Source organism: Medicago truncatula, chromosome 3 (assembly GCF_003473485.1).
Source record: "Medicago truncatula cultivar Jemalong A17 chromosome 3, MtrunA17r5.0-ANR, whole genome shotgun sequence".
Lineage (NCBI taxonomy): Eukaryota > Viridiplantae > Streptophyta > Magnoliopsida > Fabales > Fabaceae > Medicago > Medicago truncatula.
In genome coordinates, this window is record NC_053044.1 from 3,750,664 (window position 1) to 3,820,158 (window position 69,495).

Consider the following 69,495-nt stretch of genomic DNA (forward strand, 5'->3'; position numbering starts at 1 on the left):
TCCAAACTATTAAAAAAAAACTTCCGACTCGAAGCATCTACAAGTCAAAGACCCAGAACAGGGGCATTCAAAGTTGTTAGGGAGAATAACGGTTATTGTGTTCAAGGTACCCTTCCCACTATATTTACCATTTTTCAAATTTTTCAAAGATCCATGGAGCCATGCCATAGGCAGGTCGCCACTCAATTCATCAAATTTGAGCATGTGCCCATTTATTTGGAACTCTCATTTATTCTAATTGCAAAATTTCTTCTATTTTTGATGGCAATACTTAAAGCAAAAATTTTCAAAATACAAAACATTTTTTACATCTTTTGAAAAGTGTGAACAACAAACACACTCTCTTTGAACTCATAAGTAGGTGAAGCGTACATCAACATTCGCCTCGAGAACGGTTACACTCCGAAAGGGAAACAGGGCTAAGCACTATGAAAAGACCTCTGCCTTGAGCAAGATGCTGTCACAGCCCAAAATACAAAAAAAATCAAAGCTCGCTAAGCTGAAAACCTGAAAAGGCAGCTTAGGCAATAGAGAGCGTCCCGGTGGACTGAAAACCCGAAAGGGCGGTCCAGGCAAAAATTAGGGGCACAAAAAAGAATATACTCCCGGTGGACTGAAAACCCGAAAGGGCAGTCCAGGCAAAAGTTAAGGATTTCAAAAAAGCACGACTGTTGAAGCATGCAAGGGGAGGAACACCTTGTGTCGTCTTACAACTGGCGACTTCTTCTAGACTTTCTATCAACAATGGGCTTTACCCCCAAGAGCATTAGTTGCTACCTTGTGCCAGGTTCTTACACCATCGACGGTTTGACTTGTTAACAATAATATCATCTCCAAGGAAGTTTGCCGAGTGTTTGTACTGCGATGTCAGTCCGCCTCCCACCTTACCAATCCTGTCTCATTCCATCGAGTCTATACAATCATACATCCATTCACACATTCATACATCAATACATTCATACAATCATGCATTCATCAATATTTTCACATATTCATACGTTTACGTGTACACAACATATGCACAACATCGATCCACCCATAATTACATCAGTCATCCATAATATCGTTTCAGTCATGTCTCTTAAGTTCGGTCTTAACTTATCAATTTCAAGCGGCAAGTTTCTGATAAAGGGACAACTTGAATCTATTTTCAATCACTTTCAAGCGGCAAGTTTCTGATAAAGGAACAACTTGAATCTATTTTCAATCACTTTCAAGTGGCAAGTTTCTGATAAAGGGACAACTTGAATCTATTTTCAGTCACTTTCAAGCGGCTAGTTTCCGGCAAAAGGACAACTTGAATCTATTTTCAATCAATTTCAAGCGGCTAGTTTCCGGCAATAGGACAGCTTGAATCTATTTCCAATCAATTTCAATTTCAAAAGTGTCATGCCCGGCGTAAAGCTGTGCTAGCCATGTCACTAATCAATTTCAATTTCAATTTCAATTTCAAAAGTGTCATCCCCGGCGTGAAGCCGTGCTAGTGATGTCACTAATCAATTTCAATTTCAATTTCAAAAGTGTCATCCCCGGCGTGAAGCCGTGCTAGTGATGTCACTAATCAATTTCAATTTCAATTTCAATTTCAATTTCAAATTCAAAAGTGTCATCCCCGGCGTGAAGCCGTGCTAGTGATGTCACTAATCAATTTCAATTTCAATGTCAATTTCAATTTCAATTTCAAAAGTGTCATCCCCGGCGTGAAGCCGTGCTAGTGATGTCACTAATCAATTTCAATTTAATGTCAATTTCAATTTCAATTTCAAAAGTGTCGTCCCCGGCGTAAAGCCGTGCTAGTGATGTCACTAATCAATTTCAAAAGTGTCATCCCCGGCGTGAAGCCATTCTAGTCATGACACTAGTCAATTTCCATTTCAATTTCAATTTCAAAAGTGTCGTCCCCGGCGTAAAGCCGTGCTAGTGATGTCACTAATCAATTTCAAAGTGCCATCCCTGGCGTGAAGCTGTGCCAGTGATGTCACTAGTTAATTTCAATCACCTATCATATAGGTTGTAGACAATCATTTTCCCCAGTGAAACTACATTCCCCTAGCGGAGTCAGAATCCCTTTCTCTAGCGAGTTTTGGGTATCCCATTGTTGTTTCTCATTCCAGTCGAGTCACCTATGTCATCATGCACTCATTCTTGCATCAAATGCATTCATAGCATCTTAGGTCAAAAATGGTGTACTCTGTATTTAAGTCTCTTCGACCTGTCAATTCAAAGATTCCATCTTCGAATCTCCGGACGAAGAAACTTAAATAGGGGCATCTGTCATACCCCAATTTTTGACCTAAGACAGCACTGACACGTGTCATTTAACTCCGACCGGTCTCAGCCTTTCGAGCAAAAATTCGGCAGGGAGGTATTTTAAAATACCTCATAGTTGATTCCGAGTCGGGCCCTCTTCTCTCAATTTTCATTTAATTTTAATTTCCATCTTTTATTAATTTTAAATTCATTTTTTTTTTTAACCTTTATTTTATCTTATTTTTGTTTTATTTATCCTTAGTCCTTTAATTTCATTTTTTTAATGTCCAAAAATAAATCAAAATTTGGTCCGATAATGTCCCAAACACAGCTCACAAACAACTAAAAACAGGCTGTAATGTCTCCTCTCCAAGCAACAAAAATTTTGCTCATTTCAAGCTCTATATATACAAACACAGATGCAGCCAAGACAAAAGGGGGCCCAACAAGAGAAACATTCCACGGCTAAGCACACAGACACAACATTTCTCACCTGCAAGAAATCAACAGAGTCCAGTAACACAAAAATTCCAAACACCAAAACCATAGTTCAACACCGTACCGCCATACCAAACACTGTCAGCGCTATAACATCAGTTACCAACACAAGCCACAAACAAATCTCAAAAACAGCCGTAACTCAACACCAATCAACCCACAAACACGTAATAACAAAATCAAACTCAGTAACCATCACCAAACCGTCATAAAACATAACTCTAGCACAACAAACAATCAAATCCAAACCATACCACTTCCGGTTTCGAATTCAAACCGGATCTACCAAAAAAGTAATATTTCTTTCCTTTTAGATCTAGGTCAAACCGTTGGGTTTTGAGCATTTTTGAGTTAAAAATCGGAAAGAAGGAGAGAAAAGAAGGAGAGAGGACGAAAAAATAAAAAAAAGGACACGTTTTTAACTCCGGCGCGGTGGCGCCGCCGCGAGGACTCGCCGGCCGCCACGCCGGAAGGCCCAACCTGGCCGGAGAAGGTGAAGAAAGGGAAGAGAGAGAAGAGAGAATACGTGAGAGTGAGAGAAGAAGAGAGAGAGAAAGAAAGAAAAAAATGAAGAAAAAAGGAAAGAATGTGTATTTATACCCCTCTTCTTCAACAGATCCAATCAAGGCCGTTGATCAAATCAACGGCCGAGATTTGTTCCCCAAGGCCCAATCCTCCTCATTTTATTTCCTGCACCCTCCTTTACTGCTCACACACCCCAGCATCTCATTTTTCTAATTTCTTTTTCATGCATTTTAATTCTCGCTCTATCTGTTAATCCAGAGTGCTCTGGTCCTAAATTAACTGTTAATATTATATTTTTGTTAATCCAGAGTGCTCTGGTCCCCAGTTAGCTGTTAATATTATAATTATTCTCCAGAACAATCTGGTCCTTAATAATTAAATTAATCCAGAGTGCTCTGGTCCAAAATTAACTTAATATGATATTCTTGCTTAATTTAGTTATTCTCCAGAACAATCTGGTCCTTGTTAATTAAATTAATCCAGAGTGCTCTGGTCCTATATTAACTATTAATATTATATTTTTGTTAATCCAGAGTGCTCTGGTCCAAACTTAAATGTTAATATTTATTTATTTTTGTTTAACTTAATTATTCTCCAGAATATTCTGGTCCATGTTAAAATAATTTCACAATTTAGCTTAACTTCATTTTTCTCATTCTGCTTATTTAATTTTCATATCTTTATTCAAAACAACAAAAACATTCAAATATCAAAAATTCATAAAAGAACTTTTTCACAGTAAACCTTGATCTTAAATCAAGTGACCGTCTTTTTCTTTTTCTTAATCAAATTTCAAATCAATTCTAATTCAACTTCAAGTCTATTTCTTTCAATCTAAAAAACACAAATCAATTCTCATTTGCCATTTGGCTTTTTATTTCAAAACCTCTTTCAAAACATATAAAAAAACACCAAACAAATCAAACGTCAATTTCTACCCCGAACTACGAGGTTTTGATCCCTCACGGGTACGTAGGCAGAGGACCTTGTCCTTCCAAATCAATTAAAAAACAATTTTCTTTTTTTCTCTTTTCAATCATCAACTAAAAAACATTTTTCTTTTTTCTCTTCAATTAAAATCAATTTTCTTTTCTTTATCAACTCATAATTCAATTTCATTTTCATCTCTTTAAAAGCAAGCAAGTTTAAGCACAAAAAGTTAAATAAAATCAAGAGGTTCTCGTAGAGTACTACGAATATTTAGGGTGCTAATACCTTCCCTAAATATAACCAACCCCCGAACCCTAAATCTTTTCAAAATGGGTGGTTTGGAACGTTTTCCCCTTAAAAAAATTTTTTTGTTCGGTCGTGATATAAAAAGTGAGTCAAGAGTCAATCAAATGGCCTTGACGTCCGAAAAATGGCGCGACAGACTAGTACTCTTATGGATATGATTCTAGTGACTGGTGAATAAGTGTCGAAGAAGACTATATTTTTCTCTGTCTAAAACCTTTGACTACAAGGATAGCCTTGTATTCATCAACCGTACCATCAGGTTTTAGTTCTTTTTCCTAAAATCCAAAAAACAACCGATTAGTTTGCAACTATGAGACAAGTCAACCAACTATCTTGTTTTGTTAGACTCTAGAAAATCCATTTCATCGTTTATTGCTTCTTGCCATAATTCAGCATCCAATAAGGATATAACTTCTTTAAGACTTAATGGATATTCTTCCAATGTATAAACCGAGTTCATACTCTTTAGCTATTCTAGCTTTCCTACCTCCTCGAGGTTCTATAACATCTGGTACGATGTTTTCATAACTATTTCTGATTACACGAATGTGATCAGATATAGTGCCCCCACTAGTTCTTAATTTTTAGAAGGGAATTTATTTTGCCCCCACTAATGTCGTGCTCCCACTAGTGCCCCCACTATTCTTTAGTTTCAAGGGGTAAATATTTACATAGAAATCGGCGTCTTTTAATTCTATGATCACTTTAACATTTAGGTCATAAAGCCTATATGTTTTGCTATTTATAGCATACCCAATGAATATACATTCATAGGCTCTACTAGTGAGTTTACCTGGATGATAATTCAAACCAAAGTCATAATCCTTCAACAATTCGAGCCATCTTCGCTGTCTCATATTCAATTCCTTCTGATCGAACAAATACTTCAAACTCTTGTGATCACTAAACACCTCAAATCTCGAACCATACAAGTAATGTCTCCATATCTTCAATACAAAGACTACGGCCGCCAACTCGAGATCATGCGTAGGATAATTCTTCTCATGAACTCTCAACTGTCTTGAAGCGTAAGCTACCACCTTACCTTCTTGCATAAGTACACCTCCTAAACCCAACTTGGACGCATCACAATACACCACAAAAGGTTCTTCGGGCTTTGGCAAAATCAAAACTGGAGCAGTCGTCAAACGTTTCTTCAATTCACCGAAACTTCTCTCACAATGAACGTCCCACACAAAAGTCTTACCTTTACAAGTCAATTGTGTAAGCGGAAGAGCTAACTTAGAAAACCCTTCAATAAATCTTCTGTAGTAACCGGCTAAACCCAAAAAGCTTCTAATCTCAGTAACGGACTTAGGAGTATCCCATTGCGATACAGCTTCGACTTTAGACGGATCCACAGCAATACCATCTCCGGAAATAACATGACCTAGAAAACTCACTTCTTTCAACCAGAATTCACACTTAGACAATTTAGCATAAAGTTTCTTCTCTTTCAACACTTGTAAGACAATCTTCAGATGCTCTGCATGTTCTTCTTCAGTCTTGGAGTAAATCAAAATATCGTCGATGAACACAACTACGAACCGATCCAAAAATGCATGGAAGATGCGATTCATATACTCCATAAACACTCCAGGTGCATTGGTAACTCCAAAAGGCATAACTTTATATTCATAGTGACCATAACGCGTTCTGAAAGCCGTCTTCTGCATATCTTCATCCTTTACTTTAATCTGGTGATAACCTGATCTCAAATCAATCTTGCTGAAAACTCGTGCTCCCACTAGCTGATCCATCAAATCATCAATTCTCGGAAGTGGATACCTATTCTTGATAGTTACCTTGTTCAACTGTCGATAATCAATACACAACCGCATACTACCATCTTTCTTCTTTACTAGCAAAACCGGCGCTCCCCAAGGTGAAACACTTGGTCTAACAAACTTCTTTTCGAGCAAGTCCTCCAACTGTTTCTTCAACTCAGATAACTCGGAAGCAGACATACGATAAGGTGCCATCGAGACCGGCTTCGTTCCAGGAACAAGATCAATAGAAAACTCAACTTCTCTCTCTGGAGGCACATCAGGAATCTCATCTGGAAAAACTTCAGGAAATTCGCACACCACCGGTAGCCTATCAATCACTGCTTGATTCTCAATAGATAAAGAAGCCATCAATGAAAACATCAAGATACCATCGCGTTCCAGTTGCTTCAGCTGCTTAGTAGATAAAAACTCTGCACCACTTTCCTCTTCGACGGAAGAGAAATGTACTGACTTGCTAAAACAATTAATAAGAACGTGGTTGTACTGTAACCAGTTCATACCCAAAATCACATCCATACCACTCAAAGGTAGACAAACTAAATCCATTTCAAAATCACGACCAAACATAGACAAAGGACATTTCAAACATACGAGAGAAGTAGTCACCGAACCCTTAGCCGGAGTTTCGACAACCATCTCTCCATTCATATCAGACAAAACAAGACCCAAAGCAGAAACACAATCGGAAGCAATAAAACAATGCGTAGCACCAGTATCAATAATAGCAACTAAAGGAGTATTATTAATATAGCAAGTACCTCTGATCAAACGATCCTCATTCTCTGTCTGAGTCCCAGTCAAAGCAAAGACCCTACCAGTAGTCGGCACCCTCTTAGGCTGAGTACACTGAGAACTAATGTGACCTTCTCCATTGCAGTTAAAGCACACAATGTCTGCACGATTACAATCAGCTACGACATGACCCTTCTTACCACACCGGACACACTTCTTGATTTCCTCAGAACAGGCGTTGCTCTTGTGGCCTTTCTCACCACAATTGAAGCACACAATCTCAGCAGCATCCTTCTTCTTAGGCCGCCTAACGTCGACCATCTTCTGTTTACCCTTGTCAGCGGGGGCACTGTACGGCTTAGGACGACTCTGCTGTCCCTTGCCCTTCCTCTCATTCACTACCTTGTAGTGAGCCTTCGTATCCTCTTCGTAGATCCTGCAGCTATTAACCAAATCCTGAAAAACTCTCAGCTGTTGGTATCCAATCGCCCTCTTAATGTCGGGCCTCAAACCGTTCTCGAACTTGATGCATCTCGAGAACTCAGCATTCTCTGCAGTATAGTGTGGATAGAACTTAGACAGCTCCACGAACTTGGCAGCATACTCTGTCACGGACATATTTCCTTGCTTCAGCTCAAGGAATTCGATCTCTTTCTTCCCGCGAACATCTTCCGGAAAGTATCTTCTCAGGAACTCTCTCCTGAAAACAGCCCAAGTCACAACAGCTCCCTCCTGCCCAAGGGTAGGCAGAAGAGCAACCCACCAGTCGTCAGCTTCTTCGGCTAGCTGATGAGTACCAAACCGCACCTTCTGATCTTCAGTGCACTGCATAACTCGGAAAATCCTCTCCATCTCCTTAAGCCACGTCTGGGCTCCATCAGGGTCATAACGTCCTTTGAAAGTCGGAGGGTTCTTCTTCATGAACGTCTCCAACATCCTAGCTTCAGCATTTGCACCAGCATTTGCGTTAGGTTGTTGTCCCACAGCTTGGGCAACAGCTTGTAGAGCAGCAGCTAACGCAGCATCGTTCCTTCCAGCCATTTCTGATATTCTACAAAAGTAGCAACAACAACATAAGATAGTAATATAAATATTACTAAGACTCGACACGACTCTCTAATTGACCGGACGGATCGACCTGCTCTGATACCAATTGTAACACCCCGTTTTCCCAATATACAAATTTCATAAACATTTATCAGAGTAAAAACCATAAACGGGATATCACATAGAAACGTAATCCAAAAACAGTTAAATAATAATTTAACCTTCACAATATCTTTAACATAGCAGCGGAATATTAAATTCAAAAATCATAAATCAGTTTGGCACGTAGGCCCCATCAAAATAGTTCATATTCCATAACTTAATAAAAATAACATATTATCCACGTAAGAGAATGAAGCATGTTATAGCATATAACCCCATCCCGTTACGTATCAGAGCGACCTAGACGACACAGTGAAGGCAAGGCCACTCACGACGGCAACTGCACACTAAGCACGATCACCTGCAAGTTACCCATACGAAGGGCAACATTTTCAAGCAGAAGGGGTGAGATTTCATAATACAATAACATTAATCAATGTAATTGAGAATCATAAATTAACATCATATTCATTCTATTTCTAACTTTGCATAATTGCTAAACAGTTATCACGTAATCATATATCCAATCATTAGGAATAACATAACATAATCAATAAACACATATCACGTAATCACATAATCAATCATCATCAACAAGGCATCTTAATCATGACAATGTGACAATGCTCTTAGACTTCTTATATGCATGTGGTACCAATCGTCATCATAAGTATTAATATACTTTAATCGTGCGGAGGACAAAGCTCCTATAAAACGTGCGGAGGACAAAGCTCCTAATTTTCGTGGTGAGGACTAAGCTCAATGATATGCTATGCATGGACACTTATGAACAAAACACGTAATCATCGTAATCAACATGCATCCAATAATTTGGAGCTAAACCTTATCATATACATATGCACTTAGTTAAATAACGGAAGCAGCATAAACAAATCTCATATCAAGATGATATCATTATATCAATAGCACATAAATTGCATTTTTATCAAACCTTCATATCTTGCATGCATATACAATACATTAGTTCTTGCTCAATGAATATCAATATAACTTAAACAACTCTACAGGCTGCATTAAACGTCATCACTAGGTCTCAATACCAATTAGGGGTTCACTCTTGATCAACACATGCGACACAGATCGCACAAACACTCAAGCAACTACATTCTGGTTGTACTCGCGAGGCGAGAGTACTTACTCGCCATGGCGAGTAACACTAATCTCCCAAACTGATGTTGTTCTGGGTTCAATCCTGTCCTAAAATCATTCCTAATCGTCTCTAGGTATGTTTAGGCACTCAAAGGCATACAAGGTTCAACTAAAAAGGTCGAAACACGAAATATGACATGCTCTCTGCCTAAGCTCGCGAGGCGAGGAAAGGTTACTCGCCATGGCGAGTTGCACCAGACAACTCGCGAGGCGAAGGGGAAAGGCTCGCGTGGCGAGCGATGAATCTTCATCACTCGCGAGGCGAGGATCATAGCTCGCCGTGGCGAGCGATGAATGTCGCTACGGCCAGGCTTCCTAAAATCACAAAAATCTGACGTTTCACATGGTTCTAAGCTTGGTTTTGATTCCAGAATTCATCCTAAACATATTCTAAGGTTACAGGACAATTCTTACATCAATCTAAACAAGTTTTACCGTTTATTCTCAAATTTTAGGGTTTTGACCTAATTCCAAAACTCCTCTAAATCAATCCTAACTTTGTCAACTAATCATCAGAATTACAGAGGTTAATGCTACTGAGTTATTAGTCCCACCCTTACCTGGTTATGAAGAAAATCGCAGCCCTCTTGGTCTCTTGCTCCTCTCTAAGCTTTTTCTCCCTTTTCCAAAAGTTTTTCACGTACAATCAGTTTTTTTCTAACAATTAGGTCTTCTCTATTTATATATCTTCCTAATTACTTATCTTATCTCAATTTCTCCCCCAAAACTATCTAAAATATCAAAACAGCCCTCAACTAAATATTTTATATTATTTTCAAATCTTTATTCTATTTATCAATAACATAAATCTCATATCATAATCAAATCCTCCAAAACTCATAACTTATCACGTCATCAATCATATCATCAAAACATATCAAAATCATGCATATATTATATAATTATAATATAATTGCCTAAACTCGATTAAATAACTATTAAACGAAAGTGGGCGTTACAACTCTCCCCCACTTAAAAGATTTTCGTCCTCGAAAATTTACCTCAAGTAAACAACTCTGGATACGACCCCAGCATCTTACTCTCAAGCTCCCACGTCAAGCTTTCACCAGTCGCTCCCGACCAAACGACTCTCACGAGAGGTATCTCCTTGCCTCTCAACGTCTTCACTTTACGATCATCAATCCTCAACGGTAAAGTTTCTACCGTAAGGTTGTCTCTAACTTGCACATCGTCACTCTGAATTACATGAGATGGATCCGGAACATATTTCCGAAGTTGCGACACATGGAAAACATTGTGCAAATTCGAAAGATGCGGCGGTAAACCCACTCGGTAAGCCACCGTTCCAACTCTTTCCAATATCTGATACGGACCAATGAACTTCGGGGTCAACTTCTTTGACTTCAAAGCACGTCCTACACCAGTCATAGGAGTGACTCTCAAAAACACGTGGTCTCCTTCTTGGAACTCAAGATCTTTTCTACGCTTATCATGATAACTCTTTTGTCGACTCTGCGACGCCTTCATTTTCTCTTGGATCATCTGAACTTTCTCAGTAGTTTGCTGAACAATTTCTGGTCCTAAGACCACTCTTTCTCCTGATTCAAACCAACACAACGGAGTTCTGCATCTCCGACCATACAAAGCCTCGAACGGTGCCATTCCAATACTAGAATGATAACTATTATTATATGTGAACTCGATCAACGGAAGATGACTATCCCAAGTTCCTCCTTGCTCAAGAACACAAATTCTCAACAAATCCTCTAGCGACTGAATTGTCCTCTCCGACTGACCATCTGTCTGTGGATGATACGCCGAACTCAATCTCAACTTCGAACCCAAGGCCTCTTGCAAACTTTTCCAAAATCTAGAAGTAAATCTTGGATCTCTATCTGACACAATGCTCGAAGGAACACCATGCAACTTCACAATCTCCTTGATATAAATCTCTGCCAACTGGGCAACAGGGAAGCTAATATTAATCGGTAGAAAATGAGCCGACTTCGTCAATCTATCAACAATAACCCAAATTGCGTCGTTCCCTCTAGGAGTATTAGGCAAACTCGTCACAAAATCCATCGATATACTATCCCATTTCCATTCTGGCACGTCTAAAGGTACCATCATCCCAGCAGGTTTCTGATGCTCAACTTTCGACTTCTGACAAACTAAACAGGAATACACAAACTGTGCCACATCTCGTTTCAAACCAGACCACCAGAAAATCTTCTTTAGATCATGATACATCTTCGTAGCTCCCGGATGAATACTCAAGCTACTTCTATGACTCTCTTCAAGAATCATCTTCTTAATCTCTTCATTGTCTGGGATACAAATTCTTCCTCGGAATCTCAACACACCTTGATTATCGATTTTAAAATCACTGTCTTCCGTCTGATCTCTAGCAACCAACAAGTCCACAAACTTTACATCAACTTTCTGTGCTTCCTTGATACTTTTCAGAAATTCACTATCAATCTTCAACATACCCAGTTTCACGCTCTGAGGTGACCATTCACAAACCAAACTCATATCTCTAAACTGTTCAAGCAATTCGAACTCTCTGACCATCATGGCGGACATATGCAATGTCTTCCTACTCAAGGCATCTGCAACAACATTAGCTTTACCTGGATGATAATTCAAACCAAAGTCATAATCCTTCAACAATTCGAGCCATCTTCGCTGTCTCATATTCAATTCCTTCTGATCGAACAAATACTTCAAACTCTTGTGATCACTAAACACCTCAAATCTCGAACCATACAAGTAATGTCTCCATATCTTCAATACAAAGACTACGGCCGCCAACTCGAGATCATGCGTAGGATAATTCTTCTCATGAACTCTCAACTGTCTTGAAGCGTAAGCTACCACCTTACCTTCTTGCATAAGTACACCTCCTAAACCCAACTTGGACGCATCACAATACACCACAAAAGGTTCTTCGGGCTTTGGCAAAATCAAAACTGGAGCAGTCGTCAAACGTTTCTTCAATTCACCGAAACTTCTCTCACAATGAACGTCCCACACAAAAGTCTTACCTTTACAAGTCAATTGTGTAAGCGGAAGAGCTAACTTAGAAAACCCTTCAATAAATCTTCTGTAGTAACCGGCTAAACCCAAAAAGCTTCTAATCTCAGTAACGGACTTAGGAGTATCCCATTGCGATACAGCTTCGACTTTAGACGGATCCACAGCAATACCATCTCCGGAAATAACATGACCTAGAAAACTCACTTCTTTCAACCAGAATTCACACTTAGATAATTTAGCATAAAGTTTCTTCTCTTTCAACACTTGTAAGACAATCTTCAGATGCTCTGCATGTTCTTCTTCAGTCTTGGAGTAAATCAAAATATCGTCGATGAACACAACTACGAACCGATCCAAAAATGCATGGAAGATGCGATTCATATACTCCATAAACACTCCAGGTGCATTGGTAACTCCAAAAGGCATAACTTTATATTCATAGTGACCATAACGCGTTCTGAAAGCCGTCTTCTGCATATCTTCATCCTTTACTTTAATCTGGTGATAACCTGATCTCAAATCAATCTTGCTGAAAACTCGTGCTCCCACTAGCTGATCCATCAAATCATCAATTCTCGGAAGTGGATACCTATTCTTGATAGTTACCTTGTTCAACTGTCGATAATCAATACACAACCGCATACTACCATCTTTCTTCTTTACTAGCAAAACCGGCGCTCCCCAAGGTGAAACACTTGGTCTAACAAACTTCTTTTCGAGCAAGTCCTCCAACTGTTTCTTCAACTCAGATAACTCGGAAGCAGACATACGATAAGGTGCCATCGAGACCGGCTTCGTTCCAGGAACAAGATCAATAGAAAACTCAACTTCTCTCTCTGGAGGCACATCAGGAATCTCATCTGGAAAAACTTCAGGAAATTCGCACACCACCGGTAGCCTATCAATCACTGCTTGATTCTCAATAGATAAAGAAGCCATCAATGAAAACATCAAGATACCATCGCGTTCCAGTTGCTTCAGCTGCTTAGTAGATAAAAACTCTGCACCACTTTCCTCTTCGACGGAAGAGAAATGTACTGACTTGCTAAAACAATTAATAAGAACGTGGTTGTACTGTAACCAGTTCATACCCAAAATCACATCCATACCACTCAAAGGTAGACAAACTAAATCCATTTCAAAATCACGACCAAACATAGACAAAGGACATTTCAAACATACGAGAGAAGTAGTCACCGAACCCTTAGCCGGAGTTTCGACAACCATCTCTCCATTCATATCAGACAAAACAAGACCCAAAGCAGAAACACAATCGGAAGCAATAAAACAATGCGTAGCACCAGTATCAATAATAGCAACTAAAGGAGTATTATTAATATAGCAAGTACCTCTGATCAAACGATCCTCATTCTCTGTCTGAGTCCCAGTCAAAGCAAAGACCCTACCAGTAGTCGGCACCCTCTTAGGCTGAGTACACTGAGAACTAATGTGACCTTCTCCATTGCAGTTAAAGCACACAATGTCTGCACGATTACAATCAGCTACGACATGACCCTTCTTACCACACCGGACACACTTCTTGATTTCCTCAGAACAGGCGTTGCTCTTGTGGCCTTTCTCACCACAATTGAAGCACACAATCTCAGCAGCATCCTTCTTCTTAGGCCGCCTAACGTCGACCATCTTCTGTTTACCCTTGTCAGCGGGGGCACTGTACGGCTTAGGACGACTCTGCTGTCCCTTGCCCTTCCTCTCATTCACTACCTTGTAGTGAGCCTTCGTATCCTCTTCGTAGATCCTGCAGCTATTAACCAAATCCTGAAAAACTCTCAGCTGTTGGTATCCAATCGCCCTCTTAATGTCGGGCCTCAAACCGTTCTCGAACTTGATGCATCTCGAGAACTCAGCATTCTCTGCAGTATAGTGTGGATAGAACTTAGACAGCTCCACGAACTTGGCAGCATACTCTGTCACGGACATATTTCCTTGCTTCAGCTCAAGGAATTCGATCTCTTTCTTCCCGCGAACATCTTCCGGAAAGTATCTTCTCAGGAACTCTCTCCTGAAAACAGCCCAAGTCACAACAGCTCCCTCCTGCCCAAGGGTAGGCAGAAGAGCAACCCACCAGTCGTCAGCTTCTTCGGCTAGCTGATGAGTACCAAACCGCACCTTCTGATCTTCAGTGCACTGCATAACTCGGAAAATCCTCTCCATCTCCTTAAGCCACGTCTGGGCTCCATCAGGGTCATAACGTCCTTTGAAAGTCGGAGGGTTCTTCTTCATGAACGTCTCCAACATCCTAGCTTCAGCATTTGCACCAGCATTTGCGTTAGGTTGTTGTCCCACAGCTTGGGCAACAGCTTGTAGAGCAGCAGCTAACGCAGCATCGTTCCTTCCAGCCATTTCTGATATTCTACAAAAGTAGCAACAACAACATAAGATAGTAATATAAATATTACTAAGACTCGACACGACTCTCTAATTGACCGGACGGATCGACCTGCTCTGATACCAATTGTAACACCCCGTTTTCCCAATATACAAATTTCATAAACATTTATCAGAGTAAAAACCATAAACGGGATATCACATAGAAACGTAATCCAAAAACAGTTAAATAATAATTTAACCTTCACAATATCTTTAACATAGCAGCGGAATATTAAATTCAAAAATCATAAATCAGTTTGGCACGTAGGCCCCATCAAAATAGTTCATATTCCATAACTTAATAAAAATAACATATTATCCACGTAAGAGAATGAAGCATGTTATAGCATATAACCCCATCCCGTTACGTATCAGAGCGACCTAGACGACACAGTGAAGGCAAGGCCACTCACGACGGCAACTGCACACTAAGCACGATCACCTGCAAGTTACCCATACGAAGGGCAACATTTTCAAGCAGAAGGGGTGAGATTTCATAATACAATAACATTAATCAATGTAATTGAGAATCATAAATTAACATCATATTCATTCTATTTCTAACTTTGCATAATTGCTAAACAGTTATCACGTAATCATATATCCAATCATTAGGAATAACATAACATAATCAATAAACACATATCACGTAATCACATAATCAATCATCATCAACAAGGCATCTTAATCATGACAATGTGACAATGCTCTTAGACTTCTTATATGCATGTGGTACCAATCGTCATCATAAGTATTAATATACTTTAATCGTGCGGAGGACAAAGCTCCTATAAAACGTGCGGAGGACAAAGCTCCTAATTTTCGTGGTGAGGACTAAGCTCAATGATATGCTATGCATGGACACTTATGAACAAAACACGTAATCATCGTAATCAACATGCATCCAATAATTTGGAGCTAAACCTTATCATATACATATGCACTTAGTTAAATAACGGAAGCAGCATAAACAAATCTCATATCAAGATGATATCATTATATCAATAGCACATAAATTGCATTTTTATCAAACCTTCATATCTTGCATGCATATACAATACATTAGTTCTTGCTCAATGAATATCAATATAACTTAAACAACTCTACAGGCTGCATTAAACGTCATCACTAGGTCTCAATCCCAATTAGGGGTTCACTCTTGATCAACACATGCGACACAGATCGCACAAACACTCAAGCAACTACATTCTGGTTGTACTCGCGAGGCGAGAGTACTTACTCGCCATGGCGAGTAACACTAATCTCCCAAACTGATGTTGTTCTGGGTTCAATCCTGTCCTAAAATCATTCCTAATCGTCTCTAGGTATGTTTAGGCACTCAAAGGCATACAAGGTTTAACTAAAAAGGTCGAAACACGAAATATGACATGCTCTCTGCCTAAGCTCGCGAGGCGAGGAAAGGTTACTCGCCATGGCGAGTTGCACCAGACAACTCGCGAGGCGAAGGGGAAAGGCTCGCGTGGCGAGCGATGAATCTTCATCACTCGCGAGGCGAGGATCATAGCTCGCCGTGGCGAGCGATGAATGTCGCTACGGCCAGGCTTCCTAAAATCACAAAAATCCGACGTTTCACATGGTTCTAAGCTTGGTTTTGATTCCAGAATTCATCCTAAACATATTCTAAGGTTACAGGACAATTCTTACATCAATCTAAACAAGTTTTACCGTTTATTCTCAAATTTTAGGGTTTTGACCTAATTCCAAAACTCCTCTAAATCAATCCTAACTTTGTCAACTAATCATCAGAATTACAGAGGTTAATGCTACTGAGTTATTAGTCCCACCCTTACCTGGTTATGAAGAAAATCGCAGCCCTCTTGGTCTCTTGCTCCTCTCTAAGCTTTTTCTCCCTTTTCCAAAAGTTTTTCACGTACAATCAGTTTTTTTCTAACAATTAGGTCTTCTCTATTTATATCTCTTCCTAATTACTTATCTTATCTCAATTTCTCCCCCAAAACTATCTAAAATATCAAAACAGCCCTCAACTAAATATTTTATATTATTTTCAAATCTTTATTCTATTTATCAATAACATAAATCTCATATCATAATCAAATCCTCCAAAACTCATAACTTATCACGTCATCAATCATATCATCAAAACATATCAAAATCATGCATATATTATATAATTATAATATAATTGCCTAAACTCGATTAAATAACTATTAAACGAAAGTGGGCGTTACATATGACACACAAGTCTCTCTTTAAGTCTGAGTCAACCCAGTCTTATTCAATTGAAATCTGAAATTCAGATTCTTTCTTATTTTTAGAGTAACTAATACTCCCTTCCGAACTAAAATCACGCTTGTTCCTTTAACCGATTAACTGTGGGCACATATTAAGGAATTTGCGCATTTTTTCCGATGGTTATTCCGAGAGCAATTCACTAAGGTAACAACGAATCCATCCACACTAATTGCATAAGAAATCAATTATACATTACCATCCATAGTAACCAATAAAAAGTTCTCTGCAAATGTTGACTTTGCAATAGCAGGGATAAAGTCATATCCAACTTTGGTTTCATACTTTTATGTAATTGCATAAAAGTTCTTTAACGACTTTAGAAGTCATGTTCTTACTTAATATCAAAGGAAACAAGCCATGCTGAATGAAATATAGCAAGCATGGCTTCTCATGTTAAGTAAGATAAACATTGCTTCTTCGGTGAATATTAATGTTGTTGTTTCAAACAACAAGCACTTCATCAAAAGATGTAATTCTATAGCTTGATTTATCCTTCATGTATGTAGGGACAATTGAAGCTCAACAAGTAACTTCTTCGGTAGACGCAGCAGATCGAAACGTCTTAAAATTGTTGTTTTTGGATTTCCAAACTGTTGTATTTGGATTTCCAAATTCTATTATCTACCGAAGTTGTTACTAGGTTGAGTCACGACCAGGTCGCTCTCTTTAAGACGTTTCATGGCACTGCCCAAAATTGTGCAAGGCAGACTATCAACCACGCCGCCTCCAGGATAAAACAAGCCCAGCTACAACTGTTCGATTAACTACTGCACTGTAGAAAACCGTTCGAGAATTACACCTTCAATATGGTACTAAGACCAATCTTTTAATACTGAAACCAATATGGTATTGTAACCACTCAATTATGATGTTGAGACCACTCAAATATGGTGTTACCACCATTCTAATTTTTTAACTTCTCCAAATATCAATAGGCATTTCAACCACTCAAATATGGTGCTACGACCATTCTAACATCTAACTTCTCCATGAGTTGAAGAAGAATATATATGTTTAAGATCATTCTTATTATATCGAAAAGGGACTATGATCTTAAAACATTATTTATTCCGAAGAGAATGAATTATCGAAGGGACTATGCTGTTAAGACCATTCTTAATTCCGAAGGGACATTAAACCGAAAAGGGACTATGGTCTTAAGAACACTCTTAATTCCGAAGGGACAGGAAGGAGTAGAAAAAGGAGAAGAACTTGTCAACACAAGTCGAAGGAGGGAGAAGAGAGGAAAAACACAGGAAGCATCAACTGTGAATTTCGGTGTGTGGAATGCACTGTGTGAGCTCTCTATTTATAGAGAAAGTTCACAACTAATAAGTGAGAAACTTTGGGAGCAAGTAATTCTCATATTAGATCTAGTACAAAAATATCTCAAATTGAGTCTCAAAATATATCATATTGAGTACAAAAAATATATTATTCAATACATAAATATATTACTGAGTATCAAAATATATTTTAGATCATGTACTAAAATATATTAGATTGCCTTCCCAAATATTTCAGATTGTGTTCCAAAATATTCTAGATTGCGTTCCAAATTATTTTAGCAAAACTTGGGGACTAAGAAAACACTTTCTAATAATGATTAAATTAATTATTTAATTTATCATTTCCAAATAATAAAATATATATCAGTATATATTTTTTTTCTCAGTGCTTACTTCGTTCACATAACTATGTACCTCTTAGAGGTACACCCCCACTATATAAACACTACTAATGTGTGTGTTCCATCCGATGTGGGACTTCCACTTTTTCAATTCACACAACATTAGTTCTACCCAACATGAGAATTTGTGTTTAGTCTGTTTAACTCAATTTCCACACATGTTCCAACAAGTTTTTATTCAGCCACTACTATACTATTCAGCAACAATTATGTCATTTGCAACTATTATGTCATTTTCGTGTTTACTGTCAGAGAATAAGTACGCACAGTCAGAGACCAAACTGATACTAAGTATGCACAATCATTGATTTTAGTGAAATTTTGTGTTTACGGTTAGGGATTTGAGATTCAATTTGAGGAGATTAATTTTTTATTCAGGGATCAAAGTGACCATTTTGTACTTTCACTTTAGTCTCCGTTACACATCATACTCCTTGTCAGCATAAAACATGTGACACATCATCACTTAATAATTCTTATTTTTCTTTTTTATTATCAAATGCAAGCAAATCATTTTAATAAATTATGTTTTCAAATACGTTACAAATTTGGTACGATTCATATGTCGTTGAATGACATATTAAGACACATTTTATCGCTATATTGTATATCTAATAAAGATTTGTCTAACATGCACAACATTCCACATGTTAAAAAATCTAAAAGTAAAAAAAAAGTTGAAAAATATATTTTTAATTAAAAAATTATATATTTAATATAAAATGTACGTTTTAATACAAACTTACTATTTTGTTTAAAAAAATACAAAGTTATCATTTTAAATTTCTTAATATGTTGATATTTGCACATGATGGAAACAATCATCTAGTAATCACCTTTGTGTTTTTCGATAGACACATACATGACATATGTCAAATATAACTTATTTTTTTGAAGAGGCTAAAATGAAATATATTACCACATCAATAAGGTCTTCCTAGCACAAGGTGTGCTAAGGAAGAAACACCAAAATACAAAATGTCTGCAGCAAAAGTACAATGATCACCACCAAACAACAACAAATCAAAAAAGAGTTAACTATTACCCAGCACCTAAAATAGTAAACGGACAGAGCCACCATCCATGATAATTAGAAGGGAGAGTAACATATTTCCCCTTCAACCACAGGAAAGTTAATGACTTTATCTTATCTACCAGTTGCGGTATCGAGCAATTCTTATCATTAAATACCCTGTTGTTTCTTTCTTTCCAAATTTCCCATACAGATGCAAACCATATAACCTGTAAGAGGGCTTTCCTTGAATTAGCTGCACCCCCAAGAAAGTTGAACTGATTAAAGAGACTACTAACATCTCCAGGCAAAACAGAAGAAACACCAATCCACCCAATCATCATAACATTCGATAAGACTCGTGTGTTGTACGGGTCGAAAGTCTAATTGAATTTTAAAAAAAGAGCGGGATAATCTCTTTTATAGAGAGATAATAACGCTGAAATTCCAAAATAGACTGAGATGCTTTAAGGTAGCACATGTAAACCAACTGAAACTGAATATGTGGGTGCGTTTGATTTGCTAAAAAATGAAGGACAGGACAAAACAACTCTAGTTGTCCAGTGTTTGATTTGTAAAACTGTTTTAGGTACATGACAAACTGGAGGCAAGGGACAGGACAAAAACTCACCAAACCACATCACAACCTTTTGTCCCACGTACAAGTTGTCTAAAATACCAAAATAGTATTTTATCCCCCAAAAATTGTATAAAACAACAAATTACTCAATGCCATAAAAAATTTGTCCTGTTCTGCCTTGTGTTGTACTGTTCTGTCCAGTACTTACATTTTTGCAAACCAAACACACCCATGAGTTAAAAATATATGAGTTAAAAATTGAAGGATTATGACGCAAATGTCAAACAATTTCTAAAGTTCGATTTTGCGTGTCTCTTTTAAGTTTTTTTTTTTTTTGAAGGAATATTTTTTTTATATATTATTCTTGAATGTTTGAGCAAGTCCTATTTAGATAATCTACGAAAAGAGTTTTTTTTTTTTTTGGTCAGGGTTTGAACCCCGAACCTTTCATATTTTATGCATTGTCTAAACCAACTAAAAAAGTTATTGTTTTGTTGTTTACAAAATGAACGCTTAATTTTGTTAAAATAAACTTAATTTTAATTTTGTCCTTCTATATTCATTCACTCATGTAATTGGTCCAACATTTTAAAATTGCACAATTTTGATTTCTATTTCTGATTTTTTAATTTATAAATAATGATATATCATATTTAATTTAAAGGTTTATGGGGTTTGCTAGTAATTTCATAGTTGTCAATCATTCCATATCATCACCATATCCTATGACATAAAGTTTAAAATATGACACATCACCATTTCTTTAGTAAAATAAAAATAGACCAAAATTAAGCTGTTTTAGAATGAGGGAACCAATTCTACGAGCAAGTGAAAATAGCGCATCAAATTAAAACAAAGCATAAAATAAAATTACAACACATAATAAAAAACAATTAAATATTAATTCCTACGCGTTGATAATATAAACTTTTAATTCACCATCCAATTGAAACACACTATAATGTCATTTTATTACAATACTAGTGTATTTATCTGGCGTTGTCCGAGTTAGACATATTCAAGAAGATAAAAAAATTATATGTATTCGCAAATAAAACTTATCACGGATTGGAATAGGATGAATATCTTAATAAATACACACAAATATAATAAAATATACCATATTATAAATACTCGTAAATTTATAGATGCACATACAGATAAAATTAATTGGATTTAATAAAAATATTAACACATATAATAAAATTAACTTTTAGGAATTTGTGTTATTTCTGTTGAGATATTTCTGTTACATAAAATATTAGGAATTCAATGAAAAATTTAAGTAAAATATTTAATAGATAAGATCAAAAGTTTGTTGAGATATTTATGCCAAATCAAATATTGGTTTTAAAAAATAATAAAACTACTGCGAATATACATGAAAGTGACACGTGACATAAAAAATCATACTTTATATATATACTATTGATTAGTTCTACAATATTTTTACAGATATAATATTTTAATATATATTTTCACGAATATCTTTATGATACGACTAGATTGACACATATTTTGTTTTGTTAGATAATTTAGTGACTAAAATTTCACCTTTAAATTGAATAAGTTGGTAATTCATAGTTTGAACCCTAATCTCTACATATATACGACAATGTCTCCACTAACTGAATTATGTGTAAATTTTGTATAGGCGTAAAAATATTTTATATTCATATTAAAATAGTGAGTGGTGTATAGAAAATAAATGGTCAAATGCATCTAAAGATCTTTAAGTTTTTCGTTTTTCCCAAAGTGGTCCTTTAAGTTTCAAAAGTCCCAAACAAGTTCTTTAAGTTTCAAAAGTTCCAAACAAGTTCTTTTAGTTTTTGAATTGTTTCAAACAAATCATTTTAGAGGAAGATGATGATGATTCAGATGATAGCAACAAATAGCATTATCCACCATTTGCCATGCCTAAAAAGATGACTAATTTTAAGTGGGTGTTAGGAGCGAGATTTGGTACCAAAGATGAATTCAATGAAGCAATTACCAACTATACTATCTACAATAGGACTTGTTTGAAAGGATTCAAAAACTAAAAGGACTTATTTGAGACTTTTAAAACTTAAAGGATCACTTTAAAAAAATTGAAAAACTTAGATACATTTACCAAAATAAATATATATAAGTTAGTATAAAAAGAAAGGAAAACGAAAATAAAACAATAGTATGGGTTGGGCCTAAACCTATGAGATCCAGATCCAATAGATATTGAGTTCGGGTCAAAATTTCACAACAAAAACCCCTCACAGCATCACATTTCAGAAACCCTAATTCAGTTGTGCTTTGTGAGTAGAGGGAGAGAGAGAGAGAAGCTCGAGCAAGCAAAGCAGCGGCACAACCATGGCTACCGCAAGGACTGTTCAAGATGTTTCTTCACACGAGTTTGTCAAAGCTTACTCTGCTCATCTCAAAAGATCTGGCAAGGTTAATCAATCCACCCAAAATTTCTTTCAATTTTTCATTTTGATTTTCTATTTTGATTGTTGATGATTTGATTTGTTTTGATTTGCTTCATGGTTTCGTGAAATTTTGGTGAATTAATCTGTTTTAGTAGCTTTTTTTTTATTGTTATTTATTTGTAATTGTCGTGATTTATTGTTTAGATTTGTGTTTTTAATGTTATGTTTTATGTTTGGTTTGGTTAAAGTTTATAACTTTGATCTTCTTTGTTGTTGTGTCTCGTTGAATGTAGTTGTTTTTATCTAATCCTAACAAAAAAAAACGTTTTTGATTTGATTGAATGAGTAAATAGACAAAATGGTTGTTGTGATGGAATGGTTTGTAATGTTTATGTGATTCAGAGTAAGCATTTGTCAGAAATCTATCGATGTGATAGATTTGTGATTTTTATCTTACCCTTGTTTTTGATTAGTTTAGTGAAAACATTCAACTTGATTATGATTTTTGGTAATTAAATTAGGACTGATTTTCTGTATTATATGGTTTTGATGTCACTTTAATGCTATGAATAAAATGGCCTATGTAATTGGAATGTCCATTGAACTTTCAAAATTTGTTGTTGAATTCTTATTCTAAATTACATTGATTTCGTGGTTTCAACTCATTTGTTGGCTTAGTTCTAGAAATAACTTTCATGATGCTTTTGATTTGTGTATTGTACTGTGTAATTGTAAAGTCATTTTTTGAAGTTGTTTATCTAGTATTTTAAGTTGAAAATTAGAATATTATTCTAATTCTAGTTTATGTTTTTTTTTTTTGTTATTTTGTTATGAACAGATGGAGCTTCCAGAATGGACCGATATTGTGAAGACTGCAAGGTTTAAGGAGTTGGCACCTTATGATCCTGACTGGTACTATGTCAGAGCTGGTGAGTTTCTTTTGTGTTTGAGTGATTTGTCAAAACTTTTGAGAAACATTTTTGATCTTTTTTTTCATTGAAATTTGCAATGTGTTTTTTGTGCCGCAGCTTCCATTGCAAGGAAGATCTACTTGAGGGGTGGACTCGGTGTTGGTGCATTCCAGAGGATTTATGGTGGAAGTCAGAGGAATGGCAGTCGCCCACCTCATTTCTGCAAGAGCAGTGGTTCCATTGCTCGCCACATTCTTCAACAGTTGCAGAACATGAACCTTATTGAGATGGACACCAAGGGGTAAATAACTCATTATCCTTGTTAGTTTGCTATAGTTTACAATACGGTTGTTACCAGCAATGAAGAGAATAGTAACAGTAGAATTAGTCTAAGCCGCAACTCAAATTGAAAAGCTATTTTAATGTTCACTTGTAATTTTTTAACAACATTTGTTTAGCAGTTGTTCATGCTATTCTGCATCTGTGTTCTATTTATATTGTGATTGGCTTTGCTTTAGAAATAGTTTATGCTATTCTGCATCAGCCCTTGTATCATATGTTTTTAACATTTGTTTTTCTGTGTCACAGTGGCAGGAAGATCACTTCCAGTGGAAGGAGGGATTTGGACCAAGTTGCTGGACGTATTGTTATTGCTCCTTGATCTGTAAACTGCTTCTAGGTTGAGTTTTGTGTTTTGAGATATGTGATGATAACAAAGATAATGTGCAATTTTGATTTTAGTCATTGAGTGGCTTATGTATTAGACTTGTTCAATGCTATGTTGCTTTTTAGTCTTTTAGTTTGTCTTATCACATTTTATTCACTGGATTTTTTTGGAATTTCACTCTTAAAATTCTTGTCTGTTAAGTTTGCTTTACAAAATTATACCTATCTATCGTCTTGTAATGTTATAACTACACCGCATGTTCCCCGTTACAACTAGCATTTGCATATTTTCAAACATATGACATTTGCTTATTATCAAGGCTGCCCTTAATGTCATGCATAATTTCCTTCACTTTGTGCCTCTACTTGCAGTTTTACTTAGTAGCACCTCTGCTCCCAACCTTTCATTTTACATTTGGTAATTCCTAAAACTCTATCTTGCCCAACGCCCACCATCAAAATTGGCACCAGGAGTGTTTGAATCAAAGTCTCCGGCCAACCCATGATTTGAATCTATCTCTCCTAGATTGGATAACTGGGATCCGTTATGGTATTGTTATTAACCGGGTACCGCAGCTGAGGTTCAGTAGGATATCTTAGATTGCAAAACTTTTAATTTGATTTATTAGGTACAAGGCTTATTCTGGGGTGAATAGTTACAAACAATAAAAAGGATCTGCAGATATCCAACACCACCACAACTAACAACAAAACTACATATAGCAACAAATGCAACTCACGCACTAAACAGAACACAAAACTGAAGCTACAAGCTACAACTGGGTGCCCACACTTTTGAAAGGAAACCATTAGATTATAAGAAGCTCAGCAATATAGCTGCAGTTATAAGAGCTAGTCTGCCTCTTCAAAAGACCACACCTGAAACTACACACCACAGTCCGAACAACTTAACTCCAAAGAAACATCCCTGACACTTAAAAAATAAACCTCTGCGAACACTGGAATAAAAAAGGGATTAATGTGTCCTGCTAAGCGGCTCCTACTAAACTGATAGCACCTTCCTTCCTCTTCAAATACACACAAATGAAAAGCTATAATCACCAATGAAGTCCAGAAGGAAAAAAAGAAGGGGTGAAGATGCAGCCCTTCAAAATACAAGAAGTACGAAAAAGGCAAAAGTACAACCAAAACAAACACAGTCCAATTCTAACTAAATGACACTGCCAAAGCCACTTGAGTAATCTAAAGTCTATACAAATGATGCTAAATGGTTTTGATGACATGCTTAATTTCTATTGTAACTGAAGAGCTTTTCATTTTAATCACTTCATTCCTTTAGATGCAACTATTTGCTTGTTGGGAGTAGCATTTGAGGTCCCCAAGTTTTTATTTTGAGTATTCATTTAATTATTCTGTGAATTCAAAGCTACTACAACAGAAATTGTGGACAAACACTTGAGTTATAATCCATTATCAACTTTATATGCAGTATTTTTGAGACACTTTTCAAATCAACCAAAATGAATGAAGCTAATTGTATTTTGTAGTTACTTTATTCTCTTTCTTTTAGCTTAGAACCCTAGTTTCTTATATTTTTCTTTGTTGTAGCATTTAGAGCCTAATTGAGAGTTGAACTCAAGAAAGCATCTACATATAGGGGTATTTCCAAAGTGTCTCAAAGACATTATAGAGGTGATAATAGATAATAACCTAAGAGCAACTTTAACGGACAATGTCATCATCCATTTTATGGTTTTTATTAAAGTTTGCTGTTTGAGAGATCTCCGACACAACAGTAAAAAAATGTATTATATATGCGTAAATGAGTTAAATTGTTGAAATTCAATGTGAGTTTCTTAATATTGTCCATTGGAGTAAAAAAAAAAAGAATGAATTATTTTATGATATGGCTCAATGAGATACAAAATAATCTTTAAAGAAGATCACCATTGTAGTTGCTCTAAAGACTAAAATAGAATCTATTGTCCGTAAATTCTTCACCTAAAATATTCTAACTTAACTCTTTGACATAAACTCGGGCACTACAATGAGATGTTAAAAGATATCTTTCAACTTAATCAAAGTATGTCCTCGAATCCAACTCTAAAATGCAACATTGTTAAATCTCTGACAGCTATGTCATAACAAAAACCTTCTTTTGGAAAATGACATGTCTTCTCGGAGAGTCTTCCAAATTTCCAATGCACTCTATCCGGAACACCAAATGATTCCTTCAATTACTTCATAACATTACAACAATTTTAATAAACCAGTCAACCATATGAGCTGTTGAAATTGGCAAAATAATCTCCAAGAAAATCATTTGGGACAAAAAAACATTCAAATCAGCGCATTCCTCCAATTTTGATATTAAGAAATTTGGACAGTTAAGATTTGAGAAGTTTCCTTTGTCATATTATCATTATAGTATCTAGATGTTAAATATCTAACAACATTTTGAATAGAACAACAAAGCACCAGTGGTCTAGTGGTAGAATAGTACCCTGCCACGGTACAGACCCGGGTTCGATTCCCGGCTGGTGCAAATTTGAGGGAGCTATGATGATAATATCTGTGGTGTTCGGTAACATCACTTCTCCTGAAACATTGGATGAATACCATACCCCTGAGCTCCTTTTTTATTTTTGCAAATTTCAAGTCGTGTATTTTTTTGTTGTATATTATTGTTAATTCTGTTGAATTAACTAACTGTTCAAAAGAAGAAGCATGTCCTGTTTTCGAGTCATCCCTTGTGCATGGTGGAAATGGCTTCGTCGCAGCAATGGTATGTATAGAGGATATGCCAGGACTAGAGTGCTCCTTGGTTTTAAGGTTCATGAGCTACGTGCTCCTTGGTTTAAGGTTCATGAGCTACATTTATGTGGCGATCCTAGTGTTTTGCATATTGTTCGAAAGACATATCAAGGTACAAAAGATGAGTTGTGCGAGCAACAATATGAGAGGTTCAAACAGTTGGTGGTAGAAGCCAAGACACTGCTTGGAAAGGCATGTCAAGATTTAGGAGATGAGTTGTGTGAGTAAACATTGTGAGAACTTTGCCACCAGAAATTTGTTCAATGATCAAATGGGGACGGGCCTGAACCTCAACATTCAAAGGGTGATTTTCAGTAGCCTTTCGAAGTACAATGGTGGCAAAATTCTTACTGTTCCAGCAAATTGCAGGAAGAGCTGGTAGAAGAGGATGCCTTTATCCCGATGGACCGCTACTACCTTGCATTTGGATGATATGGATTATTTGATCAAGTGTTTGAAACAGCCCTTTGACCATGTTACGACGGTTGACATTTTTCCTTTTTACGAGCATGTAGAATTGTTTGCCGGCAACTTCCTAATATGACATTCAGCTAACTTTTAGAAAATTTGGTAAAAATTGCTGTTTGGATGGGTCATACTTCTTGTGTCCACAGGATCACATATACAAAACTGCTAATATGTTAGATGACTTAGATCAAATTCAAGGGCTATGTAACATTAGTCACATTTGCAACACTGTTCAGTCAAAAGGTCCCATCTCCCAGGAAGCATGCCTAAGAATTATTCAAGACTCTTGGACCTTGAGAGTAGACATCAAGTATTATTGTCATATTTGTGGTTATCAAACTATTTTGATGAGGAAAATTTTCCATATGCAAAGAAAGCCGAGGCAATGGCGCCAGACAATGCTTGCTTACTTGGTTAATCTCTTGTCAAAGCGGGTTGGAAACCTGAATCAAGGAATAGAGGAGAACCAAAAGCTGGAAAAAGTGAATAGCAAACATAATTAAGAAGGATCTTGGATATTCAAGAGTCAAGACCACAGTCTCCTGTTAAATTATATGACAAGTGTACCTTTCGATGTATAGCTTCTTATTTATCAAATTTTTCTGTGTGGAAATTAGAACATTTCCTTCATTTCAAATAAACTCCGGCTGGTTTTACTATCCGTGCATATGCATTCATTGTCTACTTGAAAGACTTCTGGCTAGTCATGCTTGCACTTCTTTTACAGAATCGATATTTCCATTGGTTCATTATTCCGGCTTATAAATTATGTATTTTTATTCCTGATTATGTATTTTTTTTTCCTGTTATTCAGGAAAAGGCAGGAAAATTCATATCGCTTAAAGAAAATAATTTCATAATATGATGACTTTGGAGGTAAAGGAAGAACAGTGGTGCCATTGCTCATCAGTCATCAAATTTGCGACCACAAATTCCTGAGCGTTTGATGTGGCTAATGAGACTCAAAATAATCTTTAAAAAAAGATCATTAAAGTTGCTCTAAAGACAAAGAAACTCAATTACTATACGTTTGATGTGGACTATGTCAGAGCTGGTGAGTTTCTTGTGTTTGAGAGATTTGTCAAAACTTCTGAGGAACATTTTTTTATCAATTTTTTCATTGAAAATTGCAATGTGTTTTTTGTGCTGCAGCTTCCATTGCAAGGAAGATCTACTTGAGGGGTGGACTCGGTGTTGGTGCATTCCAGAGGATTTATGGTGGAAGCCAGAGGAATGGCAGTCGCCCACCTCATTTCTGCAAGAGCAGTGGTTCCATTGCTCGCCACATTCTTCAACAGTTTAGCAGTTGTTCATGCTATTATGCATCCGTGTGTTTTATTTATATTGTGATTAGGATTTGCTTAGAAATAGTTTCTGCATCGTCCCTTTGTATCATGTTTTTAACATTGGTTTTTTTTGTATCACAGTGGCAGGAAGATCACTTCCAGCGGAAGGAGGGATTTGGACCAAGTTGCTGGACGTATTGTTATTGCTCCTTGATCTGTAAACTGCTTCTAGGTTGAGTTGTGTTTTGAGATATGTGATGATAACAAAGATAATATGCAATTTTGATTTTAGTCATTGAGTGGCTTATGTATTAGACTTGTTCAATGCTATGTTGCTTTTTAGTCTTTTAGTTTGTCTTGTCACATTTTATTCACTGGATTTTTTGGAATTTCACCCTTAAATTGTTGTTCATTAAGTTTGCATTGCAAACTTATACCTATCTATCGTCTTGTTTGTTATATATTCACAGCTAGTTCCCAGTTACAACAAGCATTTGCATATTATCACCTGTGCTCTCAACCTTTTGTTTTACATAGAGTAAATATGATTTAGTTAAATCTTTTTGGAACATGTCATATCAGAAGCGTTGATAAATATTTATAAACTCTCGAGGTTCAAGATTTTACACGAGCTATACATACTAAATTATAAATATGAAATTGGAATTAAAGGGGTGCATTGAGTTGGTTACTTTCACTGCTGATTTATTGAAATTCCGTTATGCTTATTTATTGAAATTCTGAAGCATATTCCATGAATGGAAAATAATTAATTAGTATTCTGTGGTTATGGGTACCACATAATATTATTAGGTGGCAAAACTTTTACTCCAGCTTCAATTTGTTGATTTTCAATATTCAATCTTGATACATCTGAGTATGTTGAAAGAAAGAAATCTTGATCATCATCTATCTGGCTAAAGTGGCTAAGGCAAATATATTAACATAAAATTTCAGAGTAAGTACAATGCATACTTTGGGGTTAAAAGTTACAAGCAATGACAAGATTATGAAGATGGCACAAAAGATACCTAATCTGAATTGAAATAAACAAAGATACACACATCCAAATCCCACACATTTGATAGGAAACCAGAAGAATCTCATCAATATAACTGCATTTATGAACATCCAGTCTGAGCTTGTTGCATGAACAACTTAACTCCAAAGAAACGTCCCTGACACTTGAAAAATAAACCTCTGCAAACACTGGAACAAAAATAATTAAAATGGGATTTATGTGTGCTGTTAAGTGGCTCCTGCTACAAACTGATAACAGCCTCAATGAAAGTTAACTATCATCGAAACACAACCCCTCAATGTACAAGCACAAACCATATTGTATGCTATTGAAAGAGGTATTTCACCGCTCTAGTCGTTGGAACTCGCAAGTTACAACACTCAAGTTGAGTAGGATTGTATATAGGTGGTAAAATTCCATCTGAGTTCAAACTTAATGGATTTGAATCCTTTAAAGTGAGTAAAATGTACAATCAAAAAATCAAGAGTTATTTGGGACAAAAAAACATTCCTCCAATTTTGACATCAAGAAATTTGGACAATTAAGATTTTAGAAGTTTCCTCTGTCATATTATCAATCATTGTAGTCTGTAGATAATAAATATGTAATAACATTATCATCAATTGAATAACAAAGCACCAGTGGTCTAGTGGTAGAATAGTACCCTGCCACGGTACAGACCCGGGTTCGATTCCCGGCTGGTGCAATTTTGAGGGAGCTATGATGATAATATATGTGTTGTTCGGTAACATCACTTCTCCTGAAACATTGGATGAAAATAATACCTCTGAGCTCTTTCTTTTATTTTTCGAGCCTTGACCTCAACCTTCGAAGGGTGATTTTGAATCGCTTTTTGAATCGGTGATAAAATTCTTCCTGTTCCAGCGTCACAAGTTAAGATGATTGCAGGAAGATCTGATAGAAGAGGATGCCTTTATCCTGATGGACTTGCTACTACCTTGCATTTGGATTTTGGATGATATGGATTATTTGATCGTGTGTTTGGAACAAGCCCTTTGACCACGTTACGAGGGTTGGCATTTTTCTTTTTTACGAGCAAGTAGAATTCTTTGCCGGCAACTTCCTAATATGACATTTAGCCAACTTTTAGAAAATTTGTTGAAAATCGGTGTTTGGATGGGTCGTACTTCTTGTGTCCACAGGATAACCTATACAAAAATGCAAATATGTTAGAGAAAGTCTAAGGGTATTGTTAGAAAATCGTTTTAACTTATGTTTTTCTCCTATTAATGTTAGCGATCCCAAAGCTATATAACATTAGTCAGATTTGCAGCAGTGTTCAGTCAGAAGATCCCAACTGCCAGTAAACATGCCTATGGGCATGCTGAAATGTTCGGCACAGAATGATTCAGGACTCTTGGACCTTGAGAGCAGGCATCAATTACATGTGGTTCGTCCCATTTTGATGAGGAAAATTTTCCATGTACTCGGTCAATCTCTTGTCAAAGCGGGTTGGAAACCTGAATCAAGAAATAGAGGAAATCCAAAAGCTGGAAAAAGTGAATAGAAAATAGAATCAATAAGGATCTTGGATATTCAAGAGTCAAGAGTCAAGACCACAGTCTCCTGTTAAATTACATGACAAGTGTACCTTTCGACGTATAGCTTCTTAATTTATCAAATTTTGCTTTGTGGAAATTAGAACATTTCCTTCATTTCAAATAAACTCTGACTGGTTTTACTATCCGTGCATATGCATTCATTGTCTACTTGAAAGACTTCTGGCTAGTCATGCTTGCACTTCTTTTACAGATCGATATTTCCATTGGTTCGTTATTCCGGCTTATAAATTATGGTTGTCAAAATGATATCTGCTACATATTTCTTTCATTCCTGATTATGTATATTTTTCTGTTATTCAGGAAAAGGCTGGAAAATTAGCATCGTTTAAAGAGAAAGAGTTCATAATATGATGACTTTGGAGGTAATTCTTTTACTAATATAAGTTTTGACTTCTTCATAGGGCATCACCGAACTTTTTTGTGAGTTGTTCCGGTGAATAGTATCTCAATTAACATCATTCCTGAGGATTTGTGGTTGGAGCCAGAGGAATAACTGCGGTGCCATTGCTCGTCACATTCTCCAACAGTTGCAGAACATGGACATCATTGAAATGGACACTAACAGGGTCAGGACTCGCTGTCCTTGTTAGTCTGCTTGGTTTCCTCAAGGCTTTGTTTGCGAGTTTAGAGGGAAAGGGAGGGGATGGGTTTGAAAAAAAAGGAAGGAGCAAGTGGAAGAAATAGATGACATTGAGAGGAGAAGGCTTTGGGGGTTCATTTTTCTTCATAATACACAAACCCAGGTGTTCTTTAAGTATGAAATGAAAATCTTCAAGAGATCGATTGTTCTGTTATAACCAAACAAAATAACCTCTATGTTAGGGAAATAGGAACTAACAAATGTAGTTGTTGTAACTATAACTAACCTCTTTATTAGGAACTAACATATACATGTTATCAAGCATATAAGAGTTCCATTTCAATGAGTTTCTTATTTTTCACTTTGTATAGTTTAAAGTCTTTTGATTACATGCTAAATTTCTACTGTAACTACAGAACTCTAATCAATTCTTCAGCTCTTTGCTTGTTGGGCAGACCCACATGTAAGTGCAGCTAAATTTTTGCTTTTTGATCATCGTAAAATATTTTCTGGAATTGTTGCCGAACTAACTTAAGTTTTTTGTTTTCTTTTATTTTTCCAAGTTGGTTCATCTTTATGTTGATGCAGCTATATGTTCTATACAAATTGGTTGTCCTATATCTACTTCGATTTTGCGTGGTTTGCACGGCTTGCATGTGGTGATAATGTGTAGAGTGTAGATATTCAATGTGAAAGGAAGGTTTGAAATAATTAACTGATGTAATATAGTTTCTGATGAAATCTTGCATAAGTGAAGCTGCTTTGCTGCAGTGTGTGAATCGGTATAGAGGTGAATCTGTCTCAAGGCTGGAGCAGTAACATCGATACCAAGATAAAAGCAAGGTTGACTTTCGATGGTTTGGGGACACAATATATGTGGCGCATTCTTACAATATGTATTTAGAGTTTTCTTTGTCATATTATCATTGCAGTGTCTAGATGTTAAAGATGTAATAACATTATCAATAGAACAACAACAAAGCACCAGTGGTCTAGTGGTAGAATAGTACCCTGCCACGGTACAGACCCGGGTTCGATTCCCGGCTGGTGCAATATTGGGGCTGTGATGAAAATATTTGTGATGTTTGGTAACATTACCTTTCCTGAATCATCGGATGAAAATAATACCTCTGAGCTCCTTTTTTTTTTTTTTTTTATATGTATATTTATGCGGCGATGTTTTATTTTGGATATATTCGGTCTGGGAATTGTGTTGTTGCGTTCTCAAGGAGAGATATTTGAGGTTAATTTAGCCATCGATGTTATGTCATACACGGAGCATTGCCAACAGAAACTTTTAGGCAGCAAGCTGATTTGTTCAAACAATCAAAGTAACAAATACGACATCTAGTTGCTAGTGATGCAGTGGGGATGGAACTGAATCTCAACATTTGAAGGGTGATTTTCAATAGCCTTTCGAAGTACAATGGTGACAAAATTCTTCGTGTACTGGTGTCACAAGTTATTTGCAAGAAGAGCCGGTTGAAGAGGATGCCTTTATCTCGATGGACTCACCACAACCTTGCATTTAGATGATTTGATTTACTTGATAGAGTGTTTGAAACCACCTTTGATCATGCTACTAAGGTTGGCCTTTTCCTTTTTATGAGCAGGTCAAATTGTTTCCCAGACAACTTCCTAATATTACATCCAACCAACCAGCACTCAGAAAAATTCGGTGAAAATTCCGTTTTGACGAGTCATACTTGTGTTAACATGATCACATAAAGAAGTTGCTAATATGTTAGAGAAGATCCAAGGATTCTCATGAAAACTTGAGGGAAAAAACCTTACCAGGAAAACACCGAGGGATAAAACCATGGTGAATGGAAAAAAAGTGCACTGAAAAGCAACGAAAAACAAGCAATCTCATGACTAATAAAATCTAAACTAAGGAAGTCCAGGCATATTCCTAATAAAAACATCTATGATACTAGAAGGTATGAAATTCCACAATCTGAAAACCAAGAGCTGCTGTCCTATTAACACAATGATTATCTTCACGAAAAATAAGCATATGCATTCTATGTTTCCATTGGTTCATCATTGTGATTTGCGACTTCAAATTACGGTTGTCAATATGATGTCTGCTACATATTTCTTTCATTCCCAACTCCATATATTTTTCTGTTACATTCCGATGGTTCAAAGAATATAATTTCATAATATGATGATTTTGGTGGTAATTTTGCTAATGTAGATAACTTTTAACTTCTCCCTATGGATCTATATTACTCGCCGAAATTTTTTGTGAAGTATTCCAGGTAATAGATCAGTTAAATCCGCGATGAGAAATGAAAAGGCTATTTTAATATGTTTTCTTGTATGTTGTGACTAACATTTGATTACCAATAGTTGAGGTTAATTTGTATCAGTGCTTGAGTTACTGCTTATTGTGATTTGTGACCGGGATTTGCTTAAAAATAATTGATGCTATTCTGCATCAGCATGTGAGTATTTTTATCATATTATATAACACAAGTTTTTCTTAATCTCAGTGGCAGGAAAATCACTTCCAGTGGCCGGACGGATTGTGGTTGTACATTGATCTGTAAAGTGCTTCTAGGTTTTGAGTTCTGTGTTGGAGATGTGGTGATAATAGATTGTGTTCAATTTTGATTTTACTAGAATTATCCGAAGGTCTTGGGAATATTAATCATGAGTTGATACTAAATTAGCTTTCTGGTCAATTGCTAGATAAAATTATGTCAATTCTGAATGACCTGGTAGAGCAGACCATGTGCAGACTTATATTTTGAACTCTAAATTAAGAAAAGTTTTATGTTTTCTAGAATTCTCCAAGTTGAAAGAGACTTGTTTAAGTGCTTTGGAGAATTCATTTAACAATTCTGTGAATACATAGCTATTACAATTGTCATACCCTAAATTTTGACATAAAGTCCCACTGACGCGCGTCGTTTGACTCTGATCGATCTCTGACTTTTTCAGTGAAAATTCGACAGAGAGATATTTTAAAATACCTCATTCTTGTTCCGATTGCGGGCCCTTTTCTCTCCCTTTTTTTTCTTTTTTATTTCATTATCTAACTTCCACCTTTTATTAATTTTAATTTTTTAAGTTAGTTACCTTTTAATATTTAATAATGTTTATTTTCCGTTTTTTTGTCCAATGTTGTCGATAAGTCCGAAAGTTTTCAGCAAGGGTCCAAAATTATTTTATTTTATTTTTTCTTTTCTTTTCTTCTTCGTACGCCTCATGTTCAGGCAAATTCATAGGGTCAAATTTTTGTTGCCAAATCCAGTAACGCGGTAGTAACCTCTGCAAGTTATTTCCTTATTCTATTCAACCCTAATGCTATAAAAGCAAGCCTGCAAAATACAGAGAAAAAAAAAAGAAGGATTAGAAAACCCTAGCCGCAAACCTGCATACAAAGACCGAATCAAAGAAACTTGCATCAAATTTCTTTTTTTTACAATACAGTCACAATTCTAAAACTCACACAAACTCCTCACAACTGATCCAGACACACAACAATATCACAGACAACCAGCATCAACATCACAGCAAAACGAATCCACCTTCAGCCACGCATCATCGAAGCACAAAGGCCGATCCAGACGGAACAACAACAATCGACGCCATTTTCCACAGAACCGGACCGTTTCCAACATCCGTTCAAAGAACCGAATCTGAACCGAACCAAAAGGGACAGCAGAGAACCGGATTCATTCAAAGGTAAAAGGTAGTAATTTCCGTTTTTGTAGATGTAGATCTGTTTGTTCTTGGTGTTTGGTGAATATTTTTGTTCTGTTGTTTTGTTTGTTCTTGTTTTTCGGTTCTAAATTTGTAGATCTAGAGTTTGTAAGGTAGGATTTCAAAAAAGTGAGTTCGGATTCGTGTTTAAAACCAAAAAGGATATCTGAATATGTAAAAAAATTTGAAAACGGAGAACTTTCACATCTCCGGTGCGGCGGCGGCGCCTTGTTGGGCCGGCAAAACACCACACCGGAGCGGTGAAGCTCGCCGGAGAAGATGAATGTTCATCTTCCTTGTTTCTTTTTTTCAGAAAATATTTTAGAGAGAGGAGAGAGCTTTACACGAGAAATAAAGAGAAGAGAGAGAATGGGACTTTGTAAAATGACTGAAAAATGGTTCACAACATATATATACCCCTTCTGAATCGAACCGGCCCCTTTCCGGTCCAACCCAGTAACCCGAACCGGCCCGTTTTTTGCTTAAGCCCAATTGTTTCTTACAATTTTTATTAATTATGCCTCTGTCTTTACTTTCTGCACCTCCTTCACTTACAAAAATTTTGCTTTGTGTTGATTGTCTATTTACTGTTTTGTTATTTTATTTTCATTATATTATTGATATAGTATATTTGAATCATCTCATGCATGTTTAATTTTATTTTATTGGTATTATTTAGTGTGTATAATTAGGAAATTGATGTAATTTATTTTGCGCGCTTTATTTCTTACTATTATATTTCTCTTGAGACCATAGAATGTATCTAGGAATTGATGTAATAACACAACGCACCGACACTTCACGTTTATTTCTTGCGACGTTACGCCGTTACGCTAGTTTTACTATTAGTCTAAAAAATCATTTTTTTCCAAAAAAATCAAATATGCAAAACTTCAAAAAATATTTTCTTAATAAACCTTGGCTTGTAACCCAAGTGTTTTTTTTCCTTTTATTTTTTTAATCAAATGCTTAATTGAATTAATATTCCGATTTTCTTGTAATTAAAATTTGACCAACCTCACCTTATTTTATCTCATGCCTTGAGGCCTCTTATCCCTTCTTAAAACCTTTTTTTTTCTAAAATTTAAAATCAACCAACCCACCAAAAAGAAACTTTTTAGGTGAACTACATTGGTTTTGATCCCTTTTCTTTAAGGGTATGTAGGCACAGGATTTTTATCCTTCCAAATCAAATAAAAATAACCAAAAACATACTTCTTCTCCCTCCATTCTTTCACTTAGACTTTTAGGTAATAATTTTCAAATAAGCAAATGAATTTAGCACAAGATAAATTAGGTAAGAGGTCCATACGGAATACCGTAGATGCTTAGGGTGCTAGCACCTTCCCTTCGCGTAACCAACCCCCGAATCCAAAGTCTCGATAAGGGTTTTTACTCATTTTTTCCCTTCCCACGAATAAAAATCGAGAGTTCAAAGATTGACGATTCAAATCAATTAATGGTTTGATATCCGAAAATCTCGAGCACAACAATCGAAATAGACGTCTTTGAAATCAGTGTATACTAACTTTCAAAATTACAATTTTTTTTTTTTTTTATAGAAAAAAGTTTAGGTGAGTTGAGTTCGAGGACTCACCACCAGAGTCACGACATGCCTCTGAACTCAAAGAGTATTTAGAGAGGGTATTTAGAAATCTTCCACCAAAAACGGTCTTAACATCAACACAGGGAGTTGAACCCACAATTTTACGAATGAGTCAACTTCTTACCAACTGAGTCATGACAATTAAGAATCATTTATTACTTAGTTGGATTGTGTGACTACATACGAACTAAAGGGTAATTTTCCCATGAAAAAATCTTATATAAAGTTCCATACTTTTGTTGCCTAACCAAATTATAACACACGGATTAACTTTTGAGACACCTTGCAAATCAACTAAAATGAATGAAAAGAGTTGTATTTTATTTTGTAGTTGTTTCTTCTCTTGTTCTTTTAGCCTAGAACCTAGTTTCTTACAGTTTTCATTGTTGTAGCATTTAGAGCCTAATGGAGAGTTGAACTCAAGAAAGCACCTACATATAGGGCTTGTATTGTGTGCCAGTTGTGTTACAATTTTTCGCACCATATAGCAATTCTTATTTTAAAAAACCAATCAACTATATGAGCAGTTGAAATTGTCAAAAAAATCATCTGGGACAAAAAAATTTCAATTCAGTGCATACCTCCAATTTTGATATCAAGAAATTTGGATAATTAAGATTTGAGAAGTTTCCTTTGTCATATTATCATTGTAGTCTATAGATGTTAAATATCTAATAACATTATCATCAAATGAACAACAAAGCACCAGTGGTCTAGTGGTAGAATAGTACCCTGCCACGGTACAGACCCGGGTTCGATTCCCGGCTGGTGCATATTCGAGGGAGCTATGATGATAATATCTGTGGTGTTCGGTAACATCACTTCTCCTGAAACATTGGATGAAAATAATGCCTCTGAGCTCTTTCTTTTTATTTTTCTTTTTTGCAATTTTCAAATATTGTATTTTTTTGTTGTATATTATAATTATTGTTAAGTCTGTTGTTGAATTATGGAGGCGAAGAAAAGGAATTGTTGTAGTCCACTCAGATTGTTGACTATGAAAGTTTTTGATGAGGTTAATGCCAAAGGTGTTTATTGAAGTCCGTTAACTGGTCAAAAGAAGAAGCATGTCCTGTTTTCGTATAATATGTCGCATGCACGGTGGGAATGGCTTCAAAGTAGGAATCGTATGATATGACTATTGTTGACGAGATTCAGATGATGGCAGATTCATATAGTGGGTATGCCTGTACTAGAGTACTCATTGGTTTAAAGGATGATGAGCTACATTTATGCGGTGATCCTAGTGTTTTGCATATTGTTTGAAAGATATATAAAGATACAGAAGATGAGTTGTGCGAGCAAAAACTATATGAGAGATTCAAACAGTTGGTGGTTGAAGCAAAGACCCTGCTTGGAAATGTATGTTAAGATACAGGAGATGAGTTGTGTGAGCAACATTATGAGATTTGCCACCAGAAATTCGTAGTCAGCAAGTAAATTTGTTCAACGATCAAAGTACATCAGTGACAAAATTCTTACTGTTCCAGCAAATTGCAGGAAGTGCTGGTGGAAGAGGATGGGTCGTACTTCTTTTGTCCATAGGATCGCATATACAAAATTGCTAATCCGTTAGAGAAAATCGAAGGGTTATCGTTAGAAAATCGTTTTAACTTATGTTTTTCCTCTATTAATGCTAGGGATCCAAAAGCTATGTAACATTAGTCAGATTTGCAACAATGTTCAGTCAGAAGGTCCCAACTCCCAGGAAACATGTCTATGGGCATGCTGAAATGTTCGGTACAAAATGATTCAGGACTCTTGGACCTGAGAGTAGGCATTGAGTATTATCGTCATATTTTTGGTTATCAAGCCATTTTGATGAGGAAGACTTTCTATATGCAAAGAAAGATGAGGCAATGGCTTCAGACATTGCACTTACTCGGTCAATCTCTTGTCAAAGCGGGTTGGAAACCTGAAGCAAGGAATAGAGGAAAACCAAAAGCTGGAAAAAAGTGAATTGCAAACAGAACCAAGAAGTGGAGTCATTTAAAAAACTGAAAAAATGATCTTGTTATATTATATGACAAGTGTACCTTTCGATGTATAGCTTCTTAATTTATCAAATTTTGTCGTGTGGAAATTAGGACATTTCCTTCATTTCAAATAAACTTCTGCAGGGTTTACTATCTGTGCATATGCATTCATTGTCTACTTTTCTGGCTTCTGGCTAGTCACGCTTGCACTTCTTTTATAGAATCTATATTTCTATTGGTTCATCATTCCGGCTTATGAATTATGGTTGCCAAAATCATGTCTGCTACATATATATATATATATATTTCTTTCATTCCTGATTATGTATTTTTTTTTTCTTCTGTTATTCAGGAAAAGGCAGGAAAATTTGTATCGTTTAAAGATAAATATTTCATAATAATATGATGACTTTGGAGGTTATTCTTCTACTAATATAAGTTTTCACTTCTTCGTAGGGTATTGCCATTGAAAGAGATTTGTGTCATCTTGTCTAAGTGCTTTTAAGTATTCATTTAATTATTCGAATACATAGCTTGTACAACTGAAATTATGGACAAACACTTGAGTTATAGGGGTTCATTTAGAGCCTAATTGCGAGATGAACTCAAGAAAGCATCTACATATAGGGGTTGATTTGCAAGGTGTCTCAAAGATACTACAGAGGTGATAATAGGTGATAATAGATAATAACCTAATATTCCATTGTTCTAATCCATCATCCATTTTATGGTTTTATCAAATATGAGTACTTGTGGGATCAATATGAGTTTCTTAAGATTGAACCAATGAAGTAAAAATGTGAGTCATTTTAAAATGACGTGGCTCTAAGACTCACAAAATAATCTTTAAAGAAGATCACCATTGAAGTTGCTCTAAAGACTAAAATAGAATCTATTGTCCGTAAATTCTTAACCTAAAATATTCTAAGTTAACTCTTTTGTAACATGACGTATTCAGCTAGGACATAACCATTTCATAGTTGCAACATAACGTCTAGTTAGATTCAGTTTATGTCAAAAGATTACCACATCACACAATTCTCAAGAACAAAAAGCTACTAAGCATATTTGATACATATAATGCAATGTTCTGAGATCGCATAAAGCATCGACATGTTCAAATTCCACTATACATCAATGATATAGCGTCGCTTTAGCCTCTATTTTGACAATATTTTATACTAAATAGCATATGTGTTGAAAATTGACTCAAGAATTGGATGTTGAAGCACTGAGGAAACGTGGCATGATTTGCAGGGCAACGTGGCACGATTGGTTGGTTCAGATTTGTGTTTGTCGCTGGAAAAATTGTGGCACGATCCAGGAGGAACGTGACATGATGGAAGATGAACGTGGCACGATCCAGGAGGAACGTGGCACAATGTAGCGGATAAGGTATAGTACTGTACTATACCTGCTCCATCGTGGCACGATTGGGTCGAAACGTGGCACGATACTGCGTATTTCTGAACACTATTTAAGGCTTCTTTCTTCAATTTTTTGGAGAGAGCTTTGAGAGAGAAACTTGAGAATACAAAGGAGGTAACTTTAGGGTTGAATGTCTTTGTAGTGAGGTTCTCTTGAGGGTTGGGAAACATTGTAAACACCTTGGGTAGTGAGATTTCACCATTGGAAGGATCAAAAAGCTTTCTTTTGTGTTTTCTCTTAGGATTCATATTGTGAAAGTGGGTGACACAAAATGGGTAGAAATTAAGTCTTGTTCTTGTGTAAGTTTGTAAGCTAATTTCTTGTAACTCTTTTGTAACACTTTCATCATAGTAGATTGGAGAGCTGCTCTCTCTCCTAGATTAGGTCATATTGGACCGAACTGGGTCAACAATCTTGGTGTGTTTGTTCCTCTCTTTCATTGCTTATCTTTATTGTTGTGATTATGCTTGTGGTGTTGCTCTACACTTAGATTTATGTCTGTTTTTGTTGTTGTTGCTTGTAGACACTTTATCTATTGATTACCACTTCCTTTTGCTCCACACATCTTTGTTATTCATTGGTGTGATTTTGTACAAATTCACAACAATACGGAACAACAATTTGTTCATATTCCTGTTGTTGTAGCATTATAGCACCACTATAGCCGCAATTTAACAACGCTGATAAAATATAATATAACATCATTACATATCTAAGACCATTATCCATAGAACAATTAAGCACGAATGGTCTAGTGGTAGAATAGTACCCGGTTCAGATCCGGGTTCGATTCCCAGCTGGTGCAAATTCTAGGGAGTTGTGATAAAAATAATTCTGATTTTCGGTAACATCACTTGTCCTGAAAAATTGGATGAAAATAAAAACCTCTAAGCTCCATTTATTGTTTTGTTTTTCCTTAACAAAGTTATTAAACCCTTTGGTTCCTCAATGTGTGAAGTGTATGTATCGTTGCAAGCACATCCACAAGCTCAATACATGTATGGACTACAATGAAAACGTCTCATACTGACAATCATGATCAAAATGACTGTTTGCTCATCTTAAAATAATAGTAGGAATGATGATGAATTTGAGAAGAAGAAAAATGAGATGGATTTTATGAATTGGGGGTTGCGTGCTCCTATAGAATTATACTGTGAGCTTAAGAAAAGGGTGTGGAAGAAAAGTGTGTAAAGTGTCATACATTCGCATAAGATTTCAAGATGTATGAGAGGTTCAAACAGTTGGTGGTTGAATCCAAGACCCTGCAAAGGTATGTCAAGATACAAGAAATGAGTTGTGTGAGCAAATTAACATTATGAGAGCTTTGCCACCAGAAACTCGTATTCAGCTAGGAAATTTGTTCAACGATCAAAGTACATCGGTGACAAAATTCTTATTGTTCCAGCAAATTGCAGGAAGAGCTGGTAGGAGTATGCCTTTATCCTGATGAACTGGCCACTACCTTGCAGTTGGATGATATGGATTATTTGATCGAGTGTTTGAAACAGCCCTTTGACCACGTTACGAGGGTTGGCATTTTCCCTTTTTACGAGCAAGTAGAATTGTTTCCCGGCAACTTCCTAATATGACATTCAGCTAACTTTTAGTCAGAAGGTCCCAACTCCCAGGAAACATACCTATGGGCATGCTGAAATGTTCGGCACAAAATGATTCAGGAATCTTGGACCTTGAAAGTAGGCATCCAGTATTATTTTCGTATTTGTGGTTATCCAACCATTTTGATGAGGACAATTTTCCATATGCAAAGAAAGCCGAGGCAATGGTGTCAGACAATGCTTGCTTACTTGGTTAATCTGTCTAAGGGATGCAAGCTGAACAAGCAAATTAAAGAGATGAAAATCAGAATTTCATTTAACAAGCCAATGTAATATAATAGTACAACAGCCGGAACGATCACAAGAGAAAATTAATATAGAAAGGTTTCCATTTCCTTGTCACTAGCAAGTAACATGCAAGCTCATATGAGTTGGCACCAATCAAAACTATTCATTTGTCTTCCACTATTTATGTTATAAATAATCGAAGATAAATAAATGATTTTGATTGATGCCGACTTAGAGTGCAAAAGTATCAGAGTGCAACTTGGACATCCCAACTATGTTCCAAAACTATCAAATATAATTTGCAACACCTTAAAAAAGAAATTTAAATAAAAGAAAATGATAAACAAACACTTGGGGGGACTATACTTAAACCCAAGATAACAATAAAAGATTAAACAGCAAACGTCTCGTTATAAACTTTACCGGACAAACCCTGAGGGATAAAACCATGATGAAGGGAAAAAAATGCATAAGAAAGCAACAAAAAACAAGCAATCTCATGACTAACAAAATCTAAACTCAGGAAGTCCGGGCATATTCCTAATAAAAACATCTATGATACAAGAAGGTATGAAACTCCACAATCTGAAAACCAAGAGCTGCTGTCTTATCAACACAATGATTATCTTCACGAAAAATATGAGTATTCATAAAAGGCAAACTCCTAGTGATATCCAAGAAATTTAACCACCTATTCCTTAATTGCCACGGAACTATGTTTGGTGACTTAAAAAATAAAATCACCAAATGTGAATTAGTCTTCGGCCAAAGTGGGAATCAACTCTTTTTATCTGTATCATAACAATCTCTTGTCAAAGTGAATTCAAAAGGCTAATAAATCAGTCAAATCCGCGATGAGAAATCAAAAGTCTATTTTAATATGTTATCCTGTATGTTGTGACTAACATTTTGATTAGCAATGGTTGAGGTTAATTTATATCAGTGCTTGAGTTACTGCTTATTGTGATTTGTGACTGGGATTTGCTTAAAAATAATTGATGCTATTCTGCATCATCATGTGAGTATTTTTATCATATTAATTAACATAAATTTTTCTTAATTCCAGTGGCCAGCTTCAAGGTTTTGAGTTCTGTGTTGGAGATGTGGTGAATGGTGATAGTAGATTATGTTCAATTTTGATTTTAGTAGAATGATCCAAAGGTCTTGGAAATATTAATCATGAGTTGGTGCTAAATTAAATTTCTGGTCAATTGCTGGATGAAATCATTTCAATACTGAATGACCTGGTGAGCAGAACATGTGCAGACTTATATTTTGAACTCATTAATATTTTCTTCTTCTTCTTCTACTTCTAATTACTTATTTACAGGTAAAAGTATAATATTGCTTATTCTTAGATTACATGTAATTTTTTGGCATGTACTTGTTGTATAAATCAAAATTTTTTAACAACAAACATTATAATTATTCTCTAAAAAAATAAAACATGATAAGTTTTTTTATTTTTATTTTTTTAATTGTATTTTTTTAGGGGCCTATTTTTATTAAGAGAGCCGAGCCTCCAAATTCACATGGACGATCCTGCTAACTTTTAAAATTACAATTTATTTATTTTTTTTATAGAAAAAAATTTAAGTGAGTTGAGTTCCGGGGCTCACCACCAGAGTCACGACATGCCTCTGAACTCAAAGTGTATTTAGAGAGGTATTTAGAAATCTTCCACCAAAAACGATCTGAACATCAACACAAGGAGTTGAACCCACAATCTTACGAATGAGTCAACTTCTTACCAACTGAGTCATGACAATTAAGAATCATTTATAACTTAGTTGGACTGTGTGACTACAAAGGAATTAAGGGGTAATTTTCCCATGAACAAATCTTATATAAAGTTACATACTTTTGTTGTTGCCCAACCAAATTAAGATTTTAGAAGTTTTCTGTGTCATACTATCATTGTAGGCTCTAGATGTTAAAGATCTAATAATATTGTCAAAATGTACAACAAAGCACCAGTGGTCTAGTGGTAGAATAGTACCCTGCCACGGTACAGACCCGGGTTCGATTCCCGGCTGGTGCAATTTGCAGGGAGCTATGATGAAAACATTTGTTGTGTTTCGGTAAACATCATTCCTCCTGAAACATAGGATGAAAAACATACCTCTGAGCTCCATCTTTTTTGATGTTTCTTTTTGCAATTTTTGTGTTGTTTTGTTAGTTCTGTTGTTGAATTTAGTAATAGTTAGGGATGATGATGTTTAAGAGAATGTGGTACCAATAGTGGTAAAACTTATACTGCTTTGCAGAGATTTATGGAGGCAAAGAAAGGGAATTGTTAGTCCCCTCTGATTGTTGGTTATGGAAGTTTTTGTTGGGGTTAATGCCAATTGTCAATGGTGTTTATTCAACGCGTGACTATTATTGACGAAATTCAGATGACGGCAGATTGGTATAGAGGGTATCCCTGACGAGCTACATTTATGCGGTGATCCTAATGTTTTGCATATTGTTCAAAAGACATATCAAGATACAGAAGAATGCAACAAAAACGGAGAAGAATGAAGCAAAAATGAGGTAAAGCGCCACCGGAGAAGTTAGTTCCAGTGGCCGGAGAGATACTTCCGAGGAGAGAGACGAATCATCATTGTTTCTGGAATCAGTAAACCATCTGGTTAAAAACAAAAACAAAGGAAAACCAGTTGTTTACAAATTTATCTAGCTTGATGAAGTTTTATTATAGGGTGAAGACTTCAAGGTTTAAGGGTTGGCTCCTTACAATCCTGACTGGTACTATGATGATTGCTAAAGAAACCTGCTTTGGGCTTCCTACAATGTTACTCCGCTTTGGAAACGAGGATTTTGGAGGTATCAACACTTATGTACAAAGTTAAGATGCTTAACTCAACATATCCTTCAACATCGCAGAAAAAGCTGCAAGAATTTAGGTCATATCGATCAAAATGTTTGTAGCGAGAGTTCCAAACCGGAAATGAAGTCAGCTGATGGTACGCAGTGCCGTTCTAATGGTGGACTCCAAAATTGCCATTTCTTTCGTGACCTTAATGATCAACAAAATTCTAAGGAAGAACCTTGTGGGAACATCATGCGTGTGATGCTTCATGGATGTCAAACTACAGTTGCTTTAATCGGCAATGTATTGACTAATCTTGTCATGCATCTGGAAATACAGGATAACGTTGCAATTTGTTTATTCTGTCTTCAATTATCCAGTTCTTAATTAAAATTCGTTCCGGATCATTTATTTTTGTTTATTCTCCGGTTATCCTAACCTAGAGTCTTAGATACTATACTTAATCTTCTTATATGATTCCTAAATGTACTGATTCAATTTATGTAAGGAGTCCACTTCTGGTATACCATTTGTCTATTCAGAAGAGTACTGGTTAAGGCCAATTTGTTTAAATTGAAAAACTTCTCATCTAGTTTGTTGGAGATATTGTGAAAAAATATAACCAGTGAAGAGTTTGAAGGGATTTTTCCGGGATGTCATGGTGCTGGGACCTGAAATTGATTCAAGCCGCTGGCTTAGAAAACAGTGAAGTGAGATAATGAATGAAAATGGGAGAAAACTAAGGACATTTAGAAAGAACCTCGACGTTGAATCTCAAACAAAAATGTCACTATAAAAGAGAGAAATGTACAAAACTAGATGATTTTATGGCTATTACACAACTGAAAATTCTCTTTTAAGTTGTAACATACTCCAACAAACTAAAAGACCAGACCACAACAGAACAAACTACAAACAACTAAGGCAGTAGAAATGCTACAATAAGTTTAACACTTAAAATCACACACATTACAATAATAAATTAATATACGATAGTTTCTAACGTATACACGGTTATCACTCCAAGCGATTCCTGCCTCTATCAAAACCATGACTACACAGTACCAGATTGCTTCAGAGATTAAAGACATCAAGTTATCACTTGCTGGAATCGAAGAAAGAAGTACACGGTTTGAGTTTCAGTCTGGAAGTGGATCAGAAAGCTACAGAGGGACTAAACTGACCCTCGAATGGCTCCTTATTTCATTGAAGAGACTCAAGTTGTTGGGTTTGAGTCCCCAACAAATGAATTGGTTAGTCTTTTGGTGGGGGGAGCCAATGAGCGCACATGGGTTTCTGTGGTAGGCATGGGAGGACTCGGAAAAACAACTCTTGCTAAGCATGTTTTTGATAACCAGTTGGTGAAAAGCCACTTTGATTGCTGCTCTTTCATAACAGTTTCTCAATCCTACACTATGACGGAGTTGTTGATAGATGTGATAAAATCATCTTGCATGAACAACAATGAGACTATTCCAAAGGGTCTGCGGAAGATGGATGACAAAACATTGATTACTCGAGTAAGACAATACCTCGAGTCAAAAAGGTACTTGGTTTTATTTGATGATGTTTGGGAAGAAAACTTTTCTGATGAGATTGAACATGCCTTAATTAGTAATAACGAAGGAAGTAGAATCATCGTGACCACTAGAAAAATGAACGTAGCAGAATATTTTAAGAAATCTTTTCCTGTTCATATTCACGAACTACAACCTTTGATTCCAAACAAAGCATGGGAACTGTTTTGCAACAAGGTATTTAGAGGGCAGTGTCCAGAAGATCTTGAGAAAATGTCCAAGGACATTATTCAAAAATGTGCAGGGCTATGACTTGCAATTGTGGCCATTGGTGGTCTTTTGTTCGACAAAGGCTAAAACCTTATTTGAGTGGAGAAAGGTAAGTCAAAATCTAAGAATGGAGTTAGAGCGCAATGTGCATTTGACTAGTATAATAAGGATTTTATGTCTTAGTTATGATGATTTGCCTTACCATCTGAAATCATGCATGTTATACTTTGGCATGTATCCTGAGGGACTACATCATCAAACGAAAAAGAATTACTAGGCAATCCGGCTGAAGGGTTTGTTAAGAATGAGCACACAAGACCATTCGAGGAAGTTGCTGAAGAGTACTTGATAGAGTTGGTACAGAGAAGTTTGGTTCAGGTTTCCAAACTTGGCTTTGATGGGAAAGTTAAAAGATGTCAAGTCCATGATTTGTTGTGTGAAATGGTTATTAAAAAAATGAAAGATTTTAGTTTTTGCCATTCAGTGCATGAAGGTGATGAACTAGTCACTGTTGGAATAACTAGGCGCTTGTCTATAGTAGCCATCTCCAACAATATGTTGCGAAGAAATGGTAACTCAGGAATTCGCGCTGTATTAGTTTTCGACAAAGGTGAATTTCCTAAACGGTTCATGGATGGATTATCTTCCAAGTTCAAGCTTTTGAGAGTTCTTGAACCTGAGTCGTACAAAAGTCACAGTTATTCCAAGTTCTATTGGTAACCTAATCAATTTAGAAACCTTGGATCTATGGCATACCAAAGTTACTGAGTTACCAAGGGAGATAAACATGCTCACAAAGCGAAGGCTTCTTCCAGTTTATAATAGAAAACATGAAGGACATTATTCTATTTTGAATTTTACAACAGGTGTGAAAATGCAAGAGGGTATTGGATGTTTGAAGTCATTACAGAAACTTTACTTTTTGGAAGCAAATCGAGGTGGAATAGACCTTATCCAGGAGCTCAAGATGCTGACACAATTAAGGTAGGCATACGTTGTATGCGCCGAGAATATGGAAATGCATTATGTGCTGCAATACAAGAGATGAAACACCTTGAATCTCAAAACATTACTGCTATCGTTAAGGAGGAAATCCTTGACTTGGATTTCATATCAACTCCACCTGATCTTATTGTGCTCAACTTGAAAGGAAGACTAACAAAGTTGCCTGATTGGACTCCAAATCTCAAGTATCTTGTGAAGTTAAGACCTGGCTTATCTAACTTAGTCAGTGATCCACTAGACTCTTTGAAGAATTTGCCTAGTCTATTGAGGCTGAATTTGTGGGATGATGCCCTTTTCTGGTGAAAGTTTACATTTTCATGTTGAAGGGTTTCCAAAACTAAGGGAACTGGATCTCACTAGATTAAATAAGCTAAGTTCTATCACTATAGACAATGGAGCTTTACTTTGTCTTGAACATCTCAAATTTAACAACAACCCTAAGTTGAAAGTGGTTCCACAAGACCTCAAACACTTGAAAAACCTTCAATTCCTTGGATTTGCTGATATGCCACATGAACTAGTTGAAAGCATTGATCCTGCAAAAGATGGAAAATGCCATTGGATTATCAATCATATTCCCCGTGTACTAATCCGTCAGAAAGTAGGATTGGGATTTTATAACATGACTTGCACCGTATTCCTACTACATCCAATGTCTGAATCATCAAGGTACTCACTCTTTCCTCATACCATGAATTGTTTCTCTTATAAATGTTTGAAATTACATTGCTACTCTCTCCAAACTCCAATGTATATTTTTTCTAAATCGAGTTTCTCATTTAATGCATCAAACTTCTCTTCAAATGAATGTTTGCATCTTCTTGATTTAAGTAAAACTATACTTAAATGCATGCACAATAAGAAAAGTAATCATATAACTTTTTATTATAAACAAATTATAATGTTTAAGTTGGTTGTGTATATGCATGTCTAGCATGTATTGAATGAAAGTGGCTATATTCTCATCATGCATGTTTGTGCAAGTCTTGCTGAACAGATTCAAATTCTTCATGTTGCTGCTCAAGAGAAGATGCACTTTGTCTCTTTATTCCTTCGTCTCTTTATTCCTTCCATGGTGTGCTTGAATTTCCAAATAATTGTTTCCTTGAATTGAACTCATCAACTATGATCAAGGAATATGTACTGTATTAATTGACATTTGGTTATGGTTTATTTTTCTGTTTTCTTCATTTGTAAAGTTGTTTATTATTGGTTTTGGTGTGAATGCATTACTAAAAAATATAATGGATATTTCAATTTGCTATACAATCGTGATACCAATCATACACTAAACCAAATGGATTCTAATAATGTACTATTTTTTCTCCAAATGAATTTCTCAGCTTTTACTTTCACCATTAGCTTTGATAAAGTATTAATCCCAACAACTCAATATAGCATAATAAATTTACAGTTGCAACAATGATGTCTAATTTGATTCAGTTCATGTTTGATTTACCACATCACACAATTCTCAAGAACAAAAAGCTAATAAAAACATAATTAAAAAGCACTATTTTGATACATAATGCAATTTTCTCAGATCGCATAAAATAGCGACATGTTCAAATTCGGCTACACATCAATGATATAGCGTCGCTTTAGCTGCCATTTGACTATTTTAAACTAAATAGCATATGAAACAACAACGATTTGTTCAAATTCCTCTGCGTTGTAGCACTATAGCACCACAATAGCCACTATTTAACAACGCCGATAAAATATATGGTACAACATCCTTATAGACCTACTTGATGTCAAAAACAGGATTCAGTAGCATTTCTTATAGACGTTTGAAACAGAAAGTTCTCCCAAAACAAAAATGATCAGTGCCTGAAGTGCCTCACATCGGTAAAGAGTAGTGAAACACCATACTTATTACAGCAGTCTACAGCATCCTGATCTCTTATACTACCACCTGGTTCTGCAATAACACCAATCCCACTTTCACATGCTTCTTCCACAGCATCTTTCCAAGCTGTTCATAAATAGTCAAGGCACATTCTGGTTAAAATAAAAGAAAAACAAGTATTTCATATCTATATCTAGTTCTAATTTGATAAAGTTTCATTGAAGAGTACTTAAGAATTCACTATTATTTTCATATAGGCTTAAACACATTTATCCCTGTAAAATATTTCACCTTTTCATTTTAGTCCTATAATATATTTATTGTTTTTTTAGGTTTTAGTCACTGTAATATTTGGTTCATAAGCAATTAATCCCTGCATGATACAAGACTCAAACGAAAAAGCTATATTACAACACTAGAAAAACAAGAAAAAAAATCATATTAGGGACTAAACCAAACAATGTCCAAAATAGGAACTAAAACGGAAAAAAGAGAATTTTACTAGGACCAAAAATATGTAAGCCTTTTCTGATATATACCAATTTATTGTTGCTCAAAGTTATTTTCTCTCTCGATATATGCACCAAAAAGAATCATTAATCCATCCACACAACCAAGTGTTCTTCACAACATAGCATAAAAAAAATGAATTACCGTATTGCTATTAACACTTACCAAAGGGGAAGAAAGCATCACTAGCCAAGGCTGCTCCTTTAATAGCAGCTCCAGCTTTCCTCATTGCTATTCTTAAACTCTCGACACGGTTTGGTTGTCCGCTTCCCATACCTAACATACAATTGTCCTGCAAAAATTTAACAAAGGAAGAAATCAGATTCGTAAACCACCTCCATTGAATCATAAACAAGTTTCATAATGTATTATGTATACAAGGTCGTACCTTAGCTATCACAATAGCATTACTTTTGACATGTTTCACACACAACCATGCAAACTCTGCATCGTGAAGCTCACCATCCTGAGGAGTCTTCTCTGAGACTACATTGAACTTGATGTCGGATGGAGTCAAGTCATCTGAATCCTGAGCTAACCACCCTCCACCAACTTGTCTGAGTGAAAGCTTTCCTGGTTCATTCTTTTTTGCTTCGAGAATCCTTAGAGTCTTTGACTTTCCACGAAGAATCTCAAGTCCCTTCTCTGTATAGCTGGGTGCAACAACTATTTCATAGAACATCCTTGTCTCCCCATCGGTAGGGCTTCTAAATTCTCTTATTTCCTTAGCAAGAACCTAAAACATATAAAAACAAGCATTAAAAAATGTCATTTGCTCATCCTCGCCAAGATGGAAATTTAAAATGTAACCTAGGAAAAGAAAAGAGCCTCTGTCTTTACAAACCCTGTAATCTTTCTTAGGTTATTCGACTAGGCCTAACTCATTCTCACTGGCTTGTAAGGTGAGGGGTGTCATTTTATATAAACTCTTTTCAGGTCTTATCTCTTTTCAATGTAGGACCCGAGTTTTTTCAATTGGCTTGGGATAATTACCTCATCAACTTCCACATTGAAAGCTACAATTCCGCCAAATGCACTGACAGGATCAGCTTTAACAGCTCGTCTGTAGGCTTCCAGAATATCATCACGTGAAGCTACGCCGCAAGGATTAGTATGCTTCACAACTACACATGTGGGGTTTCTAAACTCGCACACACAGTTCCAAGCAGCATCAGCATCCAAGTTGTTATTATATGACATCTCCTGCAGAAGAATGTTAATGTTACGGCATTAACTTAGACAAATATTACTAGAAAATAATACAATTTTTCAGTCAAAAGCTCTCATCTCGAAACATGATATAATTTTGAAGTATACAATTGCCAGTAATTTTAGATTTTTTGGATAAAAGTAATTAGCAGCCGACTCGCACCTTCCCATGGTGTTGGATGGCTGTAGCAATTCCACCAGCGTTGACCTCTGCAAGTCTTCTATCAAAATAGATTGCAGCATTTTGATGAAGATTTTCACCATAACGGAGAGAACTTTTGAGTGAAAGAGGCACTGTCAAACTAGGAGGAAATTTATCTGTCATCAAAATGAGAACACAAGTCAATCTATAGTGCACATTATCATTATTAATAGTTCTTGAAATCATGGTTAATATAGTATAGTACGATAAATGCGAGTCGTATCTATATTTGATACAAAATTGAACTAAATCGATACGAATCCCTAGTGTGTATTTATTACATGTAGACAGTGTAGTCAGCCTCCTTTTTTTTTTGTCAATATTGCTTAGTCGGCCATTTTTAGTCATTTGATTTATGACATGAATATAAAACTATTGAGGTTCGTATATGATATATCAGCTTATAATTTAGCTATGTCACTTGTTTTTACTTTAAAAATATCTTTTTTTTTTATTAGTAATATATCTTACGATAAAAATAACCATGCTTGAAATATTTCAATCAGAATACCTCTATTCTCTATATCATACAATGCCTTTATAACAATATACAGACACTTTGGTGGTGTTGCTTGCAAGTTAGTTTTTGGAATCAAATATGTCATTTCAAATAAGTTCATTGATTTCTAAATCTTCTGACTTAGAAACTAAATGAAATTTAAGTCTGCCATTTAATCTGCTAGGTATGGAACAAGCTTTTCCATTCTAGATTATATTTGTAAATTATTTTATTTTCCTTCAATTGACGTTTCTTTATCACTAGTAACTGTTACATATAATAATTCGACACAAATTTGTACAGTACCTCCCCCAGTTTGCTTCCAAAACCACTCAGCTACTGCAGAATCATATGAAGCAACATGCTGAAAAGCTTTCCATGCAAGCTTTAGCCTGAACTGTCCGTCTTGGTTTCCTTTAAGAAATTCTAGAAGGGCAGGGTAGTCTTCTGAATCAACCACTACCAAAACATCCTTGTGATTCTGCTCAAAGACAAATTTATCATCTTATATTCAAAAAATATTTCAATAGAAAAAAAATAAAAATTTCAGCTCAAAGACAGTTATGAACAAGGGTAATTTTTTGTTAATTCTCCAAGTTCAATGGTATTTAGCCAACAAAATATTTTCTGAATCATTTTACATAAAACTATGACAAAATCATTTCAAATTATAAAAAGCTGGTCTAATAAACAACCTTCGCAGCAGCTCGAATCATGGCTGGACCACCAATGTCAATGTTTTCGATTCCATCCTTAAATTCAATGCCACCGGCTGAAGTAACTTTATCATAAAATGGATACAAGTTCACTATCACAACATCAAAAGTACCTGAAATGGAAAACTTTCAGGAAATCAATAGAGCATCTAAATCTCTCAAACTGAGAGAACAGACTTCAAACTCATATTATATAGTACAGTTTGCTTGTTATAAACAATGTTATTGATCATCAAAGAAACGAAAAATAGCAATTTGTTCAAATTCTGCTAAAGCTACAGGGCCGCTAAGCTGCTATTGGACAATACGTTGTAGTAAATAGTGTATCGCAGAACAATGAAGATTTGTTCAAATTGTGCTATGCTACAACTGCTATTTGACAACACTATTTATAACAAAGCTGATAACATAACTTACCAATTCCATGTGTATTGAGAGCTTCCATATGATGTTTTTGGTCTCTTCGAGCAAGGATACCTCCATGTATGTTAGGGTGAAGAGTTTTGACATGACCGTCAAGCTGTGTAGAATAGCCATCGTTAGAAAGTATGCTAAAAAGTACAAAAGCCGAATTTGTACTAGATTTCAAAATCAAAATGCAAGGCGTATTGTCCCTAATTTTATAATTCATACTGATAGAACTTGACCAAAATCAGTGTTGTCAATGGTGGGTGGCAGAATATGGCAAAGAGCCAAAGATCTGCCATACAAACAAACCATTGCGGCCTATGGCAGGCATCCCTACTCAAATTGGCTATGGTGGTTGTAAAAAATTCTGCCACGCCATGGCTGCCATTTAATAACACTGATCAAAATACACAAGGAAAAGCAATGTTCACTGACAGAAAATCTCTCCGGATATGTACCAATGGTATACAAAATAGAAGGAGAACTGAAGCTACAAGTAAACTCACCATTTCAGGGAACTGCGTAAGCTGTTCAACTTTAGTAACAGCCACTCCAGCACTCTCCAATGCAGAAGCTGTTCCTCCAGTTGAAACAATAGTGAATCTAACATTAAAATAAAGGATCTATCATTGTAATGTAAAAAACACAAACTCGTGAAAAGAAAAATATTCTAACATGTTAAAAAACAAACATTCCATCAATCAAAATAACTACCCTAATTCCTGGAGTCCGTTTCCAACAAATGCGAGATCCTTCTTGTCTGACAACGATATCAAAGCTTGCTTGTTGCCTGTTTCATAGCAAAAGAACAACAAATGCTAGGAACTGTAAACATCATATCGTCTAAAATCATGTAAATAAATATGGAGAATCCTAGTCACCCTGGAACTAAAACTTTCTACAAATGAAAGGTGGTGTAAATGACTCTTTTGCTAACATAATTTTCTGCAATTTAGAGTTCGTATTGATTCATCACCAAACAATCTTAAGACTATATATGAAGAGAGTTTTGGTGCATTGATAGATTTGATAAAAACACTTATTTTAGTAGAAATTGGTCATAGATTTGAATCACTTATTTCTGCTGGTCCTTAGAGAAATAACAGTACTAAGTGTCTGTTTGGAAAGACACATATTTGAGCTTATACCTTATAAGCTCTTATGACTAAAAAATATCCATTTGGTAACCGTGATTTTCTCAAGATTATAGTTTACTTTTACTACCTTATAAGGTTTTTATAAGCTAATTCAAGTAGCTTATAGTTTACCTTTTTCTCTTTCTCAATTTCACCCCTGTAATCTTAGTTAAAGAAATTAAATATTAAATAAAATATATCTTTTATATGTTATTTCATATTTATAAGCCAGTTCAACCGCTAATCATACCAAACACTACAAATTCAATCACCTATTCACTATCTACATATTTATCTGCTATAAGCTAACTCATAAGCTATACACTAATTTTTACCAAACAGAACCTAAGTATAACTAAGCAAGCTAGTTTTAATAAGTTGAAGTGCATAATACAAGTTGATCAGCATAAAATGATAAAATCATTATACTTTCTACTAAAAGAGGCCTAATCTATGAAGCATGGACACTCCTCGGATTAGGTGTGTCCCGGTGGACATGCATTGGTGTCAGACACGACACCTATGATTACACTGAATTATGTCATTATCTCAAATTATTATATGTCATGTCCGGTGTCTGTGTTCGTGTTTCATAGGACCTAATGTCCGGTTATGAATTTCTTATTTTTTTATATATGAACAAAAAATCGTAAAAATAAAAATCATCCCATTTGATTAAAACACTGTTTTTTTTATTATAATTAATTTAAGGGTAGGGTGCACTAAAAAATCACCCCATTTGAATAAAAATGTTTTTTTTTTTTTTTTTTTTTAGGGTAAAAAGGAATATACACTAAACCTCTAAATAAAATAGGTGAAAACAAAAAATGGGGTTTAAGCCAAAAATTACCATGAGAAGACGAAGCAGATTTTGGGGCATCAGTCTCTGACATAGCTTTGATAGGAATACACCTGAATCGCAGTGAAGATAAAGAAACCTGAACATACCCATTTCAAAATCAATATCATTGAACAAAAACAAAGTAAAAAAAAAAATGAAGAAGAATAAAATACCAAAGTTGATGGAAGATGATGAGAAGAAAAGTGATGTGTAGTAGTGAAAGAAGAAGAAGGAGAGTAAAGGGTTGCACAGAGAACACGGGTGGCGGCGGCGGCGGCGGCGAGACCGAACATTCTCGGAGAGTGTTTCTGTGTGCGTGTGAGAGCAACTCAACTGAACAAAACAACAACGTTGGTGTTGTTTTACACTATAGTCTGTTTGGTTTGAGGAAAGAGAAAAAGCGACGAGAGAAAGAGCCAATTTCTTTTGTTTGGAAGAAGAACTGCAGAAGAGAAATAAGAGTAGTGATATTTTAACGACCATTTGAGACAACGTTTGGTGACAATTTATTTTCTCTCTCTTTTCATTGGTTAAAAACATTAGAGAGAGAATAATAGTTGTTAAAAAGTTGTCACAAATTGACTAGCACGGGTTGTATGCCTTTTTTTCTTCTTTGAAAATAACCCTTGCACGCCGGTTTTTGAATGAGCAACTCTTGGGTGAACACAAATTTAGACCCTTTATTTGACCACACACACATAAAAAGAAAAAAGTAGAAAAAATAACAATTAAATAATCATTAATTTTTAAATGATTATAGCATGTCCACTTTTTTGTGTGTGTGACTAAATAGAGGGTCCAAATTCTTGTGTCCACCTAAGAATTATTCCTAGATGAATACCTCAATCGCAATGTTGTAAATACGGTTTTATATATAAGAAACAATTGACTTTTTAAATACTTTTTTTTAGGGGACTTGTTAAATACATTTGATAATTGATATATTTAGTCTAAAATATATATCAAATACGTCAATTATTCAATGTATCTAAAATGTCAATTGTTTTTATATATAAGACCGGATGGAGTAGAACGTCTAGATGAAGTTGCAAATGAATGAGTGCAAGACTATTCAAGCATGCCTAAAAAGAGTTGTAAAATAAATGAGTGCTTACTTTTATTGTCCTATATCTTATTTAAGGTCTCTCATATTTATTAAAAAGATAATTCTTGTCCTAAAAAAAAGACAATTCTTGTGTTGATAAATTAACATCTTTTGAAGTTTCATATGAAACTTCCACTTTTAAAAACTTTTATCGGTTTGAATTTATTTAGTCAACGATTTAGTTTGCCTTCTTGTTATTCTGTATAATTTTCTTTTTATCACGTTTGTTATTTTCTCTAATGTTTTTGTTTCTCTCTTTTATTACTATGGTTTCCGATATAACCTTATTTTCAAATAAGATTTTTTTAGTACTTCAATCATATATAAATATTAATAGAATAAAAATGGTGAAATTTTTATGTAACTGAAGCTTTTCTTTCAAAAAAAATGTAACTAAAGTTTAATTATATTAATATTAGAGATTATTAGATAGGTTTTTTCTAGATTAAGCGGAAAGTTTTATAAAGAGTTTCACATAGTTACAATTCTAACTTAATATTAGTTGTGATTCTTTGTGATTCAACCATTTGTTTGTGATTCAAATCTAAAAAGTGCAAAATGATAGTATGTTTTTTATATAATTAAATTAAGGAACTTCTACATAATTATATAATTATATAAGTAAAATCCTCAAAATTACATAGGAACTTCTACGGTACACCTCACAAATTGAGGTCACCTCACAAATTGAGGTGTACCGGTACTCTTGCTCCAAAAATTACAAATTAACGACCATTTTATAAAATAAAAAGTTAGTTGTCAATGTTTATATTTTAAAAAACATCATTTCATAAAAAAATAAAACATCATTTCATTGTTTATAAGAATCATATTAAATTTTTAACATTTTCTCATAAAAAATAATCACTTTATTATGAGTAATAAAAATTCAAAAAAAATAAATTTTATTTCGTCGAAGCTTTTGGTAAATAAGATTTGATTATTATAATTGTCAATGTTAGAAAATAATTATTTTTCGTAAGAAAAACAACTCATTTAATGGTTAATTTACTGATGTGATGTACCGGTACACTCAAATTTTTAGGTGCGATCATACCGGCACTAATGCACCGGATCTGATCAGAACTCCGCAGTTAAGCGTACTTGGGCGAAAGTAGTACTAAAATGGGTGACCTCTTCAAAAGTCCTTGTGTTGCACCTAAAATAAAAAATTAAGCAAGGAGAAAGTAAACTCAAACCATGTATTGTCAATTGCTAAATGCACCAAATAAAACATTAACAACAACCCAATATTATTTTTTTATGAAATTCCTCTTTATAGTACACAATTTATTTTCAATTGTAACAACATATTTTTAAGAGTATTATTTTTTCCATCCTATGAAAGAGACCTTGATGGTCAACCTGACACCCAGACAAACCGTGTTTTATTGCAGTGCGTTGCCTTCCCTGTTGACCGGTCATATAACCCTTGAGTTTCCAAAGTACATTGTGAAGAAGGAAGAGGAGGAGAGAGTGTGATGGTGTGAAGAAATGTGAAAGTTTGGATGCTATTTATAGGAAAATAAATTGTGTAGCCATTGATTTTGGTCAAAAACGTTCAAAAAATGTATTCAAAGGAGTTTTACCACCCATTAATTCTGATAAAAACCTTTGAAAACGTGTGTTCTTGTGGTGCAGGCCATCGACCAAAACAAACTGTAGCAGTTCGGATTTTATAATCCGGACAACTCTAATAGTTTCCGGATTATGTAATCCGAATTTTTACGATACTAGGACAAACTGAAGGAAGTTGCGCACCTTTTGTGGGGTGAGGGGCATTCCGGAACATGTTTTTTACATATGCCTTTGTCTTATTTTTTCCAAGTCATTCGCCATGAAAACCCTCTAAATATAGGGTCTGATGCAGTTTGGATTTTATAATCCAGATAAACGTCATGCATTCCGGAATATAAAATTTGTAACCCCTCATTTTATTTTGGACTGTGGCGTTTCACCAAATGTTTTACGGTTAGTGGAGTTTTAATGCATTTTTGAACTGTTTTGGTTGTGAAACATGTTTTATTTGACTGTACTTCTAACCTATGACTGATTTAAGGCTAACATTTTCTTCAAATTTTTTAGTTTTTTAGGTGTGTATATGTGGTGTCATGGTCATTGTTAACCGTTCATATAACCCTTGCAATTGCATTGCAGCTAATGTGAGGGTTATATAACGGTCAACAGAGACCCTTGACATCAAAGAAAGACACAAAAATTTCATATCGATTTTGTCTGGATTTTAAAATCCAGAAAATGCTAACAATCTGGTTCGGATTATATTTTCCGGACTAGAGATATTTTTGAAATTTTTGCAGAGCGCGTGAGAATGCAGTAGAATGGGAAAAGTAACACTCTATTTTTAATTCTTAAACACATGAAACAAAACCTAGAAAATGAACACCAAACGTGTGATTCTTCTTGCAAAAGACACTATATATAATGAAATATGCAGGCCACTGTTTATGCCACTGTGAATTTATGTTTGTTGGAATTTTGTAAGCCATGGAATTTTAATCAACCATAACAGCCTAGTAAAATCTTGCGTTAAAACAGTTTAGTGGAGGAATTACTATACTAATAATGAATTAAAAGGGATAGAATAATATGTAGTGGCTAATCAATTGGCCAAAAATTAAAAGTTTAATAGAGTAAGAGAGGATGTGAAATTGTTAATAGTTTGAGAAAGTTTTTTAGAGGTGCCACACATATATAATAATAATTATGAATTAGAGATTGTAGTTATTAAGAGAGTGGAAATGTTTCAATAGAGAATAAGATATTGAAGCTCGTTTAGACATGCCACATCATCATAACTTAGAATATATAGCTCAAGTTTGTATATAAACGAGGTATATAACCCGTGCGTTGCATGGGTTTCATTAAAATATATATACGTTCTTTTAAAAAAAATAGAAAAAAAAATATATTTTTTGTAAAAATGGAAAAATACAATTATTTTTTTCAAGTATAATCACAAATAGTCTTTTTTAGGGATAATCGCATATAGTTTTGTGATCGAATATGTTTTAAAAATTACGTCAATTAATTTTTTGGTCTTTGATTTATTAAAAATTGCATCAATTTATCTTGTATTTCGACAAACACCTAATACAATATCAAAATCTCATAGAACTGTGCACACTCTTTATTCTTCATCTCTCGGTATGTGAAATTCCCCATATAAATTTCTTATCCTAAAAGCATCTTATTTCTTTTGCTTAGAACACTTGTGCACGAAAAGATAAATAGATATAATTGGTTATTTGGTCGTAAGGTAATTTGGATTTATTGTTCTTAAACAATATTTTTCCAAAACTATTTAAATATTCTTCTGATATTTTTTTTAATGGACATTGCTTTAGATCTTATTAAATTGATTTTTTTTAACTAATTAAATTGATTTATTTATTTATTTCCATAACTTTGCTTCATTATTAGACATGAAGTTGATTAAAATACATATCTACTTATTGCATTGATGTTAAAATTTTCACCTTCCCCACAAAAAAAAAACCATCATGATTAATTAATCAAGACCAGGAAATGAAAAGAATGCAAATGTTCTTGCAGTAAATTATTTTTAAGGTGCTGCTAACCGGTGCCTCCGGGACACTGGTTAAGAAACAATAAATAAACTATTCTCACTTAATTTATCTTAATTAAAGTGATAAATAAGTCAATTAATTAAAACAAGAACTAATTGTCTTTAATACTCCAAATTTCTTTTCCTTTACCGGGCTATATATAGCACACGTGCGTGCATTTCTTTCCTTTCCTCATGATTTGAATTTTGGGCCTTTATTTCTTAATAATTTTCTTTTTGCAGTGAATTTTAATTTTTTTACGTGAATATAAAAGAAAGACCCAATTCAGACATAAAAATATAAAAGAAAGAGTAGTACAAAAATAAAATAGGAGCTAGCTGTAATTTGTAGTAACCGTAGAAAAGTGGGAAAAGTGTCATAGAACTTAAGCCGCAGAAAAGTTGTGGCATGGATATTACTTTAAGAGCGGAGGGCGAAGGAAGATAAATTGCTGAGTTATCAGACGCGTGTATCATTGCAGGTCTTTTATGGTTGTCTTTTAAAGAGTATTCAATACACCTATTTCTTACATTAAATTGTTGACTTATTTCTCAAATTAATTGAGGTAAATCAATTGAGATTCATCTATTTATTACTTCTTAACCAGTGCCCACCAGTGCCCCATTTCCCTTATTGTTATTGCAATAAATTACTAACATAAATAAAAATAAATTATGCCTAATACATTTAGACCCATAATAAAACGGTACATTTCTATTTATTAAGACTAATAAGTTGTAACTGAAATGGTTTCCAAGGCTCCTAATCATTCACTCCAAATTTTAACTAAAATGGTTGCCTTAATTCGATTATGTACTCAATTTTGTCCATTGGCTTATAATCTATGTTGGTTTCTCGGTTGTTTGTTTTGGTCTTGTAATTAACCGTTTGTATTCTTGATTTCTATCATTGTAATTAACTCTTTGTTTGGTTAACATATTCTATTTTGGTTTGTTAAAAAAATGCTTAAGAAATAAGCTAGGAATAAAGACTTTGGTAGGTCATATTGAATATTCATATTGGCAAAAATATGTCTAATAGATGATGTCACGTCATAAAGGAATAAATCGCATCATAAAAAATAAAAATAAACATAATAAGATAAGGAACTGAAATTCTGAAAAAGTTTATATAAGGGGAACAAAAAAATTGATTTTCGAAATAAGGACCAAAAATGCATTTTAAGGCTAACTTTATTATAAAACTTATTTGTAAGTAAAAAGTGATGTGTTTTGGCCTAGTCCCCCCTCTTTTTGTAATTATTTTTCCCCCTTTTTTAATAAATTATTTCGAGTGTGGCAGCAGAGGATGGAGGTGTCTCGGGGTGCCAACCTAGTTGGGATGTCGATGATGCCGCTTGATGTTTGTCCACTCTCCTTGCTTATCAAAAAAAAAAAAAGTGATGTGTTTCATAAAAAAAAATGAAAAAATAAAATGAGAAGTAGTTCAATCTATATATTATAACAAATAGCAAAAAATTATATTATATTCATTTGACAATAAATGTTGTATATTATTTTAATTTAATTCAAATAATAATGTAACTATTTTAAAAAATAAGTACAAAATATATAGAAGACGCGCCAACTAAGTTAAAACCTAAAAGCGAAAATATAAATCAAGATTCAAGCTTTTTTTTTTTTTTTTAACGACAAATGTTAGTATGTTAGTTTTTTTAACTCATTTAATCTTTTAACCAATATTCACGCCTATATACATCACAATAACAATAGACTAAATATTTTCAAATATTCTTTCATATTTTTTCTTTCAAATATATGATATCAACATCGAAACTTATCTAAGTTGAATTACATCTCTTAAAAATGAGACACATTTTAGATTCATAGATTAATCAGACTTCCCTTTATGATTGATGCCTCCAATATCCACTTTCTCTAAGTCGGAAACATCAAGGCACTACATGTAGTTTAAAACCAATAAGAACAATAATTGAATAAATAATTTTAGGTTAGTTAAACCAACACACACCGTTAATAACATATAAAAGATAGTCAAAATAGGGAATGCAAATAAAAATATAACAGATGATAACGATTAGTACTATTTAGTATAAACTAATTTTTAAACACAATCAATTTATCTTTAAGAAAAAAAACTATTAAACATTACATATATCAACAATTATCTAAATTAGTCTCCATATAAATTCAACAACTTTTAAATTAATTGATGAATATATTAGGGTTAAGGCATATACTTACATAAACGGCCATTTTTCAAACAATTTTTAGAGACTTCTCAAGTAGCAATGATGCATCAAAAACAAAAATGTAAGTGTCTTTTAACCTCTTATCCGCATTTACATGAAAAAGATATCCATACACACGAAAAATATAATTAAATCAAATGATAATGAAAGATGAAAAAAGTAGGGTCATAAGAATTTGATCAATCTATATTATAGAGTAACTTGAGTCTCTCTTCTCCCACAAAAATCAATGAATAGTCCAAAATATCTGCGAAAATTTATATATAATAAAAATTGAAGAGTATCATTCAATAGGGTGCTTGGAGAATGTGATGATAACTCAAAACAAAAACTTCTATATACTAAAAATATTTAGCACATGGTTTAATATAGTATTAAAATAAGAATTATATATTTATAAGTTGGATAGTGTACCTTAGATTAGCTAGAATGTGGGAGTTTTGGTGAGGTCACATATCATGCAAGTGCACCTTAGCATGCATGTATACTATCGTGTCGGACATCAAATACGGCTTTGATGTGAAGTCTCAGTGCTATACATAGATGATAGTCTTGACTCTTGCATGTTCAGCATAGATGAATTTGCGATTCTTGTCCGCCAACAACGCTGGTATAAGGGAATCAAGCACACTTTGAACGCATGCTCTCTGCATTCACAACAATGGTTAAACAACATAAAAATCATGGAATTCAATTAAATTAAAGTGTGTGTGGAAGAAAAAGTGAATGACCTGAATGGTGTGGTTGGAACCAACATAGTACTGATCAATGGTTTTCAACCATCCAACATCAATCATGACCATGAGGGACCAAGTCAACATTGAGCTTCCCAGGAACAATGGTTGAGTACTTGAGTTAGTATTGTATCTTATGTAATTTGATTCAGAAGAAATAATACACACAACCAAGAAGAGTAAAAACCGTAGCAGTACAAAAATTAACGCACAAATCTCTTCATAGTCAGACTTGAAAAATGCTTAACTTTTGGCAGTTACATAAAACAATCATTTTATAATTAAAAAGAGTTATGAAAGAATGCCTCTAAAAAAAAGAGTTATGAAAGAGTGATTAAAAGAAAAGAGAGAAAGCCACATGGCATTAGCATGAAAAATTGGTTAGAAAGGGAGAGTTTTGGTGAGGTGACACATAAGCAAAGTGTAGCTCAGAATACATGTATACTAGGTATTCAACCCGTGCGTTGCACGGGTTTCACTAAAATATGATTAAATATTATGGTACAATCTTAATTTTTTTTTTTGTTGTTGTTGTTATTATATAAGAAAAGGTGGATAGCATATGGTTTAATCTTTGGTTGTTTTTTCTTTTTCCATCTTTTAGTTATGTTCTTGTAAATTATGCATCAACTTCTCACTTATATATCTTACTTAAGTTGTCTCAGATTCATTAAAAAATCAATTTTTGTGGTGACAAAATTTATTTTACGTTCTCTAATTATGTCCCTAAATAGTTGAAGCCATTTTGTTAATGAATTGCATAAAGATGATTGGTATAATTAAAAATACTATTTACTATACTTTGGTTAATTTAAAAAAAAAAAAAAGTGTTCAAATCATTGTCTTAATGAATTATCGTGACATGTAAAAGTTAGTTTTAGAATTTGAATAGTTGCTTTACTTAAGGTACTCAACAAAATTTCGGTTACAATATTTAGGTTTAATTGTAGTTTGAGTCCCTTATTTATACCAAGTTTTAGTCCCTTAATTTTAAAATCATTCAATTTGGTCTCACCTTTCGATTATTGGATTTAAGTCCGCAATATAGAATTGTTACCTTCATATTATTGGATTTAAGTCCGCGCTATTGAATTGTGAAATGATGTGACATGTGATCTAATAATGTCAAGAAATTGCAAGAATATCCCCAAAGTCAGAAAATTATCAACTATTGATGAATTATGTTAGAAAATTTAAACCATACATTCAACGTAGATACTTTAACATAAATTTCAATTCATTACTTCAACCATTAACCAAATTTAAAATAAACACAATTAAAATTTAACTTTAATAAAAAAGACGATAATTTTTTGGCCAAACCTTCCTCAATTTGAATATTACATTAAAAATAGGCAATCATAGAAACAACCTTGAGCCACAACATTCGGTTATAGAATCACTCCCAGTTAACGACGGTAGCATACATCCTATTAGAAGGATTATTGACTGTGAACAAAATAACGTCACCAACTTTTAGGCCCTTTTCAAGAACAAAGTCGTACCATCCTCTCCCTATGTATTTCTAATGCATGCTTTTTGACGTAGTGTGAACATCACAGTCATAAGATTTACCGGTTTCTTCATCAAAAAGGAGAATTTTAGATTGATTGATATACAAACCATTCTCAGCTACACGTCGAGAAAAATGCTACAATAAATTTGTCAAGAAATCATACAAATTATAATTAATCAACAACAACTTAACAACATGAAAAGAGCAAAAAATGCTTCGTAAATGCCACTAACCAAAACATTGTTTCCATCCAAAATAGAAGTAGTAACATTATACTTCCAATAATGAACATCGACATTTTGAACATTCTCTAAATCAGTACCATTGTCTTCAACTCCAATCTCATTCATATTTCTTTCAATCCTAAATGATAAATAACATAAACAAATATATCATATTTTTCAGCCATTAAAAATAAAAAAGAACTAAAGAAAGGCCCATCCATTAAAGGCACAAACAAAAAAGTTATGCAAGAATCCATGACATTTTTCCTCATATCTATACTTTTTTAGTTTTTTTTTAATAAAAAAATTATACTTATTAAACGATTTTTTAATTAAATTTTATCTATATTATAAACAATTTTAACTACTATCTTAATTTCAGTTTAACTAACAATATATAGTTTAGATAGATAATGATGTGTTAAGAGGAATAATAATGAATATCTATGGAGTGAAATATACAACTATATCATAGACTGTGGAAAAAAAAAACAGAAATAGGAGAATGACAAAAAAAAATAGATATAATTTCGTTGAAGTAATTCCAAATATAAACAAAAAATTCCGTGATAAATATAACCTTCCACCATACTACTAAATCAGCAAAAATAGTTCAACATAAAAATCAAAAGATTAGTGATGCAACGTCTAACAAAGATATTAAAGAGAAAAACTTCAATATTAAAGTAAAGATAATCACATTTTCACATAAGAAATGTTGTTTCAATCAAACTCTCCTTTTTCCAAAACCCTACAAAGAAAGGATATCCATTAGATAACAAAATATTAGAAGGAAATGCACATGAAGTTGGAAGAGAAAAATGAAATTGAAGGAATGGGAGAGACAAAAAAAGTTACAAATATATATACATAGAAGCTTCGTAAAATTTGCCTAATAAACTATAAATGGAATTTTCTTTATAAGCAAAAAATGGATAGAGTAGGAATAATTTTGAAATGTAACCGATCATTTTAATTAAATGGACATATAATGCATTTATTATGAAAGTTGTTTCACACGAAGTTGATGAATTGTTCTTGCAACCGATGGCAATGTCAAAAATCAAGAATAGATATAGTTAAGAAAAGAAAATGTTTCAATAGAATACGAAAGGGTGGAAGTTTTATTATTAGTATATTATAGATAGATAGATAGATATAGATTTGAGAGATGATAGAAAGTTTTTTTAGAGTGTCACATCATCACAAAGCTTGCATGAGAACAACTCAAGTTTCTTTTACAAAGATATAATGTTAAACTGTATATATACACAACTCAAACTAATAGAAATTAACAATTTCATTTTACAATTCATCTTTCTATGTGGTATCAGTTTGAAACGGTTCAGCTCCCCCTCTTCTAATTTAGGACGTCGCTCCTAACCCTAGCTGCCACTCTGCCATCCATGGCTATCGACAGCTCCCATTTCATCACCAACCTCTATGAGTCATCCAAACAATTTATCTGCATCATTCTTAACAGTGTAACCAAACTTCTTCCCACCAATATATCAAACAAATTTTATACCAACTATACAAATTTAATTTCTACAAATTTAAACCATGCTTCTCCATATCTTTATTATTATTTTTTATGAAAAAATAGTTGACACTTGTCTTGACGTTTATAAACTAAAATAGTGTTTTTTTTATATATGTAAGATATAGTCTTCCATATTTAATTTTTAATATTTGAATGAAAACAAATTGAACTTTTACTTCCTCATGTTCTACATTGTTGATATTTATATAAATATTCTATTTTTAGACTATACAAAAAAAAAGTAGTTTTAATTTATTCCGTCACTGAGTAAATTGAGTCATATCATAAAAATCCAAAAATAAAAGGGGCTAAATTATTCAGTCGCTGAGTAAATTGAATCGTATCATAAAAACCAATGAATAGTCAAAAAATGAAGAACGAAAAAGAGGAGAGAAAAACTATAATATAAATATTTTCTTGACTAAATATAAAGTATTTTATAAAATTATATTGATCATTTTATTTTGTCATTTGTACTATTTTTCTACTAATATCGCTTTATCTTTCAATACTATGTTCTATAATATTTTTGCATTCAATATGATGACAAAAACATATTCATATTTTTAGTTTTGGTTAATTAGTTTACCATTCAATATCTAATAATATTTTTCTACTAAAAAAATGTAAATGACAACATTTCATGACAAAAACATATTCTTTCAAAAAAAAAAAGACAACATGAAAATATTGTCACATCCTCGTTGAGGAATAAAATAAAAAAGTTAGAAAAGTAAACTAATAAGCAATATATCGATAAAAAATAAAAAAAAAAGTATAGCCAAAATATTTTTCTAATCTAAGTAATTTGAGTCTCTATCATATCATTGATTAGAAACCAATGAATAATCAAGAGATATGCAAATAAGTAAACTAATAACCAATGAATGTATATTTTGCATATTTCTTATTAGCCTAATCAATGTTATTCATTATTGATTAAAAGGCTAATAAGAAATATGCAAAATATACATTAGAAGGGGGTGTACGGTTTCACCTTTCATTAGTAAACTAATAACCAATGAATGTATATTTTGCATATTTCTTATTAGCCTAATCAATGTTATTCATTATTGATTAAAAGGCTAATAAGAAATATGCAAAATATACATTAAAAGGGGGTGTACGGTTTCACCTTTCATTAGTACAGCAACATTCACTCATTTTACTTGGGATAATGATACATATTCTAAAATAGTTAATTGAAAGTTACAATGTGAAGCAAACAAATGAGTGTACACAATATATGAATTAAAATCTCACGTTAATGTAATTGAATAGCAACATATATACACAACAGTTAACTAAAGAATATAAAAAGTCACCAACTAAATAAGAATGAATGAGATTTTTTTTTGTTGCTAAGAGAAGGTGTGGAGCTATTTTAGATGTGCCACATTAGCACAATGAAAGCATAAGAACAATCCAAGGTTCTATTACAAAGATATATAGATAGATAAATAGAGATCCGAAGGCAATTTCGGTTATACTTATAAAGATGATTAATTTGTATAATCTCTTCAATTTTGGAATGCCTATACATGGAATCGTTAGAACGGGGACTTTAAATCAGCCCTGTATATAATAGCACAAAATGAGATACTATACTATAATACAGTGAAATAAGAAGGGGTGGCCGATTTTTGTAACTTAAGTTTAACTACATCATTACCATCATCATTCTCCATTATTAATTATTAGATTAGATAGAATTTGAGAGGGATTGAGTCCTTTTTTTTCTTCTTCTTAAATGTTATGTAAGAAAAAAAAAATAGAGGCAGCTTATGTAATATATTGACATTCAATGTTACACTAAGTAATTTAAGTGGAATGAAAAGTTTTTAAGAGAGTGGAAAATTTTAAGGGGTGGAAAGTTGTCTAGTGTTGCAACATCATCACAAAGTTTACATGAGAATGACTCAAGTTTACTTTACAATATAGAAGAAGAAGACATGAACATATAGATAAATAAACAGATAGAAAGATATGGAGGATTTCAAAGCAATTCTTGTGAGGTAACAAATATTAGTAGACAAATAAAAACAATAAAACAAACAATTTTATATACTTATACATTAAAATGCATGTAATTAAATAGGTGATAAAATACAAACCTTGTTGCAAAGGAACCCTCTCATATCTAATTCAAAAAACAACGAAAAACACATTGAAATACATAACGTAAAGACAATAGGAGTTTTACCATGCAATGTATGGAGTGAAATATACAGCTATATCATAAACTGGGAAAATAAATAAAAGGAATGAGATAGTGACTAAAAAAGTAGATATAATTTCGTTGGATAATTTCAGATATTACAAAAAATTAGTTGATAAATATAACCATCCACCATATTACAAAATCAGCAAAAATAGCTAACATAAAAGTCAAAAGATCACCGATACAAAGCTAAACTAAAATCATAATGAAAAAACTTCTATTATAATGTATGATGATAACCATCTTTTCACATAAGAAGCACCCTTTCAAAAACTGTCCTTTTTCGGAAACCCTACAAAGAAAGGATATCCATTAGATAACAAAATATTAGAAAGAAATGTACATGAAGTTGGAAGAGAAAAATAAAAACTACCAAAAAAAAGAAATTGGTAATATAAATACGATATACCTTATGGCTTATGCATGTGTTTGAATGAAATATGGTTATCCCATGGTTATTTCATGGGATAGACAAAAATCCACCTCCTTCATTCTCCTCCAAATATTCTTCACCCTTTGGAAAAATGAGTAATCAAGTTTTTGCATGTTCTTGCAATGATTTTTATAGAAAATAAAATTATGCACTAAATTTGTTCAATTTGTAGGTTATCAATATAAAATAATGAGTAGTTGAAAGAGTTAAATAAATTAATTGGAAGTTACATAATAATTTGTAGGTTATAAATAAAAAAATGAGTAGTGGAAGGAATCATACAAATTAATTGGAAGTTACATAATAAAGAAGGCAAAAATGAAGGAAAAAGAGAGCCACATGGTGAATGCTTAGAAAAT

General features: G+C 34.4%; 3 protein-coding genes, 6 non-coding genes and 3 pseudogenes across 10 annotated transcripts; 11 read left to right on the forward strand and 1 right to left on the reverse strand.

The window, feature by feature from the left end:
- The first annotated feature begins 22,553 nt into the window (after positions 1-22,553).
- LOC25488609 (40S ribosomal protein S19-3) lies at positions 22,554-24,480 on the forward strand. Its single transcript, XM_013603502.3, has 4 exons — positions 22,554-22,727; positions 23,541-23,631; positions 23,731-23,914; positions 24,202-24,480. Exons 1-4 carry the CDS (start codon positions 22,644-22,646, stop codon positions 24,272-24,274), a joined length of 432 nt encoding a protein of 143 aa, XP_013458956.1. The 5' UTR covers positions 22,554-22,643; the 3' UTR covers positions 24,275-24,480.
- A 2,234-nt stretch (positions 24,481-26,714) lies between these two features.
- Positions 26,715-26,785, forward strand: TRNAG-GCC (transfer RNA glycine (anticodon GCC)). The gene has a single exon. It is a non-coding gene; the product is annotated as a tRNA-Gly (tRNA).
- Positions 26,786-26,802: 17 nt separating this feature from the next.
- Positions 26,803-28,012, forward strand: LOC112420030 (DExH-box ATP-dependent RNA helicase DExH18, mitochondrial-like; annotated as a pseudogene).
- Positions 28,013-28,386: 374 nt separating this feature from the next.
- LOC120579466 (40S ribosomal protein S19-2) lies at positions 28,387-29,210 on the forward strand. The gene is made up of 3 exons (XM_039831837.1): positions 28,387-28,398; positions 28,507-28,576; positions 28,675-29,210. The coding sequence occupies exons 1-3, from the start codon at positions 28,387-28,389 to the stop codon at positions 29,043-29,045; spliced, it is 453 nt and encodes a 150-aa protein (XP_039687771.1). The 3' UTR covers positions 29,046-29,210.
- Positions 29,211-30,464: 1,254 nt separating this feature from the next.
- TRNAG-GCC (transfer RNA glycine (anticodon GCC)) lies at positions 30,465-30,535 on the forward strand. The gene has a single exon. It is a non-coding gene; the product is annotated as a tRNA-Gly (tRNA).
- Positions 30,536-30,544: 9 nt separating this feature from the next.
- LOC112420572 (small nucleolar RNA snoR114) lies at positions 30,545-30,624 on the forward strand. Its single transcript, XR_003010753.1, has one exon. It is a non-coding gene; the product is annotated as a small nucleolar RNA snoR114 (small nucleolar RNA).
- A 2,349-nt stretch (positions 30,625-32,973) lies between these two features.
- Positions 32,974-33,044, forward strand: TRNAG-GCC (transfer RNA glycine (anticodon GCC)). The gene has a single exon. It is a non-coding gene; the product is annotated as a tRNA-Gly (tRNA).
- A 4,970-nt stretch (positions 33,045-38,014) lies between these two features.
- TRNAG-GCC (transfer RNA glycine (anticodon GCC)) lies at positions 38,015-38,085 on the forward strand. Its single transcript has one exon. It is a non-coding gene; the product is annotated as a tRNA-Gly (tRNA).
- A 6,448-nt stretch (positions 38,086-44,533) lies between these two features.
- On the forward strand, positions 44,534-44,604 carry TRNAG-GCC (transfer RNA glycine (anticodon GCC)). The gene has a single exon. It is a non-coding gene; the product is annotated as a tRNA-Gly (tRNA).
- Positions 44,605-46,565: 1,961 nt separating this feature from the next.
- On the forward strand, positions 46,566-48,470 carry LOC11434379 (disease resistance protein RPM1-like; annotated as a pseudogene).
- Positions 48,471-49,646: 1,176 nt separating this feature from the next.
- LOC11429175 (bifunctional purine biosynthesis protein PurH) lies at positions 49,647-55,913 on the reverse strand. Of its 2 annotated transcripts, none has more exons than XM_003598390.4 (12): positions 55,714-55,913; positions 55,550-55,637; positions 54,278-54,353; positions 54,070-54,166; positions 53,573-53,675; positions 53,135-53,268; positions 52,746-52,920; positions 51,902-52,056; positions 51,523-51,732; positions 50,918-51,265; positions 50,695-50,821; positions 49,647-50,145 (listed from the first exon to the last, which is right to left on the reverse strand). In XM_003598390.4, the coding sequence occupies exons 1-12, from the start codon at positions 55,831-55,833 to the stop codon at positions 49,994-49,996; spliced, it is 1,785 nt and encodes a 594-aa protein (XP_003598438.1). In that variant the 5' UTR covers positions 55,834-55,913; the 3' UTR covers positions 49,647-49,993. The 2 variants fall into 2 exon arrangements, with proteins under 2 accessions (XP_003598438.1, XP_039688207.1); XM_039832273.1 differs by having other exon boundaries at positions 49,994-50,145; positions 55,550-55,611; positions 55,714-55,835.
- A 1,775-nt stretch (positions 55,914-57,688) lies between these two features.
- On the forward strand, positions 57,689-57,807 carry LOC112420517 (uncharacterized; annotated as a pseudogene).
- Positions 57,808-69,495: the final 11,688 nt, after the last annotated feature.

What these genes read in the sequence shown, in the direction of transcription:
- LOC25488609 (XM_013603502.3), top strand. Translation starts at nt 22,644, where the DNA reads ATGGCTACCGCAAGGACTGTTCAAGATGTTTCTTCACACGAGTTTGTC. An exon ending in CTGGTACTATGTCAGAGCTG is followed by an intron (nt 23,632 to 23,730) that starts GTGAGTTTCTTT and finishes TTTGTGCCGCAG; the next exon opens with CTTCCATTGCAAGGAAGATC. An exon ending in ATTGAGATGGACACCAAGGG is followed by an intron (nt 23,915 to 24,201) that starts GTAAATAACTCA and finishes TCTGTGTCACAG; the next exon opens with TGGCAGGAAGATCACTTCCA.
- LOC11429175 (XM_003598390.4), bottom strand. Translation starts at nt 55,833, where the DNA reads ATGTTCGGTCTCGCCGCCGCCGCCGCCGCCACCCGTGTTCTCTGTGCA. An exon ending in AACGGACTCCAGGAATTAGG is followed by an intron (nt 54,167 to 54,277) that starts GTAGTTATTTTG and finishes TTTTAATGTTAG; the next exon opens with ATTCACTATTGTTTCAACTG. An exon ending in TTACGCAGTTCCCTGAAATG is followed by an intron (nt 53,676 to 54,069) that starts GTGAGTTTACTT and finishes TATTCTACACAG; the next exon opens with CTTGACGGTCATGTCAAAAC.
- LOC120579466 (XM_039831837.1), top strand. An exon ending in TGTGGACTATGTCAGAGCTG is followed by an intron (nt 28,577 to 28,674) that starts GTGAGTTTCTTG and finishes TTTGTGCTGCAG; the next exon opens with CTTCCATTGCAAGGAAGATC.